At 38.0% G+C, this 72,089-nt stretch overlaps 1 protein-coding gene across 1 annotated transcript; it reads left to right on the forward strand.

Moving 5' to 3' along the window:
- Positions 1 to 8,017: 8,017 nt before the first annotated feature.
- Slc6a14 (solute carrier family 6 member 14) lies at positions 8,018 to 41,970 on the forward strand. The gene is made up of 14 exons (XM_040744533.1): positions 8,018 to 8,245; positions 9,560 to 9,725; positions 12,184 to 12,315; positions 14,916 to 15,077; positions 15,811 to 15,946; positions 19,614 to 19,746; positions 21,366 to 21,506; positions 25,877 to 26,105; positions 28,557 to 28,682; positions 31,055 to 31,173; positions 31,729 to 31,828; positions 32,098 to 32,207; positions 37,976 to 38,143; positions 39,425 to 41,970. The coding sequence occupies exons 1-14, from the start codon at positions 8,198 to 8,200 to the stop codon at positions 39,569 to 39,571; spliced, it is 1,917 nt and encodes a 638-aa protein (XP_040600467.1). The 5' UTR covers positions 8,018 to 8,197; the 3' UTR covers positions 39,572 to 41,970.
- The last annotated feature ends 30,119 nt before the right edge of the window (positions 41,971 to 72,089 follow it).

The raw sequence follows: 72,089 nt of genomic DNA on the forward strand, positions 1-72,089 counted from the left end.
CTGGCCTGAACAGACAATTTAAAATAAGGTGATACCAGGCTAAAGTTTTTCTGCTTTTTCCCCTTAAATCTTCGTTTTGACACGAGGTCTCATTAAACAGCTTAGGCTGCTCAAATTCACAGAGGTCATCCCACTTCCCCTTCCTAAATGCTTGGATTAAAGGTATGCACTGCCATGCCTGGCTACTTAGAGTGTTTCATTGATTTATAAGAATTGCCCATGCTTATGACATGCAGAGTGAAAAGTCAATAAACACATATTGATCAAATTCAAATAATGAATACTTCCTTCTCCTCCAATGTCAATCATGTCAAAGCACTGGAAACTTAGTACTCTTCTTGTTAGTTTGTTAGCTTGACTTGTGATGATGCCTACAAGCTCAGCTACTAAGGAAAGGGAAGATTGCAAGTGCCAGGCCAGCTTGGTCTACACAGCAAATCTGAAGCCATGCCGGACAACTTAGTGAGACCTTGTCACAAACTAAAGTAATAAAAAAATGTGAGGGGGCCGGGCGGTGGTGGCACACACCTTTAATCCCAGCACTCAGGATGCAGAGGCAGGCGGATCTCTGTGAGTTCGAGGCTGGGCTGGACCGATAGCCTCCCAAACAACACAGAGAAACTCTGTCTCGTAAAAAAACAAAAAAAAAATACCAAAAAAATGTGAGGGTTTAGCTCAGGAGTTCTTTCCCAGTATGTGTAAGCCTCTGCTTGGTTTCAAACCCTATAAACTCAAGAAATTGTACACACCATTATGCAGACATATTGTAGACAGTAACTACCTTATTCTGTTGTGGAAAGCCAGAACTGACAATCTCATAAAACAGAGTAGTATAGTGGTCAGTAGGGACTGGGGTGAGGTGAGCAGGAAGGAGTGGGAACACAAATGGGTAGAAGGGTTAGTTTCGATTTTTCAATATATAAAGTGACAAGATGAGAAAGTATTTTTAGATAGTAGAGATGAGGCTTGAGGCTGGGGATGGAGCACAGTTCATAGAGTGCTTGCCTAGCAGGTACCCAACTGTAGCATTGAATAAACAAGGCCTAATAGCTGTAATCCCTGAATTTAGGGAGTGGAGACCGGGGCATCAGAAGTTCAAGGTTATCCTTGCCTACCTGGTGAGCTAGGCTACATGAAAACTCTGTCTCAAGAAAAAAAAGACATTGAATATACACGGGTTAAGGAAGTACTTTTAAAAAGCCCATATCTGTACCTACTGCTTCTCGAAGAACTGGATATTAGTATAGGCAGTTTCCTGTTTCCTAGAAGCTATCTAGTTAGAATAAGCAATGTGTCAGAAAATTTGCATTTTATTGATCCCTAGCTTTCTTTTCATAAGGAAGTTACATACTAGTATTATGAGTGTTTTTTTCTTAGCCATTTAGACAAATAGACCTATATCAATCATTCAGCACACATCATTGGAATAAGTGGCTCCAGTTGGCCAAAGGACTTAGCAATGTATTAAAAAGGCTTTTTAACTTTCTGTAGTTTCAAGCAATATTTTCCTATTGTTTTAATTACATAGCTTCCTTCATTTCTAGACACAAAAGCTCTAAACAAGTGAGTCAGGCCATAACCCACACCGAGGCATTAGCTGGTGTTGTGTAATTACAGGACAGGTGTATCACAGCTTAGGCCTGAAAACAACAATATCCCAATAACACAGGGTCATGGGCACCCAGAGCACTAGTAAATGATTGGTGTACCTCATTGGTACTAAGAACTGTACGAGTGTCAGTTACAGAGCTGAACTTCATTTTATTTGTAACTTCTGTCGTGGGTATGTTTAGAGGTCCTAGTGCTATTTTCAGAAACGAATCTCTGACTGCAAAATCTAGGAAATGGATCCAGTGGGCTTATACACAGGATCATCCTTGTGCCCTTCAGCAGTTTCCCAAGAAAGATACCCCGACTTTAGCAGGGAGACACCAGCAGGCATTAAGGTGCTATCTCTTCAGTCTAGTGGTGCATATTAGTTTCCATTTGTTTGTGTTTTAAGGGGAGACTGAGAGGGGAAGGATTGAAGCCTACTTAGAAAGAGAAAATAATTTCGAACAAGGACTGGGTAAGGCAAGGCTCAGTAGAAGTAAATAAGAGAGAGGAATGTTGAGTGGCAGGAAAGATGCCAGAGAATAATCAGAAAATGCTGAAATGGGAAGGAGGCACATTCATACACCACAGTATAATTATTTGGGAACAGGTCAGGGTTTGTTAGCTGATCTGAATGCCAGCCCACATTGTCCAGCTTTTACTATTTTAGACAGTTACTTCACTTCTCTGTGGCTGTTTTGTCCATCTGTAAAAATAGGAATAATGGTAGCACTTTTGGGGAGGTGAGCTCTTGTGAAGATTGAAAATAACACTTAATGTAGGGTATGGTATATAGTAGGTGTTCAAAAGAGACTCATATTATGGTGGTGGTAATGTTAGTTATTACTGTTACAGATCGTCACATTGTTACTGTTAGGTGCAATGTTGTCTGGCTGTGGTAAAGCACAAACAAAACAATCGTCATAGCATCAGTTAAGAACAAAAAGCACATTAATGAATAATGATGTCTCAGATAGCCTTCTGGATTTTAGTGAATTTTAGTAAAAGGAGCTTGGCTGGGAGCATGGCGAACAAGAATTAAGAATTAAGATCACAATGTGTTATTCACACATTCACATTCTACTGCATGTCACGTTCACATTAGACAGTGCCAACGAAGTGAGAAAAATGAAAGCTATCCTTTTTTCACATGTTTGCTTTGTATGCTTCCTTTTACAATGTTTCAGAATATGTAGTGATATAGTCTAACCCTAATCAAATGGCAAGATATTGAAAAGGATTGTACATTAACACAGTATTATCAGCTCACATTTGTTGATTTATTTTTATCTCTTCATATTAATCTAATAGAAAGATTACAAGGGCCATAGTGAAATCTCATGGCTATTTTTCTAACAGATCACAAGAGCAATTACTCTGTGGAACATATGATGTCAAGGATTTTCTTAGGTGGGAAATCAAGAGATTCAACCGCCTACTTTCTTAGGGGCCTAGAATTAAAGCCACAGCACATATTTCTGACAAAGTTAACTACTGTGTATGTAAACTGGAGATAAGCATCCCTTAGAGCAACACATTTAAAAGGAGAAATGCCGGTGTTTCTGGTGTTCATTTAATGTCCCATTACAATAGTTTCAAGTAACTAGGTCAAGGCAAAGTGTTCTCTTGTTAGTACAACTTAAAGAGTCAGTCTAGTGGCTACTAATATTTGGTTTCAGTGTGAATGAAAGAATGAATATTGTTGTACTGAAAAAGAACTTTTCTATCCCAGAAGGAAAAACCTTTTTAGTTTATTTACTAAAGAATACCTGTACAACTGAATCATCCCATTGTTCAATTAATTCAAATATGTCATATTAACAATTTAGTTTGGTGAAAGAGATTTCGGCAAATGGTGCACGGTATCTGATGATTATCTGCATATATATGTGTTTGTTAGGTACCAAACTATGTGTCTGCAATACTTTAGATAAGATGTGTCTGAATTTGAATCTAGCTGTCCTTGAGCACTCAGCACTGGCTGTGCTCATATGCCCCAGCTGCGTATCAACTTTGTACAGTTGGCTCATCTAAATTTTCAATGTGAGACACACATAGAATGGAGGCACAGACGTAGACTAAGTTGTATCTTCCTCAAAGACTACACACAGAGATGTATTATATTAGTCTTACTGATAAAGAAGCTAAATATGATTCAATTCATGCGTAATATTCTATTTGATATGGAAAATCAATTATTGCTTGATTATTTCATGTTGTCATTAACACCAATACAATAACAATCTCAATACCTCAGGAATGCCCACAAAATCTACTAAGATGTTGTTGCTCTTAGCTTCTTATTTAAGTAGAACAGTTAACATGCTAACATGCTAACTCCAGCTCTAGGGCCATTGGATGTTTATAGATATTATAGGTGCCTGCATGCAACATTCACATATCTGTCTGCACAAAAACACATAATTAAGAATAAAAACAGGGGGCTGGAGGCATGGCGCAGTAGTTAAGAGCACCACTCCTCTTACAGTGGACCCAGGTTCAATTCCCAGCACCCACATGGCAGTTCACAACTGTCTGTAACTCCTGTTCCAGGGGAATCCATTGCTCCTATAAAGACATACCTGCAGTATATATGTAAGTCAATTAATTAATTAAAATATCCTAAAAACAAAAATAAGGGACAAATCTTTCATGAAGTCTATATATTATCATTTTCCAATTACTAAAGCTCACAATTTGTCAAAAGTTATGATGTTAAAAGTCAAGATAGTGGTTAAACTTGCAAAGGTAATGTAGAGTCTTCTAATATGCTGGTATTACTGTTTCCTGAACATATTGCCAGTTGGACAGTAGTGGGAGATTTGCGAATATCCATCAAGTTGTAAAACAATAACTAGTGCACTTTTGCTATGTAGGTCCACTTCAATACAAAGTTAGTTTGAACTTTAAGAAAGGATTGTGGTATGTGATAGGCAATGTGAAAAAAATCATGACCTTTTAGAGATTTACCTTCTTAATTTAGAAAGAACCAGTATGGAGTTAGACATCACTAGGTACTGTTTTGTTTCAAGCTATCTCTGGCATGCTAACCTTCATGTTTTGTAAGAGAGCATTGTGTGAATTTTCTGTTCATCTATTCATTGATATAACACTTTGTCTGACAGCAAGCTCTAGGTAATAGTTTCTCTCTCTCTCTCTTTCTCTCCCTCCTACCCCCAATCTGATACCAAGAATTTAATTCAAGACCTTTCACATGCTATATAAGCATTCTAGTCCTGTGACCATCTTTTGTGAATAAATCCTGTTTTTTAGAAAATAAACCTTGTCTCCCGAACAAAACTGCAGTTGGAAACTGATCTTTACTTCCCGATTACTTACTTCTAAATAAATTTTCCTATTTCTGACAATAAATTATATTCTGGTCTGTGGTGTGTACGTGTTAAGGAAGAGAAAGCCGTTAGTTGAAAAGTCAGCACTGCACAATCCAATGAATAGGGGTCATTACTTTTCAGTTAGGTTTTTTTCATAGCCAAAGCAGAGCTTGTCATGTGTCATTCCCAAGGCAACTATTGGACCATAGCTTAGTCTTAGGTCAATCCACTCTTTCCCCAACCTTATTTCTTGTTACTCCAACTATCTTAAGAGCTCCCACATCTGCTCCTTAATATTCCCCGTGAATGTGTTTCTATGGTCCTCTGTCTCTTTTGTACAATCATTTTTATACTTAATACTTAATTTATTTTTGTGTGTATGTACTCATGCACATGTGTGTGTTCATGCATGTGTGTGTGACACTATGAACATATTGAAGTTAGACGACAACTTTCAGGAGTATGTTCTTTCCTTATCACCAAGTATGTACTGAGGATTGAACTTAGGACATGAGACTTGTTGGCAAGCACCTTTACCCTCTAAGACGTTTCCAAAGCTCCACTTCTATCTTCCTTCTAATTTCCAAATACACAATTCACAAATGTGATTTGCTCAATTGATATGCTAGACCCCAAAAGGAGACAAAATATTCTTCTGCCATTACATGATGTCTTGGAAGTGAACTCTTCTAAAAATATTGTTATTTTATATATGTGTATATGCCTGCTTGTCTGGATGTGCACCTTGCATGTGCAAGTGCTCTAGGAGGTGAGACTAAGGCATTGAATCTCTAGAAGAGTTGGAGTTAAAAAGAATTGTGAGCTGCCTAATGTGGGTGCTGAGACCTAAACCTGTGTCATCTGCCAGAACAGCAAGTCCTCTTAACTGCTGAGCCATCTCTCCAAGAGAGTGAATTCTTGACACTAGTTTTGCTTTCCTTTGCTTTGGTAGTAAAGTCATTAAAGAGTCTACCTGAGTTACATTTTTGTTTGTTTTGAAATACAGTGCCCTGTAACCCAGACAGGCCTTGAACTCCTTATGCAGACAAGGATGATATTAAACTCCTGGTCCTGTCTCAATCTCTTAAGTACTGGGATTACAGGACCATATTACCACACACAGCTCTTAGTCAAATGATATACATTTGCTGAACTGCACTGGGCACTGGTACTTAGAATATATGAAGGCTTAAGACAGTCTTCTTGAACTCAAAGGACACAATTTCACAAGAATGTAGAGCAGCATAGGAACATAGAAGAGAAGCATGTAAAATCAACTCTGTGGAAAGGTCCAGAGAAGATGACAGCTAAGCACAAGTTTAAAGGATGACTGAGTTCACCAAATATGGAGGAGGGTGGGAATTTCCAGAAGAAAAAAAAATAACATGAGTAAGGTCACATAGGTGAGGAATGCCACATACAGTATAAGACATACAAGCTGAAGAGTTAGTGACGAAGAATGACAATAGATGCTATCATGCAAATATGTAGGAATTAGCCAAGTCATCAAGTGCTATGCCTAGTAATTGGACAAATGTTCCTTCCCAATAAACCACAAAATACATATTCACTAAAATACCTTTTACCATAAACTTTGTGCCCTAGTTGCTCTAATGTCAATAGGGTCTGAAATTTCTCTAATGTGTAATGTTGCCTGTTCTATATACATTGTGTTCCCCACAATCTTTCTGCCGCTATGAATTACTTCCTTCTTCTACTTCCTTAGTTACCAACTGTTTACACTGTCCCATGGTGGGTTACTTTCCTTTCTATGAGACTTTGTTCATTGGGTGAACATTGTTTTATTTGCTTTTTCACTCTTTTTATAAAGCCCTTCACATTACCTTTTCTTCTATGGCTAAGATAGGCTAATAACTCATTTGTCTTACCTTTTAGGTCATAGCAGTAGTCTAGAATACTGTTAAGGGGGCATTTGAGGTCTTTTTACCTATTTCTCCACATATACTTATGTGTATATGTGATGTAAGTATGTGCGCATATAAGATCCCAAACCAGCCTGTGATAGTCACCACCAAGGTCAAGGCATTGATACGTTGTACTCACAATCTCTCTACATCCCCGTCTAGTTTGCTCTATATTCCTGGGCTCCTGGGGGGCATATTTCTATTGCAGATGGAAAATTATTTTCAGCCAGCATGGAACAAAGGAACTGTACATAGATGAAAATTTGGCTATTTGCTGGTTCCGTGGTTTGCATGAATTTATACAATTATTCAAAGAATCTACACTCACCTTGTCCATGTCAGTGACGATGGCAGTTCTACCAAATTGTATAGACATGGACAGCGTGAGTGTAGATTCTTTGAATTTTTGATGAAGAGATGCTGTACTCATGATCAGAATTACAGTAAAGCTGTCCTCTTTGGTAAGCTGGACTGGTTCCTTACAGTTTACTTTCTAGGCCTCGCCTTTCTCAGCCGAGTGAACTCCTTTGTTAGGGTTCGAATTTCCCATAAACCTGCTCAATAATTTGTTTGTGTTTGGCTTCTTTGAAATACCACACAAAGCAATCCTTGTAAAAGGGAAAGCTATCATGAAGGCTGAGAAAGGAGCTCGAGACATAGATTCAAAGTCGCTCTTTTCAGTTAGAGGCAGCTGGGTAATCTTATCTTAACTGGCTACATTTCAAGGTGCCCAATTCAGGGGCTTTCCCCTTTGGGAGCAGCATTTGCCCCCACGTGATGAAGGGCTTTCTACTGAGGGGCAAAATTTGGGGGATATCAGAGGCCCAGAGCTGTCTGGTCTGTTCACAAAAATCATAGCAAAACAACATGAGTCCCACAGATTGGGTCTCTCCACCTCCAGCATCAGGGAAGATCAGCACTTGTCCCCAGGACAGAGACCTGACTGAGAAGCAAGGTTAGGAGAAGTCAAGTGTCCAGGAAAGGAGGCAAGATTGCTAAGACACCTGCTCAGCTCTGAGTCAAAAGTTGTCAGTCTTCTTTGGCTCTGGCTGCACAGCTCGCTCACACACAGCCCAGCCCTTTTTCCTACTGCTGGGGCAGGGAATTGCTACATGCAGGATTACCTGGGGGAAAAACCAGAGGCTCACTTTGGTCCCTTCCGGTAATTGAAAGGACTGGGCGTCAGGGAGGGGGAGGAGAGAGCTTCCCTTCATAAATGGTCCCACCCCTAGGCAAGGTGGCTCAGTTTGGCAGGTAGCAACGGGGGAGTGTGCACCTGCCACCAGTCGAGCTCAGCCAGACTGTGAGAAGAGGCGAGGCGGAACGCGCCAAGGGAGTGAGTGAACCATGGACAGATTGAAGTGCCCCAGCTTCTTCAAGTGCAGAGAGAAGGAGGTAGGGGTCTGGACGCTTCTGGAGGGTAGAGCAACAGAGAGGGAAAAGAATGTGGGGGGAGGAGTCTCAGTTTTTGCTTTCTGTAGCTGTTCCTTATTCTACATATTTCTTTCTCTTCAACTCTTCTCAAGTATGCCAGCTATGTTCCCACAAAGTCGATGTGAAAAACAAGTTTTATGCTGGTATTTAGGAGACTTAGGAGCACCTCACACTGTTCCTAAGGAACACCTACAGAATGCTGTTCTTTCTGTTTGTCTACACTGTACTCATATGCTACAGGAAAATGGACTGTCCTTATCTGACCCTGGGAGCATTCCATATTCAAACAGGTGACAGGTTGGAAGAGAACCTCTCCCCAAGTAGAGGAGAGAGAAGGAGAGAGAGAGAGAGAGAGAGAGAGAGAGAGAGAGAGAGAGAGAGAGAGAGAGAGAGAGAGAGAGAGAGAGAGAGAGAGAGAGAGACAGGAAAATTTGTCTCTGCATATTATTCCGTGATTTTAGTAAAACAGTGATTATGTGCTGTAAGTCAGGGAGAGAAGCTATCAGCACATAAAAGTGTGTGGACTGATTTTCATTTAATTGGAATCTACATTTGATACTTCTCAGTGACCCCCTATAAACCTTGGAATGTTGGCTCTTTCTAATTTACACTCAAATCTTTTGTATGTGACACTTGACTTATCTACTTCATTTGCCCTTCATGTTGGTGTGACATTAAACTTCGGATGCTGTTAGGTGAAGGGGCAGTAAAAATATCTACTTAAGATTTCTTTCTTTAATTTGAAGAAGGAAGTGCTAAGTAAAATAGCTACCAACCCCTGCATTTAAAGGGGCTCAAGGCACCTCCAAGAAGTCTATGTTGCTGTCTGGTGCCCGGTTGAGTTTTCCCGCCTGACAGTCTCAGAGTGGCAGGCAGGGCCCAGTCCCCACTGTCTGGGTCCTGTTACCTCCGTTGGTGCCAGTACAATCTGCTGAAATTCTAAGGCCCTCTACCCTTCCCTCTCCAACCTCACAAGCTTCTTCTGTGTGTATTTCAGTTCATTTTTATAATTTTTGGAGCAATTTAAACTCTAAGTTTATTTTCACAAAAGGAAATAAAATTACAGTTGCAAGAGAAAAAAAATACCTACCAGCAGAAATCTCCTTAGTTTTGTCTATCGTTAATACTTGGATGGGAGAAATCTTGATTTTGAAAAGAATGCCGCATGAGTTTTTCAGTCACCCCACTTTCTACAACTCTGTGGACTTGTGAAATTATGCATCTGTGGAATTTGTAACAGAAAGGGAAGACATTGATAATTTTTTCCTTCTTTAGAAAGTGACGGCTTCATCTGAGAACTTCCATGTTGGTGAAAATGATGAAAATATGGACCGTGGCAACTGGTCCAAAAAATCAGATTATCTTCTGTCTATGGTTGGATATGCAGTGGGATTGGGAAATGTGTGGAGATTCCCATACCTGACCTACACCAATGGTGGAGGTAGGTTTTTCCTTGTGTTCTTTTTCCTACAGTGGCATGCTGCATAACTCCCCTCTGTCTCTCTCTCTCTCTCAATATATATATTTTAATATAACATATATAAGCATATATAATATAATTAGAGAGCTTCACACTTGTATATAATGGAATATGAACTAAAGAGAGGTATTTGATGCTTTGAGTTAATAAACAGGATGAGAACCAAGCTAAACATTTGCTAATTGACAGTGAGTTACTAGCTCAAGTTTGAAAACTGCTTCATAAAACTCTCCGATATAAACTTGATTTGTTACATGCAGTACTTCTGAGTTGCTTTGAGATACCATAATAGTCTTCACTAGGACTTTCAAAACTGTGTTCAGACTCAAGTTGAGTTTTGCTTGAATTAGAAGTATGAAAAAGGTGGGAAATCTGGATCTTTTTAAAAGCTCAAGGAAACTGTTTGCTTAGCTAGAGTAAGGCATTTTTATAATTTAAGTGTGACCAAAATAATTGTTAATTAATATTTTATGTTGCAATATTCAGGTACATACATTTCAAATTCCATTGGCAATATAGAATATAAATAATATGCAATAACATTTAGTTCAAGGCTATGTGATTTTATTATTGCAAGATAATTCTCTTTATACCTTGTAGATTATTAAGGTAGGATCAATGAGAACACAAAAATAACTAAGGTGACACACAAAGGGAAATAAAATGAATTGCACAATATTCTAGCAATGTGGAAACAACTTTTGCCTTACACCATTTTAACTTACTTGTGTTTACTCTGTTAGAAGTATATAGGTGACATGTGCCTGTATTTCATAATTGAACACCATTGAAATTTTGCCAGTATAATTATTTTTCTCTTGGCACAATAGACTTGTGTGTGGTGATGTTTCAACCACATTCTTCATTAATTGAATGTATTAAAACATTTACACTGGTCCTCAGACTCAAGAAAGGAGCTCTGTTTCTTAAACACTTATTTGTGGATAGCTTCTAGGACTTAGGTCATCCAACAGTGGTTTTGCTATAAGTATTAGCAGGAAAGAGAGTCGATAAGCATGATCTTTCTGGTGTCTATGTCCTAAGGCTCCTTTGAGTTTCTTACAATTATGTTTATAATAAGATAAACCCTGTAACTTGACATCATATGTTCACCCAATAATTACCATTCATTTCTAGGAAATGAATCAAACTCATTTTAATAGAGAATTGTGAAATATAATGCAAACAAAATAATTTATTTTTTCCTTTGCTATTGCCTCCTTTTCTTCTGTTCACTCTAAAAGTTAGTATGACACACAAATACTCAAATTTTAAAGATCACACCATTTGGGTGATAGATTATCTACATTCTCTAAGTGCTTTTTAGTTCGTGGATAGCAAGGAAAATAACTAAGGATAATTATGACAGAAGTGTACATAGTCAGAAAGCCTGTCTCCATTCATCAAGCTCCATATTGCTTTTGTTAACTGCTGCCAACACTTCTAGATTGTTTGGCTAGGCCATTTAACATTATTTCTCTGTTTCCACTAGTAGTCTGGTAAACATTCTAATGAGCAACATCATAAACTAAATATGGACAGTAAAACAAAATGTTTAAAATGAGAGAAGGGGCTGGATATTCTTATGTGGGTGATTAGTTGCTGTGATAATGGAAGTTAACTGAATAAGTATCAACAGGCCAGTCTTCGAGCAAAACCAATACATTTCTTACTAACATTGACAAATAACCTTGTGACTATTAAAAGAATCATGAAATTAATTGCAGTAATTTACATTCTGAACACTATTTACCTTTTACAGCCTAAGTTTTGAAAGTCATTCATGATTGTTGAGAGAGAGGAGAGGGAGGGAGGGAGGAAGGAAGGAAGGAAAAGAGGAAAAAAGGAAAAAAGGAAGGAAAGGAGGAAAAAAGGAAGGGAGGAGAAGAAGAAGGGAGGAAAAAAGGAAGGGAGGTAAAAAGAAGGGAGACAGAGGAACAGACACTGAAACGTGCCATGTGCTTAATGTGCTGCCACTGCTTGATTAGTAAATTAGTAAATTGATTCATAATTGCTAGCTGCACAGAATTTGAACTCATAACAGAAACTGATGAGTTAGTATTGTGTCCCCCTTGTATAAGAAGGAAAAGTTCACTTGTTACTAAACAGACCTAGGCCAAATAACTGATTAATGATAGAGCCAGCATTTTAATGTAGATGTGTTTGACTGCACAATCTCTGATCTTTCAGCTTCACTAACCTTATATTATAGTAACTTCGCTACGTCATATTTCCACTCCTATTTGACTAATGGGAAACACACAGTTAAGTACCTTCTCACAAAAAAGTAATAAATCTTGAACCTTAAGCCAATTCCCTCAGTTCCACTATATTAGGACACTTTAAAATGTTATGCTCCTTGTCAAAGTGCTCCCAAGACTTTCAGATGTAATAGTATATTTATTCCTTTGCTTTTTAGGTGCTTTCTTGATACCCTATGCAATTATGCTAGCGTTGGCTGGTTTACCATTGTTCTTCCTGGAATGTTCACTGGGTCAGTTTGCTAGCTTAGGTCCAGTTTCAGTTTGGAGGATTCTGCCATTGTTTCAAGGTTTGTATTTAAGACTTTTCATCATCATGATTGTTGGTCTAGATACACATACAACTGTTTTTTCATTTTGTGTAAGAAAAGACAATTCAAAACCCTATCTCAGAAAAAAAAGAAAGAAAAGAAAATTCAAAGCACTGGTCACATATGACCTCATAGAAGTTGAGCAGAGAATGCTTGCAGAAGCAGAAGTGGATAGGAAGGAAGAAGCCATGTTGGTCAAAAATCATATGGTTATAGTTAACACGAGTAAGTTGGCTGGGAGTGGTGGTGTATGTCTTTAATCCCAGTACTCAGGAGGCAGAGGCAGGTAGATCTTTGAGTTGGTGGTCATCCTGGTCTACAGAGTTCTAGGACAGTGAGGGCTATGCAAAGAAACCCTGTTTCAGAAAAAAGAAACAAATTTAAGAAAGATAAAATCTATAGATTTATAAATTGGAGAAATGAAAAATGAAAATCACAGCATGTTTTCTATAGTTGATGGCAGACCATATATTATATTCATATATTATAATCTCAAAAACACAGGGGTCATTAAGTATTCTTACAAATAAAAGGATACTCACCTGGGACAATATGCTTTCTAATCTGATGATTAATTCATTCTACAATATGCATGTGATTCAAACATCACATAGTACATGAAAAATGCAGTTTTCCCTTTCAGCTGAAAATACAAAAATAATATGATAGGGCAAAGATGGCATTGCTCCTTCTGTATATATTTTGTGCATACACATATACATATTCATATGCAGGCATATGTGAGTGTGCATGCATATAAGAGCATGAAAGTCAATGCCATGTGTCTTCCTTAATTACTATGAAATAGTCTCTCATTGAACCTGAGCTCATTGTTTGGCTAGACTGGATGGACAGTAAGAACTGGAGAGAGGCTGTCTCTACTTCCTCAGTGATGGGATTTTAGATGCACACTATTACAATAGGCTTTTTAATAATACAGGTGCTAGAAATCAAGCTTAGGTACTTATTCCTCTATAGCTACAACAGATACTTTACACACAGAGACACCTCCCCAGCCTTCAAATGTTAACTTTTCTTCTTACCTGGAAGCACATATAAGAAGGGTTAGGAAGAACACTAAAAAGATGATTGTCATCGTTACATTACTTGACAATTTTCACCTTTTGCATTATTTTGTCACGTAGTCTGTTGTGCATTAGCTTCAAGACAGTACCTTTAAACATGCATTAGTTTTATTTTTATTTCTATGTATGGGCACATGAGTTTATGTCACATGTGTGTGAGTGCCTGTAGAGGCCAGAAGAGGGCAGTGGATGCCCTGGAAATTGGAGTTACAGGAAGTTGTGAGCCACTCAATATGGGTGCTGAACTCTTGCTCTGGTCTCTGGTCCTCTGGATGATCAGCAAGTATTCTTAACCACGGAGTAGTTGCTCCAGACTCAAAGATCTGCCTTTTCAAATACTTCTTGTCCAGTTTTGTCTTACTGTCTTTGCATATCTTTTTATAAAACATCACCAAGAAAAGAAGAAAGGCAGGTCACCATTTTCTCTTGGATATTCATGATAGAACAGTCCAGATGAAAACAAACTCCTTGATTGTTGTTAAACATTGACTTCTTTTTATCTCTGAAGACTAAATATCATTTTAGCACTCACTAGTCACTGCAAACTATTTGCAAAAACATCAATATATAATATATAATATTGAGGTAAATAGGATGCTTTGCTGGAAGACTGGAGACACTATTTAAAATACTAGTATTAATAGAAGTTATAATCACTATGCTAAAGTGTACTGTGAACCTACTTAGTTACAGAACATTCGGAGGCTGAAATTCAGATTGTTTCTGAATTTGAAAAATTTCTGCATACTTTCTTGTAGAAATACTGGAGTGTGTCCTTTAAGGATGTTAAATCTGAATCTTCCTTTACAATCTGACTATTACTGACTATTATTTTGCAGATAGATATATGAATTTTGGTGGATGAGTCCATAGGCTATAAGCATTGAAGCTTTTTAATACCTGCACTTCCTGCTATGACAGGGAATTAAAGACTTAATAAGAAAGAATAACTGACACAGGATTTTGTGAGTTTTATGGTCAAATCTAAGGTTATTCACCCTTAGCAGTAATAACCTTTTCTCACCAACTAAAAAACATTCTCCAAAAGGCAGTTATCAAAATTGTTTTACATTTAGGTAGAAGGAGCTGGAGAGACTGCTCAGCAGATAAGAACACTCGCTGTTCTTCCAGAGGCCCCAAGTTTGGTTACCAACACCAACACTGGGCATTACAGAGTCACCTGTATCTCCAGCTCCAAGGCATCCATCCAATGCCTGTGTCCTCTTCAGGCACCCACACTTGTGTGTGCATATTCACAAGTGTGCATAAGCACAAATACAATTAAAAATCATAACAACAAAGTCTTTTAAATTTTGGAAGACAGGTATTGAGAGGGTAACACCCTTCGATTCAGGCACACACTTATTTTCTGGATGACAACATAGAGTTATGTGAAAGAGTCTTTTAATTTATTAAAGCTTTTGTAGAAATTGAACTTGGTATTTTGCAGATCAGCAAAACAAATTTTACCGTTTAACTATTTCTTTTTTTCAGGTGTGGGCATCACCATGGTCCTGATATCCATTTTTGTGACAATCTATTATAATGTTATAATCGCCTACAGTCTTTACTACCTGTTTGCCTCTTTTCGAAGTGTACTACCATGGGCCAATTGTTCTTCTTGGGCAGACAATAACTGTAGCAGATCACCAATCGGTAAATTCCATTGGCCTAACTTTTAAAATATTGCTAAGTGTATAATTCTGTTATATTCTCTAGATAAGTTCAAATGAATAACTAATTTTCTAACCAACTTAAGTATACTTTTATGAAAGGAAAAGCCACACCTAGAATTCTCAAAAACCTATGTTCTAAGCAAGAGATAGTAAGAAATTGGAGAGTGGTTTTGAAAAATAATGTGCTATCTTTAACAGCATTAAATAGTAGTTGTAAAGACTGGATACTGCCAATTTCAATATGAGATACTTAACATTAATACTGGAGGATATTGCAATTAGGAATATCCATGCTCATCAGGTGAAGCTTTAATGCTTTGGAAGGGTTTAAAGGGGCCAGCATATCATTACAAGTTAGCTAAGTCTCCCTAATGAAAATTCTATTAAGTTCTAATTCTCAACTGAAAAACCTGTTATTCTATAGCAGTTATTACTGTGACTATAACCAGAGTTTAAATGGACAGTTAGTATCACATGCTTTACCAGTTGGTTGTAGAGAAGGATTTGATTCATTGAATGTAACATGCTCTATTGTATTTATAATTTATTTATTCTATATCTACCAAGTAACAATTTAAATAGGAAATGAAGTATTTCTCATTAAAATCCTTTTTTCTTCCCACAAAAGTATTCTTCTACAATGAAGCACATCTATTTATCTATCTATTTATCTGTTTATCTATTTAAATATCTATATATCTATCATTTTTTAGCAATTGGCTGCAATGTGAGTACAGGGGCAGGAGAGATGTTTATGAATATAAGCTGGGTAAATATCAACAACTTGACCTGCTTGAATGGTAGTGAAGTTTTTCAGCCAGGACAACTTCCCAGTGAACAGTATTGGGAGTAAGTATTGATTGACTTCTTAAACAGGTGTTATTGAAAGGCTTTATGAACCACAATAAAATATTGGCCAGCTTCTTTTATTATACATTTTATTTTGTAATTCTAATATAAGTACATGTTGTGAGTTGGACATATTTCTCTTTACTTCTGTACCTTCCCTCATTTTAATTCCCATAAATAGAAGGAGAACCATGACAGATAAATACTTCATTTGGTTCAGATGTGTACCTACTGTAGGTGAGTTGAACTACCTGAAAAATTAGCTCATTGTTGACAGTGTATGTTTTACGTGTATGTTGTTCGGTGCATATAACACCTAAGTAATGGTTTATTAATAATTACCAGTTAAAGGTTAAAGTTAGGGAATTATAGTGCTTGTGAGATGACTCAATACATAAAAATGCCTGCTCTCAAGCCTGAGGATCTGAGTTTGATTCCTAGAACCCACAAGATAGAAAGAAAAACCTGACTCCTGAAAGTGCTCACTGACTACCCCCCATGTGCAGTGGAATGTGCATACACACATAAAATAAAAAGGAATATAATAAGATAATTCTTTTTTATTATTTATTTTTAAATTTAAATTTAAATTAGAAACAAGGTTGCTTCACATGTCAATTCCAGGTCCCTCTCTGTTTCCCTCCCCTCCTCCCGTGCCCTCCCCCAACACCCCAAATATGACCTCATTTCCCCAGGGAGGGTGAGGCCCTCCATGGGGGTGTCCATAGTCTGTCATTTCATCCAGGGCAGGGCCTAGACCCTCCCCCAAGAGTTCAGGGTGAGAGTACATCTCACATTGTTGGATGGGAGTCCAAAGTCCATTTGTATACCCGGGATAAATACTGATCTACTGCCCAAGGCTCAATAGATTACCTAGTCCTCCTCACTGACACCCACATTCAGGAGGTCTTGATCAGTCCCATGCTGGATTCCCAGGCATCAGTCTGGGATTCAAGAGCTAACCCTTGTCAGGTCAGCTGTTTCTGGGGGTTAAACCAGCCCAGTCTTAATCCCTTTGGTCATCAGTCCTCCCTCTGTTACTGGCTTTCTTGAGTTCAGCTCAGTGCTTAGCCGTGGGAGTCTGCCTCTTCTTTCATCGGCCACTGAATGAAGGTTCTGTTTCCCAGACTGTCTTGCCATGGGATTGTAGGCTGGCACTCCCCAGATCTATGTCTAAAATCCATATATGAGAAAGTACATGGCATGTTTCTGTTTTTGTGACTGGGTTACCTTGCTCAGGATGGTTTCTTCTAGTGCCATTCATTTGCCTGCAAATCTCAGGATTCCATTGTTTTATTCTGCTGAATAGTACTCCATTGTGTAAATATGCCACATTTTCTCTATCCACTCTTCGTTTGAGGGGCATCTAGGTTGCTTCCAAGTTCTGGCTATTACAAATAATGCTGCTATGAACATAGTGGTATAGACATCCTTGTTGTATGAATGGGCATCTTTTGGATATATGCCTAAGAGTGGAGTTGCTGGGACTTGTGGTACGTTTATTCCCATTTTTCTGAGGAATCTCCATACTGATTTCCAAAGTGGCTGAACAAGTTGGCCCTCCCACCAGCAATGGAGGAGTGTTCCCCTTTTACCACATCCTCTCCAGCATAAATTGTCATTGGTGTTTTTGATTTTAGCCATTCTGACAGGAGTGAGATGGTATCTCAGAGTTGTTTTGATTTGCATTTCCTGGATGGCTAAGGATGTTGAGTACTTTCTCAAGTGCCTCTCAGCCATTTTAGACTCCTTTATTGAGAATTCTCCATTTAGTTATTTAGCCCACTTTTTAATTGGATCCTTTGGTGTTTTGGAGACTTGCTTCTTGAGTTCTTTGTAAATTTTGGAGATCAGCCCTCTGTCAGATGTGGGGTTAGTGAATATTTTTTCCCATTCTGTGGGCAGCCTTTTTGTCTTGCTGACTGTGTCCTTTGCCTTACAGAAGCTTCTCAGTTTCAGGAAGTCCCATTTCTCATTTGTTGATCTCACTGTCTGTGCTACTGGTATTATGGTCAGGAAGCTGTCTCCTGTACCAATTCGTTCAAGGGTACCACCCACTTTCTCTTCTAAGAGGTTCAGTGTGGCTGGATTTATGTTGAGGTCTTTGATCCATTTGGACTTAAGTTTTGTGCATGGTGATAAACATGGATCAATCTGCATTCTTCTACATGCCAGCTTCCAGTTATGCCAGCATCATTTGTTGAATAATAAGATAATTCTAATGATAAATGATTAGGGTCTGAAGAGATGACTCAGAGGTTAAGAGCATTTACTGTTCTTTCAGAGGACCAGCTTTTGCCTCCCAGCACCCACAAGGTGGTTTATAACTGTTTGGAACTTCAATTCCAGGGGATACAATGCCCTCTTTTAGCCTTCATGAGCACCAGGCATACATATATGCTCCTATACACATAGGCAGGCAAAACCCTCATGCACATAAAATAAAATGAACAAATTTTAAAATATCAACCACCACTCCTACTTTCAGGGCTCAGGGAACATTTCACAAAAGGAGCCAAAGGATTATAAAAAACAAGACGATCATGTAGTTTGCTGTGAAATTATATCTCCTAATAAAGTCAGAAGCTGCACATATAAAGCCTCAATGACATGATTGCCAAAACATGCGTTGAACTAGGGTGAAACCAATGGAAATGCCCAAGTGGATGAGGGAAAATCCACATGGCTTCAACCCTACACAAAAAATGATAGGAAACTAACTAAAGCTGGTTGTCTCCAGGCAGGAGCACACCAATTGGTTGCCTAGTGCCAAATACTCAGTCCTGAAAACATCCATGGAGGTAGCCTTATGTGTGTGTGTATGGAAAATAAATATATATGGATAAATATTGAGAGAGAGAGAGAGAGAGAGAGAGAGAGAGAGAGAGAGAGAGAGAGAGCAGATGCCTGCAAAAGTCAGAGGACTCAGATCTCCCTGGAGTAGGAGTTACAGGTGGTTGTGGTTGTGAGGCACCTGCCATTAATGCTGGGAACCGAACTCAGGTCTGCTGGAAGGGTAGTAAGTACTCTTAACTTTGAACCATATCTCTAGCTTCAGAACTGAAAATTTAAATCCATGCACGTTACTCTGGGAAATCATGGTGTTTACCAGAAAATCTTTGAAGGTATGAAGAATCAGACTACATGGAAGGCCTCACCCTCCCTGGGGAGCAGAAAGGGTATAGGATAGGGAGTCAGTTGGGGCAGGGGAGGAAGGGAGGGAGAGGGAACTGGGATTGACATGTAAAATAAGTTTGTTTCTAATTTAAATAAAAAAGGAAAAGAAAAACAAAAAACAAGTTTTTAATAAGTGTTATTCATGAATTTATTTTGAGAAAATCCCATATTGAGTCACATGAAGCTCCCAGAGAAAAGTTTTATTTCTTTATATAAAAGGGATTAAAATGTTGGAAGAAAATCATGAGTAAGGCTTTATTCTAGGTGCTTGAAATTTGGACTGCCTTTGGGTAAACTTGAAGTTCAAAGCCTGACTTTTGAAGGAATAATATTTGTTTCTTCACAGAACATTATCTATCAATAAAAGGCTTGCAAGACTAAGCTACAATACTGGAATTTCCCTTTGGATGAAACACATTACAAAGCCCATTGATTTTTTTTAAACAAAGGCAATTGATTCTATACTTACAAAAGGTCTTATATATTTCAGTAAAGTGACACTTCAGCGGTCAAGTGGAATGGATGAAACTGGAGGAATTGTGTGGTATTTAGCACTTTGTCTCCTTCTAGCTTGGCTCATAGTTGGAGCAGCGTTGTTTAAAGGAATCAAGTCCTCTGGCAAGGTAAGTTAGAAGTCACATTAGCGATGCAGTTGCTCTCCAACTTCATTGTAGTTTAATCAAATATAAAATTATTAACAGAGTTTTGTATAGTAGGAGCATTCAAATTCGTGAAAGACTTTTTACATAAGACATTCTAGTTTCACGCATATACATAGCGTCAGTGCTATTGTTAAAAAAGCAAAAATGAATATAATCCTTGTGTAATTCTTCAAACTCAGACTCTACTAGTTGATACATCATTCTGAGGCTTGAGAGCATATTTTTAAAATTTCCTGTCCTACAGTAAGCAGTTTGAATGGTGTGATGTTTGTTGTAGAATGTTTACTAGGATAATACATCAGTTGAAGGAACAGCGAAAATAATATGCAACCATTCCCAATGGAGCAAGACTCTTCTTTGTCATTGAAGGGGTCTCTTCTGTGAAACATTCTTCCTTTTCCCCTTCACATTATAAAAAAATCAGAGAGCCTAGTTGCAACTTAAATAACAGAAGAAACTTTTCCTTGTGAAGAATTACATACTACCTGGAAAAATGTTTTTATAGGTTTTTTTTAACTGACCAGAGTGTTGCCTCATAAAAGTTCAAGGGAAGAAATAATTTCACATAGTTATTGTTGTCTTCCTAGTATAATACCCAAGCATGCTGAATTAATGTGAAAGCAATGACACATGTGATTCTTTTTGGAAAAAAATTCTGCAATATTTCAAACCCAGTGGAAACTTTCCTATATGCTCCATTTGCACAGGTTTTAAACCCTTGACTCACTTATGATATAGTAAGTTTCTTGCAAAAAAAATCCATTAAAGACAATCAAATACTTGGAATTTATTGGTCTCTCAGGTGACTTATTTAAATCATCTCCTTGGGCTTATTAACAAATATAGGATATCTATGGATCAAGGAAATTACACGTTATTGTAGCCATCCTCAAGGGCAATCTGAAACCCTGTGTTATCTAAGACAGGAGTTGTCTGCATATGTTTATCTTATCAACTTCCCTTACCGTTAGTTTTTTTTTTTTTTTTGGTTTTTACGAGACAGGGTTTCTCTGTATTGTTTCAGAGGCTATCGGTCCAGCCCGGCCTCGAACTCACAGAGATCCGCCTGCCTCTGCCTCCCGAGTGCTGGGATTAAAGGCGTGTGCCACCACCGCCCGGCCCTTACCGTTAGTTTTAAGTAGCAAGTATTCATTGTGCTCTGTATTCACTTTACTGAAGGTTTTGTGAGCAATGGACATGTACTAGAAGATATTTTCCTTGTCCTCAGGAATGAATATACTCACCATTACCATTTTTACATTTCTCATCCCAATTTACTGAAAGGAGACATTTAGTCCCTCCCCTCAGACATTTATAAAGATACACTCCATATAGGACAGCATTCCGTCTAGATTCCATGTGATCACTGCTGATACACCCTTTATAGTACAAACCTTAGAAATACTGCTCCCTGCATAAAAGCATTTTTAAATGTGGATCCATTTTTTTGGAGTGGTGAGAATAGAGAATGGAGATTAGGCTAAATTTGACGAATTGCAACTGGCTGCTAATTTTGCGCATAGGAAATTCTATACCGTGATTTCAAAGTGGCATTAACTTTTAGTTGTTCTGTTTGGTAGGTGGTGTATTTTACAGCTCTTTTCCCATATGTGGTTCTCCTCATTCTGTTAATACGAGGTGCAACCTTGGAGGGAGCATCAAAAGGCATTTCGTATTACATTGGAGCACAGTCGAATTTTACAAAACTCAGAGAAGCTGAGGTAAGATTAAAGTTGGATTTAAAATTACCTGACAAGTTAAAACTTAAAGGCAAATATAAGAAGTTTGTTCCACATATATTATACTATAGTATCTTCCAAAATCATATGCAGTTAAATGATTAGTTTCTATCCTCTAGGATGTCTGATTAAGAGATGTAAGGACACTAATACTCTCATTGGAAGTAAGATCAATTTTAGCAATATTCTTGAAACTCACTGTGCTATTGTAACTTTTTTCTATTTGGTTATAGGTTTTTGGGTTTACTATTTTGAATAAAAGAATATTTCATACTTTAACACCTACAAATTAAAAGCTAGGATTATGGGACTTATTGGACAATCTTTCAGTAGCTTTAAAGAATACCTGAATATACATTTGGTTAACTTGAAAAGCTAATATGTCAAAGAACAGATCAAATTTTGTTCAGTGGAACACAGTTTTGCCCAGTTAGGACACAAGCTTGGTATAGATTAGGCATTCCAGAAATAAAACTATTACTTCTACCAGAAATACAGGGTTTCTGTGTGGCTTTGGAGGCTGTCTTGGAACTACATTTTGTAGACCAGGCTGGTCTCAAACTCACAGAGATCTGCCTACCTCTACCTCCCAAGTGCGGGGATTAAAGGCATGTGCCACCACCACCCGGCAAATTTATTTTTATTTTTATATATGTGGGTGTTTTGCCTGCAGAAACCAGAAGGTGTCAGAACCCCTGGAACTGGAGTTAGATGGTTGTGAGAGGGCTTGTGGGTGCTGGGAATGGAATCTGGGTCCTCTGGGAGAGCAGACAGCCATCCCTCTTAACCGCTGAGCTATCTCTCCAGTGTCTATCAGAAATATAATCACACGAATTGAATATAAATTTGAAAAAAATTACTTTAACATTATTATTTTTGTGTTGGGGGATGCACATGGCATGGCACACACATGGCATGGTGTACACGTGGAAGGCACAGGGTGGTTTTGTGGAGTCAGTTCTCTCCTCCCTCTATTCAGTTTCAGAGAACTTGGATCATCACACTTAGCAGAAAGGGTTCTTATTCACAGAGTCATCTCTCTGGCCCTGAATAGTTCTCTTCTGAGTGTAGTCTATTTCCAGATAATGGCTGTGTATCATGGGAATATAAAATGTTTTACAGTTATAACTGCAGAGCATTAACAATAAACTTACACAGCTACCATGCTTCTGTTGATATAGCCCAAGGAGACTTACATATTTTTAGTAGTTACATCAAATTCTTGGCACATACTAAATTTACTCCTAATCTTATATTAAAATTGAGGGGGAAAATTTATGCTAATATTACCTGCCACATCAGGAGTACTATCCAAAGTGGATAGTTTTAGGTTTCTATTGTCTTTTACATAAAAAATGCTAACTTCCAGACATTGACATTTGTTTTTAAAATATTTACAAATGAGGCAGTAATTGTCAAGTCGGTCAGTTTCAGTCATGGTAATCTATCATTTTGAAAAATAGAAATGTAAATTTCTGATCTTTGGTTTCTTTTGCTGTGCCCAATAATTTTCACTCTGTGATTAACCACACCAGTCCTAATTATTGTAGAACCATGACACTTTATTATTATAGTCTTGGAGATTAATGTACTTTGATGTGTCCACAGGGCATTTTAACACATCTCTTAATTGGTCTTAGTCCTTATTCTTTTTAACCTTGTTTACAAATCCATTACCATCTAAGAGACAATTTTCGTTTATGTTATTAAACATGATAAAATGAGTTAATATCTATGGAAATAGAAAACTTATGTAAATGTGAGCTGGTGTACAATTATTTTAACTAGTGATGATACATCACAATATATTTACTTCATTTTTCCCTCAGAAGGTCACACATCTTCCATTTTCCTTAAATCTCATAACTTCAGTCACAGATGAAAAGCCCCTTTGATATGCTTAAGTGGCTTTTTATAAGTATATACTCCCTTGAAACTATCTTGAAGTTTTCATATGCATTTTACATTTGTCTGTTTCTGTGTCTCTATTATTAAAAAAGAATCAGACCTGCAGTTAAAGCTCCTGTGAAACATGTAATTTAGTTCTCTTACTCCTCCACTCCCCAGAGCAAATGACCACATTCCATGTGTTTTGGGTTTGCTGGTGATGACAATTGTTTTCCTTAGATTAGCATTCTTTCTCAATACTGATCTGACTCATCTATGTCAGCTCCTAAATCACATATGCATGCATAACATATCAAGTACTGAGGCTCACAGACTAACATAAGCATGAGATTCATCTCCTAAGATGGACAGCAACCAAAGAAATAAAGACATTTTATTTCTAACCTGATTTTGTAATATCTAAATGAATTTATCTTGGTTTCTCTGTATGTATCTATGTATTTACCCATCTATCTATCTCCCTTCATACAGACTTGCTATACTCTAGCATGAAAAGCACATTCTAAAGATCCAGTGATATTTTGCTTTCTAGAAAACTTGCTTCTATTGAAGTGTATTCAAATAAAAAATGATTGTTTTTAAGATCTATACAATAATCTAAAATTGTTTCGTGTTTGTTTCTCATAATACCAACAATAACTACCGTGGAGCATCTTTTAATTATTAATGTTATTGCTTGTACCTACCAAAGAAGTAAAGAGGTTAAACTGAAGTGACAGGGAATGAATGGTTTGGATGTAAACTTATTCTTTTTAATTCTAGAACCATACTTGTTATTCGCATACAGTCATGCTATTCAATCTGTGTTCCATTGACCAGTGTGATGTTACAAGAACTGAAAGACACTTTTGGCCACATAGAAATTAGTCCTATTATTTGAATTCTACACAAGTGGAGTTTTCTCTTTTGGGTGATATTATATCCAAAGGATTCCAATCTTAAAACAGATGAACCTGAATAAATCTCTAACTTAACTGCTGGCCTTTAACAAAGAGGAAGGAGGGACAAATTGTGAATTCAGTAATGATAAAGGAGTGGAATTAGACAAAGATCACAGGGCCGGGTGGGCTGTCTAGTAAAATCCTTGCGAAGAATTAATGTGGTTTTAATGTCCCATTGATATATAGAATCAATAGATTCAAATCAAATTTCCAACATAGGTAACTGTGGACAAATTCTCATGTCAGACACAAGACAGTATTACAAAAAGCACTACAATACTGTACTAATTAAAATAGTGAGGTTTTGGCATAGGAACAGCTAGGTGGTAAGGAATAATAATCTCAAATATGTTTATGAAGAAACAAAGCTTGGTATGTAGTAGAGGTAACAACGTATTTCAATCTGGAAAGGACAGATTATCCAATAGATGTCATTGATGTAATTTGTAATGTCAGTTACCCTTAAGCAATTGAAAATAATTTGAGGTGCAAACATGTGCAGCATAAATTATGTGTAACATTTCTGTTGCATGTAAAGACATTGCAGGGGAATTGAAATTTTGGTATTATAAACAAAGGTGTTTCATTTAGAGGATACAGAATAACATCCTTATAACCTTGAGCTAAGCTTTGTTTTCAGACAACACGGCTGAAGACACACACAGGTAAGCAAAGCTGAATAATTTCAACTACATTAAACAGCAATAACAAAAATATTTTGACTCATTGAAGGACACAATGTAAAGAATAGAAAAAACAAGCAACAGATTGGGAGGGTAAAGTCCTCAAGATACAACACACTGAAGATTAGAATTCAGTTTCAAAATGAATTTCTAGGTGTGGTGTGGTATGCATAACTTAAGTTCCTCCACATACTTTTAGAGGCAGAAGCAGACAGATCTCTGTGATCTCTGCTTATGGTGTTCCAAGTCAGCTCCAGCTACAAAAACCCCATTTCATTGAGGGCGCTGGAGGGAAATTTCCTAGAAATCAAATAAAGCAAATAATCCAAAAGGTGAAGTGTGTGGACAGAAATTTTACAAAAAGAAAGTCCTGTGGAAAACGCTAACTTTTGATAACTAATAGTTGCAATCTAACTCTTAATTCAAGGCCCTTCGATTAGGTGATTAGGTCAAATGAAAAATTCTGACAAAGTGTTGCTAATGCTATATAGCAGTGGTTCTAAACCTTCCTTTAATACAGTTCCTCATGTTGTGGTGACCAGAAAATTATTTCATTGTTACTTCATAACTAATTTTGCTACTGTTATGAATCATAATGTAAATATCTGATATGCAGGGGTTGTGACCCACAGTTACTCCTGGAGAATGAAAAAACACATGGAGACATTAAAAATTCATTGTTTTTTTCCTCTTGATGGTTGATATTTAGGCATTCATTTCATTATTTTATAATATACATCCATATCATATTACTTGTAATTTATTTCATATGAGTTAAATTTATGAGTACATGTTAAAACTTTTAAAATTTATCTTACAGGTTTGGAAAGATGCTGCCACCCAGATATTTTATTCCCTTTCTGTGGCTTGGGGTGGCCTAGTAGCTCTATCATCTTACAACAAGTTCAACAACAACTGTTACTCTGATGCCATTGTCGTTTGCTTGACAAACTGTCTCACTAGTGTGTTTGCTGGGTTTGCTATTTTTTCTATATTGGGACACATGGCTCATATATCCGGAAAGGAAGTCTCTCAAGTTGTAAAATCAGGTATATAATTCTGGATGCTCCCAAGGATTAATTGAGTATAGCTCACTTGTGAAATTCTGGTATAGTTTACAGTCACCTATACTTATGATTAGAGTATTTTCTTGGTTCATCTGATATAATGTATTTTAATATAGTAGTTCCTAAAAGATCTGGATACACAGAGTATTTTAGGGAATAGTTATTCAAGAAGACATAATGTTGGGAACATAGTTCGGTTGATAGAGTGTTTGTCAGGCATGCACAATGGCCTAAGTTTTATTTCTCGCACCTCATTAACCAAGTGCTGTGTCATTTGCGCATAATCTCAGCACTTAGGATATTGAGTTAGGAGGATTAGGAGGTCAAGACTAGCCTTATTTGCTGAGAGAAATGGAGGCCAGCTGAGGCTGCATGAAAAGACATTTTTTATTTTTATTTAATCCTTAATATGAACCACTCAACATGAGATTAGAAGGTTCGGGTATTATATTAAGCATGTTCTATCTTTATGAAAGAAACAATTATGATCAAATTTTCCTATGTTCACCTACAGCATTGGGCTTGAACTTTTAAACTTATCAATGTAAAGGAAGAATAGAGTATCTCAGCACATAACTGTGTCCAGTTTTCAAGGAATCTGATTAATAAACTTTCTAACCTTACAGACAATAGTTAATGGATGTTTATTATCCAGATTAAGTCTGGTGGGAAAAGAATTCTAGGATTCTTAAGCAGGAACCCCTTGGAAACATTTATTATATTTGTATAATATAACAGAAACACTGATGAGTGATAGCAGAATCCCTGTATTAGCAGGGATTTTGGAGATTATTTTATGTCCATTTCCTTATAGTGCGCTGGTACACATAAATGATATATCTTGCACAAGTGCAAATATTTAGAAGGCGATAGAGCCTACTTTAAAATCTAATGCTGTGATTTCTATGTTAGTCCTCTGGGAAAGTAGAGCAACTGAAAATACTTAAAACTGAGGGTCACATAGAAAAATTTAAACAAACTACAAAGTGCTTTTAGATGTAATATCAAATAGAAAATGAGATTCCTTCTAGGACTTTAGTATATTCAACCTTGCATGTATCTGTAAACTGAAATAGTATTACTCATAATAATTTTGGGTAAACATTGGGAAGATGGTAGAAGACTAAATTCATTCCAGCTGTGCATAGTGATGAATGCCTTTAATTCTAGCACTAGGAAGCCAGAGGATGGCATTTCTGTGAGTTTGAGGCCAAACTTGTCCACGTGGTAAATTCCAGAACAGCTAGGGCTACATATAAAGACCCTGTTTCAAAAATCAACGTCAACTACAAAAATTCTTTATATGCATGGATTTTTCTAGATAGTTGAATTTTATTTTATTTTTCACAAATTTTGAAATAGGTGAACTTAATCTTTCGCTGTTTAAGAAATATGTTCTCCTTCACCAATATTTTTGCTACTGTTGTTATTTGACACAGGGTCTCCTGGAGCCCAAGCTGGTGTCAAATTATGTATAGGTGAAGGATGATATTGAACTCCTGATCCTCCCTTCCCCCACATCCCAATTCCTGGGATATCAGGTGTGTGTCATCACACCTTCCATTAATCAGTTGATTAAGTAATGGATAAAACCAGTTGCTAGCTAAGCATAAGTTCCTGAGTTCAATATATATATTGTGTGCCTATGTGTGAAAATCTGTAATACCAGAACTTCGTTTTAGGGATGACATGCAAAGATAAGAGAATTCTTGCTCATGGGCCAGTTACCTGGGAATACACAGCAGAAAAACAACAAAGAGGCCTCATTTCAACTAGACAGAAAGCAAAGACCAACATCCAAGGTTGTTCTTTGAACATGCACACTTTGGCACTTGAATTCCTGAACTCATGCATGAATGAACACACACACACACACACACACACACACACACACACACACACATACACACATGCACGCACACACACACACACCACCCCATAAGATTTAAAAGTCTAAAACAAGTTTCCTGAGAAAAATTGTATTAGCTTAACTCATGCCACACATTCACATTAGTATAACAATTCAAAGATTTTGTATATTTATTAAAATTTTGTGTATTTATTATTACTATGTATTAGAAAGAAGGCAAGAGAGAAAGGGAGTGAGTAAGTGAGTGAGTGAGTGAGTGAGTGTGCATGTCACAGTGTTTTTGTGGAGTTTAGAGGACAAATTTCTGAAATCTATTCTCTCTTGCCACTGTGGGTTCTGGGGATCTATCTCTGGTCATCAAACTTAAGTGACAAGTGCTCTTACCCAATAATCCACCTCTCTGGCTTCCAAATAAAACATTGTAAGAAGTTAATTGGTAAAGAGTGTATGTAATGGAATGCATTGTTAAATCATGATGGGATTTTAAAAGTATATTATTTTGAAAATGTTCAAATTTGTAAATTTTCTTGGCAATTAATTTAAAATATCCCACATTTTTCTAGGGTTTGATTTGGCATTCATTGCCTATCCAGAAGCTCTAGCCCAACTCCCAGGTGGTCCATTTTGGTCCGTATTGTTTTTCTTCATGCTTTTAACATTGGGTCTGGATTCTCAATTTGCTTCTATTGGTAAGTAATACTTTTGGTGTTAAATAACTGTCTCTGATATTTTATTCCCATTTCCCTTATTTGAAAACACCCTGTTTTATTATCATAGTATCTCCTTTTAGACACTATTAACAGAATGAATTTTATGAGTTATTTTAATTTAGAAATTAAATACATAAAAATACAATATACTTATATACTTGACACTAAAAAAACAAAATATTAATGCTTTAGTATATTTGCTCCAGATAAGTACTTTAGAAGGTGTAATTTTTGGTCTCTTTAGTCAGAATTTTGCATTTGTTTCTTAATTCAATGTACACTATTTAAAGCAAGGAAAAAATGGCTACCATTTCACCTTTCCTACCCTGTGTACCTAGAGACAATTTACTGGACAATCTCATTTCTCCCTGAAAAATTGGTTCTTACTTGAGAGAGTTTTAACAAAACTTTCACAAACAAGTTCTCATTTTTTGTAGAGGCAATAATTTGGCATGTGTGTATGCATGCAAACTCGAGTGTTTGTGTGTACATACATACACATATGAATGCATATATATATATACACACATACGTCCATAAGTAATATAAATTTAAGCATTTCATGGTATATATGCTACTTACCAAGACATAAGGATCTATTTAATTGATAACATATTGCCATATTGATGGATATTTTGATCCCTCTTTTAAAAATTCTATACACTGCAGACATGAAGTAGTCCTAATTGGAAAAGTTAGTGCTGTTCAGTCATCATGATCTTAGTGTGATCTTCAGTATCCTTATAATATCTGGGCAATGTGGCACACCTCTTAATCCCAATGCTGGAGAGATGAAGACAGGAGCATCCCTTGGGGGAGGGTCACTGATTAGCAAGTAGTGTCCATTTGTGAGCTATAGGTTCAGTAAAAAACTGTTTAAAAAAAGCCAGAGTGGAAAGCACTTGAGAAACAAGAAATGCCCACTTACATGGAATGCACTTGAGCACATGTCCCCTACACATGTGTTTGCACACACACACACACACACACACACACCACAATATATGTATTATTCTTATGTATGTTTCTGTGTATACAAAAGAAATTTCCTGAAGGTTTATAACTAGAAAATTTGAAACAAGTTTATTATTTTATTTTATTAATTGAGTATTTCATACAATGTATTTAGATCAAATTAAAGCCTGACTCATCCCAGGTCAACCCTCACTTCTAAATCCCTCCAGATTTCATGTCTTTTCTTTAATAAACTACTGAGTCCAATTTGTTCTGCTTATATACATAGTGTGAGCATGGATGACCCACCAAATGCCATACCTTTATAGAAAATTGATTTTTACTCTCTTACTCACTGGGCTGAATGTTGATTGATTTGATCTTTTGCAGACATGTTGTGAGTTATTGGTTCTGTCATGAACAAACCTTCCTGCACTCTCTTCAATGATGGTCCCTAAGCCTTGGGATGTGTGTGTGTGTGTGTGTGTGTGTGTGTGTGTGTGTGTGTTATAGATATTCCATTTATGGCTGAGCATACATACACTCACAGACACACACACACACACACACACTTTACATTACACACACGGAAGGGATAACTCTTCATACACATGATTCCATGTACACAAAAGAAATTTCCTTAAAGCACACAACTAGAAAATTTGAAACAATTTTTATATCATTGTCTTATATAACATATTTTTCTTAGTTTATTCTGTCTATAGGCCAAATTCAAGGTTCCTCTGGTTTATTTCCAAAGCCTTCGAAACTGTCAAATTTATTTATTATAAATCTTTTGGCTTATATATTTTTCTATTTTTAGATAAGTCTCTGTGTAGAAAACACTATTCTTTCCTTCTTTCCTCCTTCTCCCCTTCCTCTTTCTTCCCATCTCCTCATCTCTATCCTTCTATCTCCCTGTCCTGTTTTCCTACTCCCAGAGCACACTTCCTCTTCCTTTTTACCCTGTCTCCTCTTCCTCTTCCTTGTTTTGCAGTGACTCCTCTCTCTTCTTCTCCATTCACCCCTGTGTCTGCTGGAAACTAAACCTCGGAACTAAGAGAAAAGATCTTGCCTGGCAGTGGTGTCACAAGCCTTTAATCCCAGCAATCAGGAGGCAGAGAAAGGCAGATGTCTGTGAGTTCGAGGCCAGCTTGTACTGGAAAACAACATACAAAACACACACACACACACACACACACACACATACATACATACATACACACACACACACACACAGAGAGAGAGAGAGAGCCTTCTTGCCTTCTTGCCTTTTAGAAAAGAGTAAATCCCAGAGTATACTCCCTGTTTATATGTGTAAATTTCATTAATAGATACTGAATTCTGTGACTAGTCTTACTCAGTTGAAATGTAACAAACCATTCCACCTCCTCTAGAAACAATTACAACAACAATTCAAGATTTGTTTCCCAAAGTAATGAAACGCATGAGGGTTCCTATCACTTTGGGTTGCTGCTTGGTTCTGTTTCTTCTTGGTCTCGTCTGTGTGACTCAGGTACAGTATAGTTTTTAACTTCTGTAGACAGGTATTAGTTGGAATATAATTTTAAATTAAATATACTGAGCATTTCTATTCAAGTTAATTTCCACATTTTGGCCATTTCCTCCTTTGTATCTTTGATAGTACATATTTTTCAGAGGAGAAGGCCCAACAATAACAATTTTGTAAGTAACAAAATGATTATAAACTGTATTTTTCTTGGTGACTATTACAAAGCTCATAATATAGGATATAGTATGTGATATCTATATATTATAAATGCTATATATATGTATATATATAAAGATCCTATAGATACTATGTATACAGAGATCATAGATACTATATGCCATTTATACTAACTGTTCTAAATGCTTACATGTTGTTAATGTTAGAAAAAACTGTTAGGTAATTAAACCCACATTTGAGCTTATACACAAAATACACTTTTCATATATTGTTTAAATATATTCTACTTAAATACTTTACAAAAATGAAAAAATTGTTAAAATACGGTTGTAAATAACTGGTGTGAATTTCGTTTTCTGTTTTTGTCTTGTTTTCTTGTAGGCTGGAATTTACTGGGTTCATTTAATCGATCACTTCTGTGCTGGATGGGGGATTCTGATTGCAGCTATCTTGGAAATTGCAGGAATCATCTGGATTTATGGTAAGTGACTGAAGGTTCGTTTATAAGACTTATATAATATCATTTGATTTCCTTTTCATTAAGATTATGTAATCATCCAATTTTAATTACACATATAATAGTAAAATGTGACCTGTTGAACAAAACGCATTAGGAATGAAATGGAATTTAAGATGTATGCTTGACTGTTGTTGTTTAGCAATGTGTTTAAATGAAAAAGGATATTATGTATGACAATCTCCGTGGAAACCTGTAAGAAAGGGCTCATGGTCTGAAATTGTTTTCTTTAGGAGGGAATAGATTCATTGAAGATATAGAAATGATGATTGGAGCAAAGAGATGGATATTCTGGCTCTGGTGGAGAGCTTGCTGGTTTGTCATTACACCTATCCTGTTATCTGTAAGTAACAATATACAATGAACTTGGTACAGATAATATAGCTCATATCTTTAAATGTTAGTAAGGAACTTGAAGGACAATTCCAATTGGGAAAATAAGTAAATAATTTGGGGTATTAGTAGTTTTCAAACTTTTAGATTTTACTGCTGGTGTCTTCACACTGTCTGAATTAAAATGCCATTGCAGTATTATTTTTTGAGGCCATGGGTGTAAACATTGCTCATTTGAGACAATAAAGAACTCTCTGTAGAAGTAAAGATATCAACAACTGAAAATGACCAATAGGATAAAAAATATCAGTAGGATAAACAATAGAAATAATAAATTTACTCATTATTTGAAAAGTATGGTGTGCCCTTTAACTTCTATGCCAGAAAGTACAAAGCCAGAGAGGAACCAGATATTATCTTTATTTTCTTATTTTTTATTGTTTTGGTTTTTTGAGACACGTCTGTGTAGTCTTGACTGTCCTGGAACTTGCTCTATAGACCAGGCTTGGCTCGAACTTACAGAGATGTGCTTATTTCTGCCTTCTGAGTGTGCCACTACTGCTCAGCAGGATGAGAACTTTAAATGATTATTATTTTAAAAAATAATATTAAGATATTAATGTGTACTTTTTAGTTGATGGTTGAGGTACTTATCTGAAATTACTAAAAGAATCTCACGTCAATATGTATAATGTTTTCTATTAATAAATTCAATGACTGACACTACTTAGGAGCTGAGAAAAGTAAATGATGGCTTCTTGAATATCTAAGATCTTCAAAGAACAGTCCAGTAGATTAGGTCCCCGAGTGTCAAAACTGAACAATTCTCAAGATGGAGAATTATTGTGGCCCAAAGTTAATCACACAGGTCAAGACTAGCAGTTTTGAAGATGTTGCTATCATGACAGTCAAAGGAATTCCTAAAGAACACCTTGGAATAGTTACAGTTGATTCATTTCCATGGCATATTATTTGTTTTTAGATATACTATATTTTGTGTTTTAATGTTATGATATCACTTTTAGGTAGTGAGTAGAGTATATATGAAGAATCTAAATATTTGTATGCTTCATAGCCTTGCTTGAATGTCTTTGAAAGTGTCACTAAGTATCATTGTCCTATTTGAAAAGTTTTTTTCAATAAGATAAACATCCTGTAAACTTACAAAGTCTAAATAGACTTCTTAACCATTTCTTTTCTGACCCTACTGGTGATGGCAAGTAGGCCTTTCATTATCTAAGGAGGAAGTCTACCTCTGAGTGGTATTCCCTTCTTCATTACGGAAAATTGTGATGTCTTGTTTTCTGAGACGTTTATTTCACTTAGCACAATGATCTCCAGTTCGACTTATTTTCCACAAATATCGTAATTTCATTCTTCTTTATGACTTAATAAAACTCTATTGTTTATATTTATCACAAAAGATTATGAAGTATTAGAATACCCTTTCTGGTTTTATCTGTAGTCTGCCATGTGGAATTCTGGGTACAATGGAGTCTCTGAGCTTTCTTAGCTTGTAGGCTTATCCTGAGCTGGTTCAGGGTCAAAACTTCTGTAGTACTTCTTTCTTTTCAGGAGTTTCCCTTCTTTGCTTATTAAGAATCTCTGCTAACTACACTTAAATTTGCATCCCATGGGTAGATTTAGCCACGGACCACAATATCTGGTTTGCGTAACTCAAGGTGCCTAATGTTCAAACCATAAGCTTGTGTGTTTAGCAGGCTAAGCTTCAAAAACCTTAGGGGTTGTGTAAAAAGGGGTAGAAGAAGAAAACCCAACTTGGCCTGATCCTCAGGAAGCTTTCCTCCTCGCCCGCAGTTGACTCAGATGGCAGTCAGTCATTGGGCTGTCCACTAAAGGGCTTAAGGCTGTAAATATCAGAAATTATCAAGAGGATGGGGTCTATTGTGTGACACCTTTGTGGTGCTATTAAGTCTAGATGTTTTATAGTCATAGCCCTACCAGACTCGGGGAATAACAAAGTGGATTTCCTCTCCACTGCTGACACAGGATGAGTCACTGTTTCACCAAATGCTATAAATAGATCCAAGACTTGTGAGAACTGTTGGCTTGTGTTATAATTAGGATTGCCAGACTTTTTCATCAGAGTTATGTGGTTTGCCCCTTAGATTGCATTCTGTTTCTCTTCCCCACATTGGGTAGCTACGTATAGCCCACTCCATTTCACCATGTCATCTTCTGCTTCTCTACAGTTTTCAGCTATTCTAGCACTTATTTTTTTTAACCTACACAGAGAGAGGGCAGGGAGAGAGCACTCTTGGTCAGAGGACAACATGTGGGAGTCAGTTCTCTCTTTTCACCCTGGGTTCTAAGAATTGAATTCAAGTCCTCAGTCTTGCCCATTAAGCAACCTTGATAGGAGTCACCCTTTCTTTTTCAATTTTCTGATAACATTCTAATCTCTCTATCTTTGGAATAGAGTACATTAATTACTAATCTACTTTTTATTTAATTAATTTTCTAACTCACTACCTTATACGACACTGAAAAAAACTTGCAACAGAGATATACCTCAGACTCATAGAAGTTAGACTCCAATCTCTTGGGGAGTACTTCTGGCACACTGTCTCCTTGGTTGAGAATAAAAATAGACTAAAGCAAAGAAATTAAATGTATTATTAGTATTCCTTGAGTGCTGGTTGATAACAACTTGTGTTTGTTTTTTGAGACAGGGTCTTAATATGTAGCCTTGACTGGTCTGGCATTCATTATGTATATCAGGCTGGCCTTGAAAGTTCAAGTATCTGCCTCCTGAATGCTGGGATTAATGGATTCCCCCATATGAGGCCTGATTGGTAGCTTTTGAAAAATTAATTCTAGGTTAGCAAATACATGAATCTTCCTGTGTGTATATATACATGTATAATTCCCTTGCCAGTTCCAACTGATTCTCCCCATATGGAAGTGTGTTATGCATGCATATGTGTGTGTGTATCAGTTCAGCAGTAAAACATGTTTATTTTGGGAAAAGAATAGTACAAGTTGGAGATTAGCTCCCAGAGCATCTCCTAAATACCTTACTTACTTCTAGTGAAAACTACCCTATAGAAGGATTCTTTCTCAGTCTAGATACACGAGGGAGGGCCTAGGTCCTGCCACAAATGATGTGACAGATTTTGATGATTTCTCATGGGAGGCCTCACCTTCTCTAAGGAGTAGATGCCAAGTGGAATGGGGGTGGTGGTGGGGGGAATAGAAGGACAGGAGGGAGAGGGAACTGGGATTGGTATGTAAAAATATGATTTTTATTTAAATAAAAATAATTAAAAATAAAACTATCTAAAAATCATTCAAAGCAGTATTTTTCAAAGTTCCTAATGCTGTGACCCTTTAATACAGTTCCTTATGTTGTGGTGACCCTCCAACCATAATATTATTTTCATCACTATCTCATGATTTTGCTACTGTTATGAACTGTAATGTAAATATCTGTGTTTCCCATCTTAGGCGACCTCTATGAAAGGGCTGGTTGACTCCCAAAGGGTCGTGATCCACAGGTTGAGAAGTGATTACTGAATTTTATCACCTTTGTTGAAGGAGGGTCTTCTGTATTTCAGGCTGGCCTTGAAATCAGAATGTAGCTGAGCATTATTTTGACCTCCTGATCCTCCTGCCTCCATCTTTTCAATTCAGATGAATCTCACTTTTTTGCCACATTTATTTGAACTTACATCATTAAAACTTTTTTGGTCAAGAAGAGTCTAGGAGGGAATTGTGCTTTGGAAAACATGTGCCAGTACTATGTGTTTAAATTTGAGTTGGTGGGGGTAATGTCTTGTGCAATGCATAATAAGCAGTTGCTAAGGAAGGACAGAAACATACCTCTTACGTGTACTTGTACATTCTCACTGGATTTTTAATATACAGGCTGGTAAGCTTATGGTATAGACTGAAGCATGCTAACAGTTCAATATCCTTGTATCCACAAAAGGGGTGATGAATAAGGTAATTCTATTCCCTTGTATATGTATTAACAAGAGGGGTGTTGGATGAGGTAACTATTTTTATTTCATTTTAAAAAGCTCTATAATGCTATCTATAGTGATTGTACTAATTTACATTCTGATAAATAGTATGCAAGGGTTCTCTTAATTCCACACCCATGTAAACAATTTCACTATTGGATATATTCAAAGCTATGAAGTCAATATGTGGTAAAGCAATGCATACTTCAGTGTTCAGTACAGCACTATTTACTACAGCCAACGAATGAAAATAGCTGAAGTGACTGCCAAGTGATGACTAGATGAAGGGAATGAAGAACTTAGTACAACTACCAGGCATGGTGGCTCACACTGGCAAAGAAAGCATTCAGAAGGTTAAAGCAAAATGGGTTCTCTGGTTCAGAGCCAAACAAGGTTACATTAAGTTCAAGGCAAGCCTGGATCATAGAGTTAGACTATATAGCAAAACAAGAAACAGACAAAAATCAATAAAAGCAAGTGTGGTACATACAGTGAACTCTATTCAGCAATATAAACAATAACTCTTTTCGATTTTGACATGAATGGAAGGGAAGGATGTTAAGTGGAGTAAGCCAGGCATAGTAAAAGTAATACTTCAGAAACTCAATCAGATGAGGAAGGTTAATACATTATATAGTTGTAGTGAGAATAAAAAAGACCATAATCAGAGGTCTTGAACATTGGAGGTGGGGGCTGGGGAGTAGATACTAAGTTACAGTTCAATTGGAGCAAGGAACTCTGCTACATAATTGCCGAAGAGGGAAAAATGAACAATAATGTACAATATAATTTCAAACTTTATAACAGAAGAAGGAGTTATGAAAGTTGCCATAAAGGGTAAAGTTTAAGGCAGTAAGTATTTAGCCTGGTATACATACTATATAGTATGCTGATATATGAAAAAAATATGGCACTAAACTTATGTCAATTATTTTTGTTTTTTTGAGACAGGGTTTCTCTGCATTGTTTTGGAGGCTGTCCTGGAACTTGCTCTGTAGACCAGGCTAGCCTCAAACTCACAGAGATCAGCCTGCCTCTGCCTCCCGAGTGCTGGAAGGCGTGTGCCACCAACGCCCAGTCTTATGTCAATTTTTATACTTTCGATTATCTATTAAAAAGGAAATGGCCAGGCACAGTGGTAGACATCTTTAATCCCAGTACTCAAGTGCCAGAAGCAGGAATATGTGTTTGAGTCAAGGCCAGCCTGGTCTACATTCAGGCCAGCCAAGGATATACAGGAGGAACCTATTTCCAAAAACAAAAGAAAAAAATTAGGCTAGAAAGATTATTCATTGGGTAAGAGCACTGGCTGCTCTTCCAAAAGAACCAGGTTTCATTCCCAGCATGTACACAGCAGCTTACAACTGTAACACAAGTTACAAGGCATCTGTTTTCCTCTTCTGGTATCCATGGGCACCAGGCCTACACATGATGCACAGACATGCAGGCAAAACATTCACACACATGAAATAATACAAAAAATCATCAAAGACTTGACAGTAAAACACCTCAGATTTATTTTATTTATGTATAATCAAGGGTTTTGAATATAGGTTGAATAAATAGATCTTTTATGAATAAGTGGAGGATTTAAAAATTTTAGAATTTCTTCAAAGTAGAAATAGAAATTTGGTTCACATTGTATTGCTGTCTTCTGGCTTGTTACCCATTTATCTTAGGTCCTTAATTATAATTTCATTTTATTGTTTGAAATTTCGAACTATGAATCATTTATAACACCAAGTCTAATCCTTTAGTCTAACTTGGTCTTTTTACTGCGCTGCTTTTTTAGGCCATTCTAGTCTGGTCACTGGTGAAATTTCACAGACCTAAGTATGCTGATATCCCATACCCTGACTGGGGGGTTGCTCTAGGCTGGTGTATGATTATTTTCTGCATCGTTTGGATACCAATTGCGGCGATCATAAAAATAGTTCAGGCTGAAGGAAACATCCTGCAGGTAAGCATATTCAATTCTTATTTTGTATAAACACTTGTCATAAAATGCATTTAAGAGTGTAGAGGAGATGAGAGAGTACCCTTCCCTCTGACTACTTCTACACCCAATATTATCATGTTTCACATTATATTATATATGATAATAAAATAATGTATGTATGAATGTTTGAATCTACTTGTATTTATTTTAAGTTTTTTTGTAGAAGTCTGTTACCGTATCCTCAGGCTCTATTACACTCCTCAGCATGTAGCAATTGTGATCTCTGTATTTGTACAGTCATCCTTGAGATGTCAAAAATCATATGACTCATTTGCTTCTTCTACGTGTAATCTCGTTTGAATCCTCATCTGGGTATAATGAGAATCCTAAGTGTATTTAAACTGAGCTTAAATTGTCTTTCATCACTTATAGCCTTTGAATCATCTTTCTTCCACAGAGGCCTAGGGTGATAGATTTAAGTCTTCATAGTAGAGCAATGACAAGATAGGCTTAGGAGACTTTATTTCAGTAAATTCCTATGTATATCTAAGAACAGATCCAAATAAATGGCTTGGCACCTGGAAGTCCCTTATCTAACTTTTTTTTTAATTTCAAATTTTATTTTTCATTTTACATACCAACCCCAGTTCCCCTTACCTCTGCTTCCCCCCGCCTCCCTTTTTCTCACCCCCCATCCATTCCTCAGAGGGGGTAAGGTCTTCCTTGGGGAGTCAACAAAGTGTGGAATACCAAGTTGAGGCAGGACTAAGTTCCCCTCCATCAAGGGTGAGCGAGGTATCCCATCATAGGGAATAGGCTCCAAAATGCCAGTTCTTGCCCCTGGGATAGGTCCTGGTGCCACTGCCAGGGGGCCACGAAACAGGTCAAGTCATATATCTGTTACCCACATTCAGAGGTTCTAGTTAGGTTCCATGCAGGTTCCCCAGCTGTCAGTCCACAGCTTGGGTCAGCTGTCTCTGTGGTTTTCCATATTCCAGTGCACAAAAGTTTAGCTCTCCGTCTGACCCTCTGTGATAAGGACTGAAATGCCTAGAGTGACAGCATGGGCTCATAAACCATTCTTCTGAAATAATTATTTTTGATTTAGTAGAATAATTCTATTAACAATAACAATTTATTTGACTACACTTTCTTGTTTGAAGGCGTTGTTTAGGCTATCATTTCTTTACTTTTCTGTGATTGTTACATCATTGTTGCTAGTAAAGATACAATAAAAGTGTAGCTTAATATTTGCTTTTTAAAACTTAAAATCTAAGACAAGACTTTGTTGTTGCATTTCAGCGTATTGTAAGCTGCTGTAGACCAGCTTCTAACTGGGGCCCATACCTGGAAAAACATCGTGGGGAGAGATACAAAGACATGGCTGAACCTGCAAAGGAGACTGACCACGAAATACCTACTATTAGTGGCAGTAGAAAACCAGAATAAGATGTCCCTTTTGAAAACATCTGATTGTTATATAATGTGATCTTGTAGAGTAGGGAAATTCTTTTTAATTTATTTGTGTGTCAATCAAGCAGGGAAATGTACATGCCATGCTCAGTACAGAGTTGTAAGTACTTTTTTCACCCAATCAAGAATGAAATATAAAAATGTGAATTTATGAATGTTTAGTAATGTGCTTGTTTCCTTTTAGGATTAGCTATTTGTTAATACATATATCCAGTTATGTTTTACAATGACATTTTGTAAATATTACTGTAATATTTCTTTTTTTAGTATACTGGTTTCCCGTGAAGCAGCAATGCTTTGTACTTGACGATTTAAAAGACATTTGTTTCTGTAGTCTTAATATGCACTTTTCTTATTCATATAATGGGGAAACAGTAAGTCTGTGTAGTTACAGACAAGTGCTACATGATTGAAGTCTCATGTATAAAAGTCACAATGGGGCTTGGAAAGATTGCTCAGTGGTTAAGAGCTCTGGCAGAGGTTCAATTGTCAGCATCATCATGGTGACTAATACTGTCTGTAATTCCAGTTCTAGGGCATCCAATGTCTTCTTCTGGCCCCCATGACATTGCATGTATATGGTTTACATACATGCCGGCAAAACATCCATACATGGAAAATAAAAATGAATCTCTTTTTAAAAAAGAAATGTCACAAACATGTAGGGAGAGGGCTGTGTATGACATGAGGACTGTTTAATACATATGATCCAAATACGTCTAAACATGTCATCTAATTATTATGATTCATATTTTCTATACAAACCTTGAAGTTACACTCTTTACTTGGAGTGAAATGAGACAAAAATTGAGGAGCAGGTGGCCAGAATGGGATAAATCTAGCATATGAAATATTAATGTTTTGAGTATATCTTACCCTTCATAATATCTTTATTCTTTTGGTTGTATTTGGAATAACTCCATGACTCATTTAATTTCTATTGAGTCTCAAAAAATAAGTACTCCATTACATTTTCTGAATTCTAGATTCAACTGTAGGTAGAATTTGGATGAAATTGTTATTGATCTGGAATTTTTGATAATGATGTATGTCTAACAGATCAAGGGCAATAATATTATCTTTTATGGATTCATTCTTGCCTAAGAGTAATAAAGCATTTATATATTAATTGATATTAATTGTTAATTAGTTGTTACTTGCCGGGTGGTAGTGGCACACGCCATTAATCCCAGTACTCAGGAGGCAGAGGCAGGTGGATCTCTGTGAGTTGGAGGCCAGGCTGGACCCACAGCCTCCAAAACAATACAGAGAAACCCTGTCTCGTAAAAAACCAAAAAAAATTAGTTGTCACTAATAAAAATTCTATACTCTTGTTTCCTCACAAATAATGATACAGTTTAGGATAATATAACCTACCCTAACAGGGAACATTTCAAGTCATGCTGAGCTTTAGGAGCTCTCAAGACTAAAATTGTACCACTTTTTGTGGATAAATATTTGCATTTGGGGGGAGAGTGAGTCCATTGTTTTCATGAAAATGTCAAAGGAACCTATGACTTAAGAAAAAACATCTCTTAAGAATCATATACTGCCACCTAATTTGTATTTGGCAAGTGTGTACCAAGAGGAAACTTTTTTTAATGCATCATATCTCCTCCTTCATTCTTCTTTTGGTCAAAGACTGAATGAGAAAACCTATTAAGGTATCTCTTTAATTAGTAGAAGTAAGGGATTCTTAAAGGAGGTGGCATGCAGGCATAACAATAGACCTATAAGTAATACATCTCAATGATTCACATATAAGATAAACTTTTGTTGTTACCTTGAAGGCTTTCTTTGTGGATAAATCCAATGATGTGAGCCAGAGTAAAGAGATTAAGTCCTAGTTAACTTTGTATAGAATATTATGTGAGCTACATGATGGACGAAAGCTTAGAAAAATTAAATATGTGGATGCAATTTTGGAGGTGACATTTGGAATCTGTAGAGAAAATTTGGGCAGAGAGAGGATATAAAGGAATTTTTTTCAAAAGTTGGCCAAAAAGAATAAAGACTTGTATCACTAATTTCAAGTGTGAAAAAATAGATCTTAATCTATGGCAAAACTTATATTGCAAGGTGGCAAATAACAGCTCTTTTTTTTCATTATAAAGATTTTATACTAATAGTCTACAGTCAACTGTATAATAAACAGCTCCATGTATTTCTTCTCACTTTGATTAAACCTGTAGACAATTGCAGTATTAGGCTGCAATCCATTAGATTTCAAACTTAAATGAAGATATCATTGCTTTTTTGTCAGCTATAAACTTTTGAACTGCCTTTCCTTTTCTGTACTGTATGCTTCTACATCCCTTTTCTGCAATATATACTGGCCATGTAATTGACTCTTAAAATAAAACGCAAGCAAAGCAGTAAGTGTCTGGAATCTGTATCTGACATTCCCACTCCTTTAAATAATATATCTTTTTCAAGACACATAATCAGTTGAATCCCATCATGGTTTTAATCATTACTATCATTGTCATCATTCACACCTTGTACAGTGGGATTTTTTCATGATTTTTGCACAACTGTATAGGCTCCTGATGAACACGGTGTTCTCCAGTTCGTTGTGCTGGTATTCCAGTATTTTCATGCGCAGGAAAATTTTCTCATTATCCACATATGTTTGAGTGGAGATATTGGCTGAAATATATACTTCGTTGTTTCTGGAGGATGTAGCAGTGCTTCTTATTTGTTCTGCATGGGGTGTCTTGGGTGGCCTTTCATCCGTAATTAACTGTAAAAGAAATTTGACCATTGTGGTTTAGCAGAGCCTGGAGATTTCTGGGTGTTACCTCATGCCAATTTAATTATAAACACCAACTGATTCACCCTAAGAGCTAGAGATTAAAAATGTTTTGAAGGGTGACCCTGATTCACAAGTATGTTTTGCTTATGTATAGACTGAGGGGGGAGCCACAGAAGTTGTCTTGTAATACCAAAATGCTATACTTAAAATTTTTTCTAGAAAGTCCAGTAGTAGCCTTCACCCATGCCTTTGATTTTTATGTTAAAGTACTCCACTTGAAATTTTAAACATCAAGAGATCCACATGTAGACCTGAAATAACTGAATATACATAAAGTTCCCACTTAGCAAGCTAATAAAAAATAAAATAAAATACATGGGATCATGGTGGTCATTCATGCAGTTGCTTGTAAAGGCAATTACACTTATGTAATTTAATGGAACCTTGGCAGAAGAAAAAGAAAACAGATAAAAAGGAACTTGGCTATGGGATAGGGTGGCTTAGAGTGCAATAGAAAAAAATGAAATAAGAAGAGGGATTGATTCCTAAAATGAAATTGTGGTTTTAAATTAAAATATTTGGTTCACTTTGGATTGATTTTTGTTCATGGTGAAAGATAGGGAATACACTTGAAGATATAGGTATAGACAAGAAACTTCTGAAATGAGACTGCAACAACACAGAGAGAGTCCCAAGTATTAACAGATAGAACTATATGGAGCGGAAATGTTCTTGCCAGAAAGTAAATTATCAGTAGGGTAAATAGTTTGCAGAATGGGAGGAAATCTTTGCCAGCTAGATTTTTCAAAGAGGGAACTAATTTCCAGATTTTATAAAGAACTTCCAAATTTAAGCTGCTGAAGTCTCCAGTGAATTAGCAAACAGGCTGGTAGAATAGTTTTCAAAAGAAGAAACACAAATGGTCAATAAACATTTTCAAAATTAGTTCACTTCCCTAATCTAATCCCTAATCCTTAGGGAAATGCAAGTTAAAAAGACTTTGAAATTCCATCTCAGGCCAGTGAGAATGGCTACCATCAAGAAAACAAATGAGAACAGAATTGCCAAAGATGTACAGAAAGAGAAACCCATATTCACTGCTGGTGGGTTGCAAACTAGTAAACTACAGAAATAAATATGGAGATTTCTCTAAAAATTAAAGTGCCATGTGACCTAGATGTGTCATTCTTTACCATACTTCCAAAAGTACTCCACATCTTACCAAGAAGACTATTGCATATTCATGAATTTTGCTCTCTATTCACAATAGCTAAGAAATGGAACCAGCATACATATCCACTAAGAAATAAATGGGTACTGAAAATTTGTTACATATGTACCATGAAATTTCACTCAGATATAAGGAAAAATGAAATTTGCATGTAAGTGGATGTATCTAAAAGGTTTAATACTAACTAAAGTGACCCAAATTCTGAGAGACAAAAATAGCAATCTGTACATGCATAGGTATAAATGGGTGTAAACATAGGCAAAGTCAAAACATCTAGAAAGAACAGAACAGATAGGAGAAAAAAAGATTCCCCAGTAAAGTAGAGGGGAGTAAATAGAATACATATGACAGAGAAGCTGAAAATGGGGGTGGAAAGGGAATACAAGGAGGTAGGCAGGGAAGGAAGGGAGATGGAGATGATGAAGAGAGAACAAACCAACTGTAACATATTTTGTTTAAAAATGACATAATGATATCCACTACTTTTCATTTTGATATAAAAAATGAAATAAATAGGCCTGTGGTGGATTCATATATGGTTATTTGTAAAGGAAATTATGGATAAGTCATTTGTTTATTACACAAGTAATTTACTGCAGACAGGCAAATTCCAAATTCTACCACATGATAATCTAGTTAGACAAATTCACAGCTTCCCTGCTGCTAACACCTAGAGATTAGAAATATGTTCGAATGAACCCAACTAACACTCCTATCAGTAGTGGGCAAGTAGCCTGAACTGGCCATCTCCTGTGATCAGATTGACAACTATCCCAATTGTCATCAGAGGGTCTTCATCCAGTAACTGATGGATGCAGAGACCCACAGTCAAACATCGAGCAACTCATGGAATCCAGCTGAAGAGAGGGAAGAAGGATTGTAGGAACCAGAGTGGTCAAGAACATGACAAGAAAACCAACATAAACAACTAACCTGCCTCATGGGAACTCAGAGTCTGAACCAACAACCAGGGAATCTGCATGAGAACCAATGCACTTGTCTCCCCATTCCTGTCTACGACTTCAAGGGCCGCTTGTCAGTCTGACAGTGATTGACAGGTATTCACGACTTCCAGCCACCTACGCAGGATTCACTCACACCATGCCATGACTGCAGGCGGAGGATGAATGTTGCTGTGACGCGACCCTAGACCTAGGCCCTCTGCATACCTGTGACCATTGTGATGTTTGCTCTAGCTGGGGGACTCCTAGCTTCGGGAGCAGGCCTGTTCCTGGTGCTTTGACTGGCTCTTGGGAACCTATTCCTCATACTGGATTGCCTTGCTCAGCCTGAATAGAAGGGGAGGTGTTTACCCTTAGCACTGCTTGATAAGCTATGCTTTGCTTATACCCATGGGAGGCCTGCCCCTTTCTGAAAAGAGAGAAACGGATTGAGGTGTGGGAGCAGAGGAGGTGGAGGTATGGAATGGGAGGAGAGGAGGGAGGGGAAACTGTGGTCTGGGTGTCAAATAAATTCTAAAAAGAAATACGATAAATAGAAACTGATTCACAAGTGTGTTTTGTGCAGGTACAGATTCAAGAAAAACACGAAGGTCACCATGAAAACATGTCACTTAGGACACTTGAGTGCAGAGGAGAAATAATAGTGAGTCCCCATAAAGTTCCCAGTGGGATGGTGCGACAGGTGAAGCTAAGGAAGGGAAGGAGACAATTTTTAACAGGAGACGGTGATGGTAGGGAACTGGCACTTACAGCTCTCTTGTTCTCTTGTAGTTAGTGAGAGGTTCCCTGGAAAGTTGATCTAATCATTAGCGACCTATGTCTATCACTGACCACAACAATTGAATATAATGGAGAGAGCTTGGGAAACTCATGTGCGAGACAACTAATGCTGGAACTCTATTGAGACAGCAAGAGGCAACTGATGCTCTCCCCTTGATTCCCTTCCTCTTTCTGTGGTCTTACAACCACATGTCCATCCATATATTCGGCTAGTTTAATCTTAGGGCAGTCTAATCTTAGTCGGCTTACCTGGAAGAGTATTTTCAACACGGAATAAACAAAGGCAATTATAACGCTGGTCACAAGGATGAGTACAATATTCATGGTCGCTCCCTGGTACCTGCACCAGGCAGAGGGAGCAGCAGCAGCCGAATCTAGCAGGCAAGGTGGTCGAGTAGGATCAAGGAGCTCTCTTCCTTATCACCACTGCTGCGGTGATAACTGGCGGGAGCTGCCTGCTGCCCTGCCTTATATACTGCAGGTGACATCAGCACTCCTTACTGTGACCCCATAATCCCCTCTGGCGTAACCATTCTGGCCAGCAGGAAGGGGATACGCCCTGCGCACTGCCTGACTGGGTGTAGGATCAGGTCATTAGGCTGGAGAGAAAGAGAGAACAGGGGCGGGATTTCATTAGAACGATGCTTAGTTTATAAACAGATCCATCAAATGTGTGAAGTAAAAAACATTCATTCCCTCCTTTGCTCTTTAAAGATGATTATCTTTGATGTAACCTCCATCAATCACTTGAAGAGCAAACTTTTTTTTTTTAACAGAAACACTCCTTGTTCAATGAGTTGTGGGGTGGGTATTACCCTCAGCAATGGGGCTCTACTGTCAATTTGCAGATAGCAAGCCACTAATTTAGTGACAACTTGGGATGTGTGGGGGATTTTCATGTGACCCTCTCTACTAACAACTCAACTGAATGCAACCCGGACCCGCCATTGGAAGCCTTGCCTAGCTACAAGAGATGGCCATTTGATACTTTATATCCCCCATTACTACAAATCCTCATTATGATCACTTTCATAGATTCAAGGAAGTTTTCCATTGCACAAGGTTTCCACACCACCAGTTCCAGTCATCTCTCCCTGTACTCTCTCACCCACATACCCACTTACCTGATCTCCCCTTTCTATCTCCATCTTGTCCCAGTCTGCTGGTAAAAATCAACTCTATTTCCCTCTCCCAGGGAGATCAATACCTCCCAATGGTGGCTCAGCTTGTCGAAGTGTCCAACCAATGATTGATCTAACTTGAGGACCATGCCATGAGAGGGAGGCCATGCCTCACTTTGGATGGATGGCCAAGAACCAGAATCCAGATGCCCCAGAGACCCTGGTAGAACCAAACACGACTTGCAACAAAAGAATCAACAAAATTATTCTTAAAAATAATTCTTAAAAAGGCAGTGGTGGTGCATGCTTTTAATCCCAGCGCTCAGGAGACAGAGGCAGATGGATCTCTGTGAGTTTGAGACCAGCCTGGTATACAAGAACTAGTTCCAGGACAGTCTCCAAAGTCGCAGAGAAATCCTGTCTGGAATCCCCCCAAATATTCTTATATACTCAGCTTGGGGTCTAGTCTAGTTATTATCAAGGGAGGCTTCCTCCAGCAGCAGATGAAACAGATGCAGAGACCCACATCCAGACATTAGGTGGAGTTCAGTAAATCCCACAGAAGAGCGGGGGAAGGATTGGTAGGAATTAGAGGGTTCAAGGACAGCAGGGGAACATGGCTCACAGAATCAACTAAGCAGGACTTATGGAGGCTCACAGAGACTGAAGCAGCCATCAGAGAGCCTGCATGGATCTGTGCATACATGCTGTGACTATTTAGTTTGGAGTTTTTGTGGAACTATTAACATTGGGATTGACTCTTTTGCCTGCTCTTATGACCCTCTTACTCCTGCTGGGTTGCCTTGCCCAGCCTTGATATGAGGGCTTGTGCCTAGCCTTACTGTATCTTGTTATTATGTATTCAGTTGATATCATTGGGAGGTCTGCTCTCTTCTGAAGGGAAACAGCAGAAGCAGTGGATCTAGAGGAGATGGGTGTTAGGTGGGATGGGAGGAATGGAGGAAGGGTAGCCTGTGTTCAGAAAGTATTGTATGAGAGAAGAATAAGTAAGAAGAAAAACATGAAAGGAGTTGTTTTTTGTTTTGTGTTTTTTTGCTTTGTTTATTTTGTTAAACATCAGTAATAAGTTCCCTTCTTGGGCCTAAAACCTGCCCAGGCTTCAATTAATACCAGGGCTCACAGTATCAGACATTCAGACATGTGCTGCCTGTTGTACTCTGCTGTGGAGCAGGACTTAAAGCCAATCAGAGGGCAGTTAGCCACACCCACCACAGTCAAGCCTCTCATGCAGGTGGGCATATCTTACGCAGTAGGTTGGAATTCTGGTTCAAAGGGTTCATAGCTCAGCAAAACCAGTGGTGTCTTTTACCCCTAGGTCCCCACTCAGTACAGTCAGGTGGTTTGACTGCTAGCCAACATGGAGGAAATATATAGCTTAGTGCCAACCAGTATTCTCTGTGTCTTACAACCAAGATCTTATCCTTTAGTTCTGGTGGGTAGCCAAGGGGATTGGCAAGCGCTTGTATTGTTTGGGGAACTTCTCTGGCTTCCTTGACCCACTCCTGATATCTGGGACTGGGAATTATGTTCAATAATTTGTATTATCTAGGAGCATTGCCACCAAGTCATGTTGGATAACTATCTTCAATCCTTCTTTTATATTTTTTATTTGGGTTACACGACAGTAGGCTTCCTCTTGGCTTCTTTATACTCCCTTGGTCCTTATTAATCCTCCCTCTCTTTACACACACTTTTCTTCTCAACCCTCCTACTTCCCTTTCTACTTAAAGCTTAGTGCTCACACTATTCTATCTCTTTTCTTTCATTTCACCCATGTTCTACTATACCCCTTTCCTTAAAGCAATCTCCTCATACCACTTTCCTAGCTTTTTTTTTAAACAAGTATTTTTTTTAGGCAACCAGAATAAAATGGTCAAAGCTGGGATTGCCATATGAGACAGAGCATACAACATTTGTCTTTAGGCATGGGTTACTTTGCTCAGCATATTGATTTCTGTCTCTTAGGGTCATCCATTTCATAATTCATTTTTCATTAGAGCTGAATAAAATCTCATGTTTATTTAGCATATTTTATTAACCATTCACGAGAAGATGAAAACCTGGCATGCGTCCATTGCTTTTTAATTTTTAAAAAAATTTTCAAGTTTTTAATTTTGAATTTATACAAAATATTGTATGTATATATAATTGATTATCTGAACATATGTCATGCTTAGTATTCCAAGAATCAAGAAGGACCAGATCTCCTAGAACTCTAGTTATAGTCTGTTGTTAATTGCCGTGTCTGTGATGAGAACTGATCCTGGGCACTTTATAAATGAAATGGATGCTTCAAACTCCCAAGCCATCTCTCTAGCTCCAAGGACTCTCTCTCTCTCTCTCTCTCTCTCTCTCTCTCTCTCTCTCTCTCTCTCTCTCTCTCTCTCTCTCTCTTCCTATTCTGTGGGGTGCCTTTTTGTCTTGTTGACTGTGTCCTTTGCTTTACAGAAGCTTGTCAGTTTCAGGAAGTCCCATTTATTAATTGTCACTCTCAGTGTCTGTGCTACTGGTGTTATGTTCAGGAAGTGTTCTCCTGTACCAATTCATTCATAGGTACCACCTACTTTCTTTCTTTTTTTTTGAGACAGGGTTTTCTCTGTATTGCTTTGGAGGTTGTTCTGGAACTTGCTCTGTAGACCAGGCTGGCCATGAACTCACAGAGATCTGCCTGCCTCTGCTGCCCCAGCGATGGGATTAAAGGCATTCCCCACCAACACCCTACTTTCTCTTCTAAGAGGATCAGTGTGGCTGGATTTATGTTGAGGTCTTTGATCCATCTGGAGTTAAGTTTTGTGCATGGTAATAGATCTGGATCTATCTGCAGTCTTCTACATGCCAGCATCCAGTTATGCCAGCACCATTTGTTGAAGATGTTTTTTTCCATTGTATAATATTAGTTTATTGTCAAAAATCAGGTGTTCATAGGTGTGTGGGTTAATATCAGGGTTTTCAATTTGATTCCATTGGTCTAATTGTCTATTTTTGTACCAATATCAAGCAGTTTATAGGACTATAGCTCTATAATAAAGCTTGAAGTCAGGTATGTTGATGCCTCTGGAAGTTCCTTTATTGTACAGGGTTGTTTTGGCCATCCTGGGTCTTTTGTTTTTCTATATAAAGTTGATTATTATTCTTTCAAGGTCTGTGAAGAATTGTGCCAGTATTTTTATGGGGGATTGAATTGAATCTGTAGTTTTCTTTTGGCAAGATTTCCATTTTTACTTTGTTTATCCTACCTATCCACGATCATGGAAGATCTTTCCATTTTCTGGTTTCTTGTTCAGTTTCTTTCTTTAAAGGCTCAAAGTTCTTGCTATACAAGTCTTTCCATTGTTTGGTTAGCATTTTCCCACGTTATTTTATGTTGTTTGTGGTCATCGTAAAGAGTGATGTTTCTCTGATTTTTTTCAGTCCATTTATTGTCTCTATATAGTAGAGCTACTGATTTTTTGAGTTAATTTTGTGTGCTGCCACTTTGCTGAAGGTGTTCCCTTCAGCTGTAAGAGTTCCCTTATAGAGTTTTTTGGGTCACTTATGTAAACTATAATATTGTCTGTAAATAGTGAAAGTTTGACTTCTTCCTTTACAATTTTTATCTCCCTGATCTTCCTTTGTTGTCTTATTTCTCTGGCTAGAACTTCAAGTACAATATTGAAGAGATATGAAGACAACACACAGTCTTGTTCCTGATTTTAGAGAAAGCATGCTGATTTTCTCTCCATTTAGTTTGATGTTTGCTGTTGGTTTACTCTATGTTGCATTTATTTTGTTCATGCATGTACCTGTTATCCCCAATATCTCCAGGATCTTTATCATTAAGGGGTATTTGGATTTTGTTAAAGGGTTTTTCAGCATTTAGTGAGAGGACCATATAGTTTTTCTTCTGCAGTTTGTTTCTATGGTGGATTACATTGATATATTTTCGTATGTTGAAACATCCCTGCATCCCTGGGAAGAAGCCTACTTGATCATGGTGCATGACTTTTCTGATGTGTTCTTGGATTTGATTTGTCAGTACTTTATTGAGTATTTTTTGCGTTAATCTTCATAAGGGATATTTTCTGTAATTCTCTTTCTTAGTTGTGTGTTTGTGTGGCTTGGTTACCAAGGTAATTGTAGTCTCATAGAAAGAGTTTGGCAATGAACCTTTTGTGTCTACTGTGTGGAACACTTTGAATAATTTTGGTATTAGCTCTTCTTTGAATTGAATTTCTGGTAGAATCCTTCACTGAAGCCATTTGGGCCTGGTTTTTTTTTAGGTTGGGGGACTTTTGATGACTGCTTCTATTTCATTAGGGGTTATAGCTTTGTTTGAATTCCTTATCTGTTCTTGATTTAATTTTGGTAAGTGATATCTATCTAGGAAATTGTCCATTTCCTTTAAATTTTTGAGTTTTGTGGAGTATAGGTTTTCAAAGTATGGCATGAAGGTTATGTACCCCTTTTCATCCCTGAATTTGTTAATTTGCATGTCATCTCTTTGCCTTATGGTTATTTCGGATAAAGTTTTGTCTTTTTTATTGCCTCGATGAACCAACTCTTTGTTATATTGATTCTTTGAATTGTTTTGTTTCGACTTTATTGATTTCTGCCCTCAGTTTGATTATTTCATAGCTTCTACTCCTCCTGGGTGAGTTTGCTTCCTTTTGTTCTAGAGCTTTCAGCTGTGCTGTTAATTCTGTAGTGCGACTATTCTTCCAGGTTTTCATGTGAGCACTTAGCGCTATGAACTTCCCTTGTAGTACTGCTTTCAAAGTTTCCCATAAGTTTGTGTATGTTGTGTCCTCATTTTCATTTAATTCAAGGAAGTCTTTAGTTTCTTTTTTTTCTTCCTTGACCAAGGAATGATGCAATTGTGCATTATTTAAGTTCCATGAGTTTGTAGGGTTTCTGCAATTTGTGTTGCTGTTGAATTCTAACTTTAAAGCATAGTGGTCTGATAAGATACAGGGTGTTATACCAATTTTTTGTACCTGTTGAGGTTTGTTATGTTGTCAAGTATGTGGTCGGTTTTAAAGAAGGTCTCATGTGGTGCTGTTTGTATGAATATTCTATAGATGTCTGTCAAACCCAACTGGGTCATGACTTCTGTTAGTTCCTTTGTTTCTTTGTTAGTTTTCTATCTGGTGGTCCTGTCTAGTGGTGAGGGTGGGGTGTTGAAGTCTCCCACTCTAAGTGTATGAGGTCTTATGTATGATTTGAACTTTGGTAACATTTCTTTTATAGACCTGTGTGCCTTCGTATTTGGAAAATAGATGTTTAGAATTGTGACATTTTCCTGATGGATTTTTCCTGCGATGAATATGACATGACCTTCTTCATCTCTTTTGATTGATTTTATTTTGAAGTCTAATTGGTTAGATATTAGGATTGCTATACCAGCTTGTTTCTTGGGTCCATTTGATTGGAAAATCTTATCCCAACCCTTTACCCTGAGGTAATGTCTGTTTTTGAAGTTCAGGTGTGTTTTCATGTGTGTAGCAGAAGGGGAGATTCTGTCTTTGTATCAATTCTGTTAGCCTTTGTCTTTTTATAGGCAAGTTAATACCATAAATATTGAGGGAAATTAAGGACCATTGATTGTTCATTCTTGTTTGTTTTTGATTTGTTGTTCTTGGTGGTATTGTGAGTGGATTTATCCTGCTTTTTCTTTTGGCTTTTGATAAAGTGGGATTATCTATTGCCTATGTTTTTGTGAGTGTAGTTAGCTTCCTTTGGTTGAAGTTTTCCTTCCAATTTCTGTAGGGCTGGATTACTATGTATTGTTCAAATCTGGTTTTGTCATTAAATATCTTGTTTTTTCCATCTATAGTGATTGAAAGCTTTCCTGGATATAGTAGTCTGGGTTGGCATCCATGGCCTCTTAGTGTTGGACCTTCTGGCTTTCAGAGTTTTCATGGAGAAGTCAGTTGTGATTCTGATAGGTTTGCCTTTATATGTTACTTGGTCTTTTTCTTTTGCTGCTCTTAATATTCTTTCTTTATTTTATATCTTTGGTGTTTTAATTATTATGTGCCGAGGGCTCTTTATTTGTGGCCAACTCTATTTGGTGTTCTGTAGGCTTCTTTTACTTTCATTGGCATGTCTTTCTTTAGGTTGGGGAAGTTTTCTTCTATGAGTTTGTTGAACATGTTTTCTGTGCCTTTGAGTTGGGTTTCTTTCCCTTCTTGTATACCTATTTTTCTTAAGTTTGGCCTTTGCACAGTGTCCCATTATTTCCTGGATAGTTTGTGTTAGGGATTTGTTGGACTTAAGTTTTTTTGGGCAATGAATCTATTTCTCCTAGTGTATCTACAATGCTTGAGATTCTCTCTTCTATCTCTTGTATTCTGTTGGTTATGCTTGCATCTGTAGTTCTTGATGGTTTACCCACCTTTTCTAATTCCAGCATTCCTTCAGATTGTGTTTTTTTAAATTGTCTCTATTTCAGCTTTCAATCCTTGCACTGTATGAATTGTTTCTTGAAATTTTGGGTTGTCTTTTTTTCCATTTCTTTACAGGATTTTCTCATTTCCCCTTTTAGGGCATCTATCATCTTCATGAAGTTTTTAAGGTTGTTTTCTTCTGCTTCATCTGTGTTAGGATGTTCAGGTCTTGCTGGTGTAGAGTCCCTAGACTCTAGAGGTGTCATACTGGCTTTTCTGTTGTTGAATGCGGTCTTATATTGTCAGCTTCCCATCCCTTCTTCCAGTGGGGTCTCTTCCTGTCCTGGTGGGTATGGGTCTGAGGTTCCCATCCGTTGAGTGTTAGCAGGTGCAATTCTCTGATGGGCCTCATGGTGGGTGCAGGCATGTCTGAGGCACTCCCTCTTCTGGTGGATGGCAGCTGGATTATCACAGTGATATCAGCAGACTGGTAATTGCTTGGTGAGTTGGGGCCAGTTGAGGTGCCTGCAGTCCCCAGGCCAGGAGATTCCAGAATGTGATCAGGGCAGCTCTTATAAAGAAAACATTATTTGGGATGGCTTGCTTACTGTTTCAGTGGTTCAGTCCACTATCATCATATCAGGGAGCCAGGTGGCATGCAGGTAGACATATAACTTGCACGCAAAAGGAAGTTGACTTAGATACTGTACAGTATCCTGAGCGTAGGAAACCTAAAAACATACCCCACAGTGACACAGCTCCTCCAACTAGACCATTTCCCCTCTAACAAAGCATACCTCCTAATAGTGCCACTCCTTATCAGATTATGGTGGCCAATTACAATCAAACTACCATATATATCTAACATAAATATACTTTATACTTGTGTCTTTTAAAAAATACTTTGCTACAAAGAAAATAAATGATATTCAAACTAAATTTGTATATTTTTTATACTTGCTCATCTATTTACTTTTATCAAAGTACTTTATTGTTTTCATGTTGTAAATTACTACCTAGTGGCCTTTACTTTCAACTCAGGGTAATTCATGTAGGCCAATCTGATTGCTAATTAAATAATTTTCCCATATTTTTTTAACTTTTTACACATGTCACTTTCAGTTCCCTTTCCCTCCCCTCCTCCACCCCCCCAATCCTCCCAACCCCTCACTCCCACTCCTTCCCCCCTCCACTCCTCAGGGAGGGCAAGGGCCTCCATCAGGGATTTCCAGAGTCTGTCACATCATAGCTGGAATGGCTCAGGTTCTTCCCCATGTGTTCAGGCTGAGCAAGCATCCCTCCACATGTCACGGGCTCCCAGAGTCCCTCTGTATGCCAGGAATAAATACTGCTCCACTCTCCAAGGTCCCACAGATTGCCAAGGCCTCCTCTCTGTCACCCAGTTTCGATGGGAGGATGTCTGGATCAGTCCCATGCTGGCCCCCCAATCATCAATTTGGGGTCCATGTGATGCCCCTTCTTTAGGTCAGCTGCCCCTGTGGGCCTTGCCAGGCCATTCCTAATTCCCTTGGTCATCACTCCTCTTTGCAAGTATGTTCCAGGAGTTCAATTTGGTTCACAGCTCTGGGTGTCTGCCTCTGATAATTTGACTTTTTTAAAATCTGAAAATGTTTTTCTTTATTTCATTTTACTTCTGTTAGCCTGGAACTTACTATGTACACCAAACTGGCCTTGAACCCACAGAAAATTGGCCTGTCTGTGCATCCCAAATCCTGGAATTAAGGGTATGTGCCACCATGCTTTGCACTCTTTAATTTGGATACTATTTTTCTGAAGTTTTAGTCTGTGCTTTGAAAATATCATTTTCCAATAACTAAATGGTATTATATAATTAGAAAAATATTGTATCCCACAGTTTCATCTAAAATTACATTGATATGTGGTATCTTATAAGTACAGCTGTGTGAGTAGAATTTCCTACCAATTGAATTGCTCTTTTAATGGAGGAATTTTTAGGATATGTTAGGATATATTTTTTCTACTTTAAGAAATGATCTCAGAGTGAAGCCCAGGCTGGTCTAGAACTTGAGCCTTATGCTTATAATTGAAACTTCTTTCTTTTAGCAGTGATGAGAATTGAACCTAGAATGTTGCTCAGGGGAGACAAGTGCTGTAATATATATAGACTACATCTCCAGCTCCAACTTGATGGGATGTATAATATTGCCCATTTATCTACTAGGACATTTCTTTCCTCCTGGTTAAAAATTCTCTCTCCTTAGATGCTATTAGGAAACGAAGGAATACATCCCTGGATTACCCCAGAGTGACCATATTTTATCCTTTACTTTTACTCAAATTTTACCTCACAGGTCTATTGTTCATTTCAGAGCTACACCTACTTAAGTCAATTTCACAAATCTTTCTTGGATGGGCCAGCTTTTCTGTAGTAGTAATGAATAAATGTCTTTTTAGTATATAGGTTCATTTGCCTGACAGCTTAGCTGTTTTTACTGCTTTAAAATATGAAAACATTGGATTAGTATTGCTTATGAATACCCAGCCTTATCTTGGCTTGTTTCTAGCCAAGTTTGGCTGCCAAGTTAATGAGGTTATTTGAGACAAGTATAGTTAACACTGTGTTGTTTAACAAAGTGGCCAATTCCTTTCCTAGCCCTTCTATAGATGCAGAGGATATGAGGCATCACTTTTGCCATCCAAAAAGTTCTCAGGAAAAATTACTGAGTAGTGTTTGAATATTTTGCTATTTATTTATTATTTAATAGATTGTGTACATTCGTGTGTATATGCCAGCCAGTTTGCTCTACCCACTACTTGAGTTCCAGGGATTGATCTGAGGTTGTCATGCTTGGTAGCAGGCACATTTACACACTGGCCCTATTTAAAGATTTTTAAATGTCTGAACTAGGGGCTGGAGCAATGGTTCAGCTGTTAGGAGCACTTGCTGCCCTTACAGAAGGCCAGGGTTCAATTCCCAGCACCCACATAGTGACTCCTAATTGTCTGTAACTCCAGTCCTGGGGTATCTGAATGTCTTTTCTGACTTTTGACCTTTGCTAGCACTAGGTATGCACAGAATGCACAGACATACGTGTGGGCAAAAGACTCATATGCATAAAACAATGGACATCTGCGAGTTGGTTATAGTTTCTCTTGGCCTTATCTTACAGTCTTTCTGGTCTCATTAATAGCTTCTGAGAATATCGGCACCACGGTGCAGAGTAAGTATCTTATCTTAGTGTTTTGTAGGCAGTTTTACCATTCACATCTACTTTTGTTAAAGTACTTTTGGTCTTTCTCCAATTTCTTAAATGGAGCCATCCCTAAGCATTGTTTCTTGAAGCCAATAGCTCTAGTAACTTACATAAATCAGCAACTCATTGCTCGTAAGTCGGAAAGATGTTCCTATCTAGTTTGGAAAACACAAGTAGGTCCTGTACAAATCGGGACCCCAATAAAAGCACTTCTAGCCACTCTTTGGGTTAGAGAACAGAGCCAATACAAGGTTCTCCTGTCCCTTTAGGGTTTATCTTAAATAAGGTCACAACAATATTTCCCTTTTCCATGAAACTTCGCCTTTGGTGAATCCTAGAGAGTGTAGGGGATTGTGAAAGAAGAGGATGCTCAGATCATTTTGGTGAAGAAGGCAAGCACAGAGGGTATTTATCTTTAGTTTTGATGCAACCTCTAAATTTTTAAAATTTATTTTCTAGTTCTAACATCTTTGTAAAAATTTGGAAGTGTTCAAAATAAAGTTTTTATAGGTTAATATTTCTATTATTTTTCTTAGATACTACAAAATTTCAACTGAAGTATACTTTCTCATAATCATTTTCTGATTTATTGCCCATGACTTCCAGCTTAGTGCTCAAAAGAAATAATTGAGGAATATCAAATATTCGGCTCCAAATTTTTCAATGCAAAACGAGCTTTTGCTCCAGAGATAATAAGAGATAGTTTATTCTGAGTCAAATATGAGTGAGCATGGCCCAGCAACGGAATCATGTTTCACTTTCGAAAACTTTCTACTACATAACAAGAGAAAAGTCATAAATCAGTCTATTTACCAAATACATTGTGGAGATCCTGGCAGGTCAACTGCAGTGGAAAGGAAAATATGTTTTATAGGTTTCATATGTGTTTTAGTTACTTTTCTGTTGTTCGTAACAACTTAAGGTTTATTTTGGCTCAGTGTTCAAGGTACAATTGCTTGTGGTAGAGAGGCTAAGGCATCAGGAGCTGGAAGCAATTGGTCACAATGCATTGCAATATGAAATGCAGAGGGTAATGAACGCTGATGCTCAGCTAGGTTTCCTCCTTTTATGCAGCATAGTGACTTTTAAGATGACTCTTCAACCTAATTAATGTAATTCCTTACTTGAATAATCAGAGGTAAAATAATTTCTTTCGGGTATACACTTACATCCTTTAAAACATTGAAAATCATTGTTATCTGATCACACAGATCAAGTAACAAATAAAGGCAAACCTGTCTTTACTGTCTTTTATAGCCAGTTACCAACTTCTGCATCCAACCAAATATTCTTATTACTAAGAAAATGTCTGAAATATACTATAAAATATAGCACAGTTCTGCCTTCCCCTAATTCTAAAGTTAAGGGAGTTATAGCTTACTGTGAATTCCCTCTCACTTCCCTCCACCTGTGCCCCCCCACCAACCCCCTATCTCATCCCCTTTCTGCTCCCAGGGAGGTTGAAGCCTTCCACAGGGGAACTTCAAAGGCAGTCATATCATTTGGAGCAGGACCTAGGCCCCAGCCCGTGTGTCTAGGCTTAGAGAGTATCACTCTATGTGGAGTAGGCTCCCAAAGTCCATTCCTGTACTAGGGATAAATAACAGAGGCCTCATAGATTAACCAGATCTCCAAACTGACATCTACATCCAGGAAGTCTGGAAGAGTCCTATGCTGGTTTCCCAGCTATCAGTCTGGGGTCCATGTGCTCCCCCTTGTTCAGGTCAGCTGTTTCTGTGGATTTCTCAAGCCTGGTCTTGATCGCTTTGATCATCACTCCTCCCTCTTTACAACTGGATTCCAGAGTTCAGCTCTGTGTTTAGCTGTGGGTGACTGCTTCTACTTCAGTCAGCCACTGAGTGAAGACTCTAGGATGGCATGTAAGGCAGATATCAATTTCATTACCAGGGAAGGGCATTTAAGGTAGCTTCCCCACTGTTGCTAAGATTGTTAGTTGGAGTCATCCTTGGAGGTCTCTGGACATTTCCCTAGTGTCAGATTTCCTTTTAAACCTATAATGGCTCGCTCTATTATGGTATCTCTCATCCTGCTCTCCTCTATTCTTCCCGTGACTCCATCTTCCTACTCATTCATGTTCTCCTCTCCCCTCCTCTTCTCCACTTCTCTTTCTCCTAACACCCTCTCCCTCACCCCCATACTCCCAATTTTCTCAGGAGGTCTTGTCCCTTTGTCCTTCTTTGAACAACTATGTATTTCTGTATTAGTGTACTCCTTGTTTCCTAGCTTCTCTGATGGTATGGATTGTAGGCTGATAATCCTTTGCTCTATGCCTAAAATCCATATATGAGTGACCACATACCATGTTTGTCTTCATGTGACTGGGTTACTTCACTCAGGATGATTACTTCAAGTTCCATCAATTTGCCTGTGAATTTCAAGACTCCATTGGTTATTTTCTGCTGAGTAGCACTCCATTATATAAATGTACCCCATTTTCTCTATCTATTCTTCAGTAGAGAGGCATCTAGGTTGCTTCCAGGTTCTGGCTGTTAAAAATAATGCTGCTATGGACATGCTTGAACAGATGTCCTTGTTGCATGAATGTGCAACTTTTGGGTATATGCTTAATACTGGAATTTCTGGATCTTCTGGTAAACCGATTCCCATTTTCCTGAGGAACTGCAATACTGATTTCCAAAGTGGCTGTATGAGTTGGCACTCCCACCAGCAGTGAAGGAGTGTTTCCATTTCACCACATCCTCTCCAGCATAAATTGTCTTCAGTGTTTTTGATTTTAGCCATTCTGACAGGAGTGAGATGGTATCTCAGAGTTGTTTTGATTTGCATTTCCTGGATGGTTAAGGATGTTGAGCACTTTCTCAAGTGCCTTTCAGCCATTTTAGACTCCTCTATTGAAAATCCTCTATTTAGCTCTGTAGCCCACTTTTTAATTGGATCCTTTGGTGTTTTGGAGACTTGCTACTTGAGTTCTTTGTAAATTTTGGAGATCAGCCCTCTGTCAGATGTGGGGTTAGTGAATATCTTTTCCCAATCTGTGGGGTGTGGGGGGTGCCTTTTTGTCTTGTTGACTGTGTCCTTTGCCTTACAGAAGCTTCTCAGTTTTAGGAGTTCCCATTTATTAATTGTTGATCTTAGTGTCTGTGCTACTGGAATTATGTTCAGGAAGCAGTCTACTGTACCAGTGCGTTCAAGGGTGCCTCCCACTCTCTCTTGTAACAGGTTCCGTATGGCTGGATTTATGTTGAGATCTTTGATCCATTTGGACTTAAGTTTTGTGCATGGCAATAGACATGTGTCTATCTACAGTCTTCTACATGTCATCAGCCAGTTATGCCAGCAACATTTGTTGAAGATGCTTTCTTTTTTCCATTGTATATTTTTAGCTTCATTGTCAAAGATCAGATGTTCATACATGTGTGGGTTAATATCAGGGTTTTCAATTCGATTTCCTTGGTCTACCTGTCTATTTTTGTGCCAATACCAAGCTGTTTTCAGGACTATAGCTCTATAATAGAGCTTGAAGTCAGGGATGGTGTTGCCTCCAGACATTGCCTTGTTGAACAGGGTTGTTTTGGCTATCCTGGACTTTCTGTTTTTCCATACAAAATTGATTATTGTTCTTTCAAGGTCTGTGAAGAATTGTGCTGGTATTTTAATGGGGATTGCATTAAATCTGTAGATTGCTTTTGGCAGGATTGCCATTTTTACTACATTGTTCCTACCTATCCAAGAGCATGGGAGATCTTTCCATTTTCTGAGGGCTTCTTGAACTTCTTTCTTTAAAGATTCAAAGTTCTTGTGATACAGGTCTTTCACTTGCTTGGCTCATGTTACCCCAAGGTATTTTATGTTGTTTGTGGCAATAGTTTTTTTTTTAGATTTTTTTATTCTTTTTTTAAAATTTAGATAAGAAACAAGGTTGCTTCACAAGTCAGTTCCACGTCCCTCTCCCTTTCCCTACCCTCCTCCCGTGCCCTCCCCCCATCCCCCCCCCGTTATCCCCTCGTTCCCCCAGGGAGGGTGAAGCCCTCCATGGGGGTGTCCATAGTCTGTCATTTCATATAGGGCAGGGCCTAGACCCTTCCCCAAGAGTTCAGGGTGAGAGTGCACCTCACATTGTTCTATGGAAGTCCAAAGTCCGTGTGTATACTTGGGATGGGTACTGATCTGCTGCCCAAGGCTCAATAGATTACCTAGGCCTCCTCACTGACACCCAGATTCAGGGGGTCTTCATCAGTCCCATGCTGGATTCCCAGGCTGATGCCTGGGATTCAAGAGTTAACCTTTGTCTGATCAGCTGTTTCTGGGGGTTCAACCAGCCCAGTCTTAATCCCTTTGATCATCAGTACTCCCTCTCTGATACTGGCTTTCTTGAGTTCAGCTCAGTACTTAACCAGCCACTAAATGTAGTTTCTGTTTCCCAGACTGTCTAGCCATAGGATTGTAGGCTGGCACTCCCCAGATCTATGTCTAAAATCCATATATGAGAGAGTACATGCCATGTTTCTCTTTTTGTGACTGGGTTACCTCACTCAGGATGGTTTCTTCTAGTGTCATCCATTTGCCTGCGAATCTCATGATTCCATTATTTTTTTCTGCTGAATAGTACTCCATTGTGTAGATGTACCACATTTTCTCTATCCACTCTTCGGGTGAGGGACATCTAGGTTGCTTCCAAGTTCCGGCTATTACAAATAAAGCTGCTATGAACATAGTGGAACAGACATCTTTGTTGTACGAATGGGCATCTTTTGGGTATATGCCTAAGAGTGGAGTTGCTGGGTCTTGTGGTAGGTTTATTCCCATTTTTCTGAGGAATCTCCATACTGCTTTCCAAAGTGGCTGAACCAGTTGGCACTCCCACCAGCAATGGAGGAGTGTCCCCCTTTCACCACATCCTCTCCAGCATAAATTGTCATTGGTGTTTTTGATTTTAGCCATTCTGACAGGAGTGAGATGGTATCTCAGAGTTGTTTTGATTTGCATTTCCCGGATGGCTAAGGATGTTGAGCACTTTCTCAAGTGCCTCTCAGCCATTTTAGACTCTTCTATTGAAAACTCTCTATTTAGTTCTGCAGCCCACTTTTTAATAGGGTCCTTTGGTGTTTTGGAGACTTGCTTCTTGAGTTCTTTGTAAATTTTGGAGATCAACCCTCTGTCAGATGTGGGATTAGTGAATAGTTTTGTGCATGGCGATAAACATGGATTGATCCGCATTCTTCTACATGCCAGCCTCCAGTTCTGCCAGCACCATTTGTTGAAGATGCTTTCTTTATTCCATTGTAAATTTTTAGCTTCTTTGTCTTTCACTTTTTTTGTTAGCATTACCCCAAGGTATTTAATGTTGTTTGTGGCTATTGTAAAGGGTGATGTTTCTCTGATTTCTTTCTCAGCCCTTTTATCATCTGTATATAGTAGGGATACTGGCTTCCTTTCAGGTATTGAAATAGATAAAATGGATAAAAATTCTTAGTTGGATGCTTTACTTGGTCCTTATATGCTGAATATTGAAAGCGCCATAATCACGGTTTCTTTGAAAAAATTTCTTTCTCCTTCATTTAGGTTTATATTTATCTGTAGTAGTGATCTCTCTCAAATATTACATCATCTATCTTTATCTATCTGTCCATCCATCTGTCCGTCTGTCCATCCGTCCTTCCGTCTGTCTGTCTGTCTGTCTGTCTGTCTGTCTTTCTATTCTTGAGACAAGGGCTCCAGTATCCAAGGTTGACTTCCAACTTGTTACAAAGATGTGGATGAGCTTGAACTTTTTATTCTCATATCTTCATCTCCTGAATGCTAAGATTACAGATGGGTGCTGCCATGCCTAGTTATGTAGTACTGGGAATTGAAACCATGCTCTCATGCATGCTAAGCAAACACTCTACTAACTAAGCTATATCCCAGAATCTAAAATACAACAAATGCATTTAATAAATAAATTAGTAGGCATGAAATCTGGCACAAGGAAGACAGATAAACAAATCCATTTGACATCCTGAATTCTTACCATTGTCCTCATACATCTACTTCACAATCCAACATGGTCTCTGAGTTGGTCTCATTTGAAAGCTGAAGAAAGATGAGCTTCCTAAGTTGTATGAATACTTTTCCAATTATCGATGGTGCCACTTTTGTTTCATCAGTCAGAATATATGTTTATAGCTGAAGCTTGTGGCAAATGAAGCTTAGAAATGAGTGACCAGTGCAGCTTTATAAAATTTATGATTATGTTAATAAAGGTGGGATAATAAAGAATTATCCCTAAGCTATTCATCAAATTGTTTTTTTTCTGTTTGTTTTTTGAGAGAGAGTGTCACTGTATTGCTTTGGATGCTGTTCTGGCATTTGCTCTGTAGACCAGGCTGGCCTTGAACTCACAGAGATCCACCTGCCTCTGCCTCCCAAGTGCTGGGATTAAAGGCATGTACTACCAACACCCGGCTATTTTTCTTTTTTCTTTTGGCTATTCATCAAATTGTAACACCTTCTATAAGAGAATATGTAGGCTTTCTCTCAGATACCAGGTAATCTTGTGCTAATTAACCACAAGTGAGGTCACCCTTTGGAGAAGTTTTCTATCAAAGTTTGAAGATCAGGGAAAGGAACACTGTTGTCTTAATTTCTTCAGAATATCACCAATTTATCCCTTCAGCCAAGTTCTTAATTAAAACAGTCAAAAACTAATTGTTCTTTCCTTATTTTATTCTCCTGGAACCAAGCTAGATCATGATCGTTCATGGCCATGCACTAGAATGTGCTGCATTGACAGTTTATATTTTGACATGTTTCTATTAACTGGCATAACTTTATGCTGTTTGAGAGAAAAGCAAGGTATACCAAGTGTATCCAGCAAAGCTAAATTCTGAAAAACTGCACAAAATGGATTTCTTTCTTTTTCTTTTAGAAACTTGTTACCATTCCTAGAGCCTTGACCCAGTAACTGATGGAAGCAGAAACAGGCACTCACAGCTAAAAACTGAGTCATACTCCCAGAAGTCAGTTGCAGAGAGGGAGGAGAGATGAACAAATGAACCTTGACGGCACTGGAGATACCCCCAGAAACAGTAGACCTGACCTAGTGAGAGCATGGAGACACTAGTTGTAAAGCTGGGGAACCAGCATTGGACCGAACCAAGCTCTCTGAATGTGGGTGCCAGCTAGTAGGCCAAGGCAGCCTATGGAACCTCTAACAGTGGATCCAGTGTTTATTCTTGGGTCACAAATGGACTTTGGGAGCCCATTCCCTAAGGAGGGATACTATTGCAGCCCAGATACAAGAAGGAGGGCCTGGATTCTCCCCCAGATGATGTGATGGACTTTGATGATCCCCCATGGAGGGCCTCATTATCCCTGAGGAGTGGGTGGGAGTGAGTTGGGGAGTCAGTGTGAAGCATGGGAGGATGGGTGGGTGAGGGAATGGGGGGATGGATATATAAATAAGAGTGTTTCTAAAAGAATAAGAAGAAAAAAGAAGGCCAAGAAAAAAAACAAAAAATAGAAACTCATCTCAATTAAAATAAATATAAACTAAGAGATTTCCATTTTACAGTTTTCCTTCTGATCACACTTTTTATCACACATTTCATCAACAGAAAGCATTGCAGATGTACTTCATTTATATATTCTTTTGTGTTTCACAATTTTTCAATAATATGAAATCTTTTATAGTTGAAGTTTGCACCATATTGTTTAGCCAAGTAAAAAAAAGTATAATAGTGGTCACAGGTCACTGATCTACAACACCAAAATCATAAATCTCTGTATATAAATTGCCAAAAATTGTGTGTTGAAGAAACTTAAAGTTAGTCATATGGGGCCGGAGAGATGGCTCAGTGGTTAAGAGCACTTGCTGCTCTTGTAGTAAACCTAGATTCATTTTCCAACTTCTGCAATCATGTAGTTTAAAACCATCTTTAACTCCAGTTCCAGGGTACTGCAGTATCCTTTATTGGCCTTGTGGTACAAATATACTCACACAGGCATGCACATATATACATAAATAATCAAAGCTAATTTTGAAATTAAAATTAATCATATATGAGTAAAACTTATTAGCTAGTATTCTTTTCTATTAATAGAAAATGTATAAAGAATATTTATTTTGTAAAAAAGTCAAACACAATACAATTTTTTTAAATTTCTACTTGCATCTTACTCTTGATGTTGCAACATAGTTTATTATATGATTAAAACAAAAAGTTCATATAGCCTATGTAGGATGCCTATTACAACTAATATTTCATTTAGAATCATGTTGTTTTACTTTGAGTGATATTTAAGTTCAACGTTAATGACCTTTTGATCCAGACATGCTAACGAACTTGAGGAAGGAATTGCCTTTCCTGTGTTCACTAAGAGAATAAGCAACATGCTCTGTCCCAGTTTTAAATAAAAAATATTTTATTTTTACTTGTCTGTGAGTTGCCCTAAAAGATCTCTATAGAAATAAATATGTCATAAATTGAAAAATATTTCCAACAAAATGAGTTCCAGGACAGGCAAGGCTGTTACACTAAGAAACCCTGCCTGGAAAAACCAAAAAAAAAAAAAAAGAAAGAAAGAAAAATATTTTCAAATACATTCCAAAATGTTCCATGTAGACTCTCATTATTCCACATTTACTCACTGATCATTTATGAAATTTCTACTTTTCTTAAGTACTGTGTGAGAAAATATGCTTATAGCACCGAATGAAACACACAGAAATCACCGCAATACTCGTGCTCTAAGAAAAAATACAAATTCCATACTGATATTATTTATCCTGTTTTTATCGTCATTGGGACCATATAAGTATTTGGTCATTTCAAGAAATATCAGATTAAATTTAATAACAACCTTTTCCTAATGTTTTTAACATTAAAAATCCCTGCTATCAAATCTTGCCAAATACACCACAAAGGAGATCAATGAGTGTGTATAAAATGAGAATGACATTCCAAAATAAAATATCAAAGCAAATAACACAAAACACAATATGAAAGTGAAGATCTGGCCTAATGAAATTTGTATTATTGGATTAAACCAATTTGCACAAGAGGAATTTGTTGAATTTCAATATACTTTATTTTTCCTTTTTAAATTTAAATTAGAAACATGCTTGTTTTACATGTCAATCCCATTTCCCTCTCTCCCCTCCTCCCATGCCCCCAACAAACCTCCTATCCTATCCCCTTTCTGCTCCCAGGGAGGGTGAAGCCTTCCATGGGGGATCTTTAAAGTCTGTCACATCATTTGGAGCAGGGCCTAGACCCTCTCCCTTGTGTCTAGGCTGAGAGAGTATCCCTCTATTTGGGATGGGGTCCCAATGTCCATTTCCATTCACATTCTAGGGACAAATACTGATCTACTACCAGAGACCCTATAGATTGCCTAGGCCTCCTCACTGACACCCACATTCAGGGGATCTTGATCAGTCCTATGCTGGATTCCCAGTCATCAGTCAGGGACTCAAGAGCTACCCCTTGTCAGGTGAGCTGTTTCTGGGGGGTTAAAACAGCCCAGTCTTAACTCCTTTGCTTATCAGTCCTCCCTCTCTGTCACTGGGCTCCTTGAGTTCAACTCAGTGTTTAGCTGTGGCTGTCTGCCTCTGCTTCCATCAGCCATTGGATGAAGGTTCTGTTTCCCAGACTCTCTGGCTGTGGGATTGTATGCTGGCACTCCCCAGATCTATGTCTAAAATCCATATATGAGAGAGTACATACCATGTTTGTCTCTTTGTGAATGGGTTACCTCACTCAGGATGGTTTCTTCTAGTGCCATCCATTTGCCTGCAAATTTCAGAATTCCATTGTTTTTTCTGCTGAATAGTACTCCATTGTGTAAATGTACCACATTTTCTCTATGCACTCTTCAGTTGAGGGGCATCTAGGTTGCTTCAAAGTTCTGGATATTACAAATAGCGCTGCTATGAACATAGTGGAACAGATGTTCTTGTTGTATGAATGTGCATCTTTTTGATATCTGTGGTAGGCTGATTCCCATTTTCCTGAGGAATCTCCATACTTATTTCCAACGTGGCTGTACGAGTTGGCACTCCCCTTTCTCCACATCCTCTACAGCATAAACTGACATTGGTGTTTTTGATTTTAGCCATTCTGACATGAGTAAGATGGTATTTCAGAGTTGTTTTTATTTGCATTTCCCTGATACCTAGGGATATTGAGTACTTTCTTAAGTGACTCTCAGCCATTTTAGACTCCTCTATTGAGAATTTTCTATTTAGTTCTGTAGCCCACTTTTTAATTGGACCCTTGGTGTTTTGGAGACTTGCTTCTTGAGTTCTTCATAAATTTTGGATATCAGTCCTCTGTCAGATGTAGGGTTAGTGAATATCTTTTCCCATACTGTGGGCTGCCTTTTTGTTTTGTTGACTGTGTCCTTTACCTTACAGAAGCTTCTCAGTCTCAGGAGTTCCTATATATTAATTGTTGACCTCACTGTCTGCTGACACATGATTTTAAAATACTCGGTATGAGAGTTTATATCATTAAAATTATGATGTTCAGATAAAACAACCAATATCATCTTTAATGATGATATACTAGAATCAGAAGTCAAAATCCATGCTCTTTCAGTATATTAACTTAATACTATTAGTAAATATTACTGTAAATGCATTAAAATATGCACCTAGAAACCATAAAGGATCAAATATAGCAATCATAGAGTCAATGAGAAAGCTTAGTTTTAGTAAGTGGCACATACAAAAATAAAATGTTACATATTGGTAATCATTAATTGGTAAATATGGGAGGAAGCAAAAGGCCTACTTTCAATGTCGATACTATACACAAAGTATTCCGAATCAAACAATAAAAATGATCTGCACAGGGTTACAAACTGTGCTGGGACAGAGATAAGATTTACGTCAATTTATGTAGAAGAATAACATGTTCCTGGATGGGAAGACTAAACACAATAAACATGCCAATTTTTCCCAAACTCAGATGTAAGTTTACTATTATTCAGACTGAAATCCCTACAGGGTTTTTGAAAGTCAGAGAGAAGAATTTTAACATTCATCTGGAAGTTTTTAAAAGAGAGAATGCCAAGAACTTTTTTAGTACAAGAAAAAGACAGGATCCTTGCTTACAGAAAAACGTATCAAAGAAACATGTTTTAAAACACTGTGGTGTTGCTATAGGAATGTGCAGGTGTGGAAATAGACTGAAACTCAGACTAAACATGAATATCCTAGCAGAAAACTTTTAAACACATGAAATAAGAAATAGAGTTCAGAAAACACTATGGCAACGAATCTAATCAGTAATGAAAGGTAAAATGAAGTTTACATATAAACATGTTTTCCCTTAATATTCCTAAAATAATAAATCTTTGTGGTGGTATGAATATTAATTCTTCAGTAGAAATTCAATTACCACATATTTTTCCCTGCTTGCCTAATTTATTTTATCATTATTTAATATACATTTTATACTAATAGACATCAACTTTGCATGTTAATGACTTCATTGTGATATTTGCATAGAGTTCTGTCTATCTGATCCACCTTCTTCTTTTTCTCCTGTGCTTGACACAACTGGGAAGAGGCAACCCCAAGTTTGCCTCTACTGGGCTGTCCTGAGGGTGTGTCTGTGGGATATTTTCTCAATTGCTCATTTGACGTAAGAGGGCCCAGCTCACTGTTGAGTGGCGCCATCTATGGTCATGTGACCCTGGTTTGTATAAGTAATGTACCTGAGAAGGACATGGGGAGCAAGCCAGTAAGTTTATTCCTCTCCAGACTTTGCTTCAGTTCTTGCCTTGAGTTCCTGCCCTGACTTCCCTTTATAACAGAGTAGAAACTGTAAGCTTAAGTAAACCCTTCCTTCAACAAGTTGAGTTTGGATGTGGTATTTACCACAGCATCAGAAAGCAAAGCAGAACACCCCCAAACCATAAAAATCTTTCCAGTTCACAATAATTGATATCCTCCTTGCACATTAACTTTTTCATAATTTTAATATTTTTCACATTTGAAAATATGTGATATTTCTTTTTATCGCTAACATAGGGTGATATCCTATGGTGTCATTTATTTAGCTGTAAGTTACATGATTTCATTCTTCATGGATGAATAATACCTGTCTATAGTGTACATACCCAGGGTCACATATATGACAAGAAAGTGCTCTGTCAGTGAGCTTTATTTCAATCCTTCATGTGCTAAAAATTGCATTCTCTATTTAAAAGAAAATAATTCATCTGGGAGTCTGATATAATTCACCTACCAATCTCTAGTTACATACATTTTCTAGCATTTCCCACAGGGAGCTGGGCCCTCCCACTCTAATCCTCCATCAGTAAAATGCCCCTAGGAGTTGGCTTCAAGCCACTCTTTAGAAGGGACTTTCCAGATTGAGTTTTCTTCCTCTCAGTCAACTACCTTGTGTCAAGTTGACAAAACAAAACAAACAAAACAGCAAGCACAAAACCTGTCCCTTATTACAGAGCTGTAGGCAGTTGAAGGTGGAATGAAGGATGGGCTCTCCAACCCTGTCTCTCACTGAGAAGCTATTTGAGAGTTCAGGCTGTCTTGGGGAGGTGCACTCCAGGCAATACCTCTTACTGAGGAGCTACTGACAAGTTAAGGCATCCATGAAGGAGGCACTGTCCTGTCTCTTTCTGTGATGCCTGTTCTTGGTTGCCACTTCCCTGCATCTGGAATTAATGAAAGCTGAATGTCTGGGCACACTTGTGAGGGATTTTTTCCTCATTAAACCATTTGAAGTGAGAAGACCCATCTTTTCATCCAGATCTTTTCAGGTGGGAAGAGTCACATTTAATCTGGCCACACCTTCTGTAGGCAGCCTTTAGAAAGAACATGAAAGAAGAACGTTTGCTCTCTCTGCCTGCTTGCCCTCACCCTCACTGGCAAAGCCATTTCTTCTCCTTCTTTGGGATTCTGGTGTATACTGAAGACTAGGTGAGACATCCTGCCTCATAGACTGAGCAACTCCTGGATTCGTGGACCTTGGTAGGTAGGCAGTCATTGTAGGACTAGCTGGACAACAGTCTGTAAGTCATTCTAATAAATCCCCTTTATACAGATATAGACTCATTCTATGAGTGCTGTACCTCCAGAAAATCCTAATACACTATCCCTTACTGAGCTGTTACTGGCAGTAGAATCTCCTGTAGAAGAGTACTCTCCAGGATCTATTGTGGCTTACCTATATGTTATTGGCAGTTGAAGCCAGCATGGAGGAAATGCTTCCCTAAAAAGGCCCCCGACTGAGTAGAGTACTTGCTAATAGGTGAAGCTGTCCTGAGACAGGTGCCCTTTTGGGCTCTCATTGACTTAGTGGATTGTGGCAGTTGAGACTGCCACTAAGAAAGTTATCTCCAGTCCCTGTCCTTTACTGGGTAGCTTCTCACAGGTGAAGCTCTCATTGCAGGTGCTCTACAGGCCCTTTCCCTTACTGTGGTGCTGTTAATCATTTAGTCTGACTTGGTTGGAGTGATCTCCAGGTTCTATAGCTTGCTGGGGAGCTACTTACAGTTGAAACAGCCTTTGGAGAGTTTCGCTTTGGGACTCATCCCTTCCTGGGGAGTTGAAATTGGTTGAGGATGTCTTGGGGAATGTGCCATATCCCTTAGTGGGGAAATGTTGCTAGTAGAATCTGCTATGGGGAACACTTTCCAAGGTCCATCCCTGACTTTGGAGCTACTAGCATATGAATCTTCCATGGGGAAGATGAGCTTCACACCCTGTCTTAGAGTTTCAGTTTTCTGAATAAGCACAATGAGAAACATCATCCTTTACAATAGCTTCAAACAACATAAAATATCTTGGGGTAATGATAACCAAACAAGTGAAAGACCTGTATCACAAGACCTTTGAGTCTTTAAAAAAAGAAATTAAATAAGATAACAGAAAATGGAAAGATCTCCCATGCTCTTGGATAGGTAGGATCAGCATAGTATAAATGGCAATCTTGCCAAAAGCAATCTACAGATTCAATAAAATCCCCATCAAAATACCAGCACACTTCTTCACAGACCTTGAAAGAAAAATGCTCATCTTTATATGGAAAATCAAAAGACACAGGATAGCCAAAATAGCCCTCTACAATAAAGCAAATCCCAGAGGCATCACCATCTCAGACTTCAAGCTCTATTATAGAGCTATAGTCCTGTAAACCGCTGGGTATTGATACAAAAATAGATACTTAGACAAATGGAATCAAATTGAAAATACTGATATTAACCCACACACCTCCAAACACCTTTTTTGACAGAAAGCTAAAATTATAAAATGGAAAAAAGAAAGCATCGTCATCAAATGGTGCTGGCATAACTGGATGCTGGCATGTAGAGGACTGTAGATAGATCCGTGTCTATCACCAAGCACAAGACTTAAGTCCAAATGGATCAAAGACCTCAACATATGTCCAGGTACCCTGAACCTCCTAGAAGAGACAGTGGGCACTTAATGTAGCCCCGATGCCCTCCCCCAATAATGAGATTGATGACTACCTTATATGTTGTCCTAGAGCCTTCATCCAGTGGCTGATGGAAGCAGAGGCAGAAACACACAGGTGAACACTGAACTGAAATCCTGGAACCCAGTGGCAAATAGGGAGTAGTGATGAGCAAAGGAGTCAAGGCCTGGTTGGTGAAACCCATAGAGGGAGCTGTCCTGAACAAGGGGGAGCCCATGGACCCTAGACTGGTGATTGAGAGATCACCATGGGACCCATTCAGACCCACTGACATGGGTGTCAGTGAGGAGGCTTTAGCAATCTATGGGGCCTCTGATGGTAGATCAGTATTTATCCCTGGCACCGAATGGACTTTGGGATTCCAATCCACATGGAGGGATGCTATCTCAGCCTGGACACATGGGAGATCATCCCTACCTGGGATGATATGACAGACTTTGAAGATGCCCCCACGGGAGGCCTCACCCTCCCTTGGGAGCAGAGGTGGGATAGGGTGAAGGCTGGGGAGTTGGTGGGGGGGTAGTCAGAGGAGTGCTAGGTGAGGGAGCTGGTACTGACATGTGAAGCAAGCTTGTTTCTAATATAAATAAAAATAATAGTTAAAAATAGAAGAGAAAGTGGTAAGTACCCTTGAACAGATTGGTACAGGAGATCGCTACATGATCATAGCACCAGTAGCACAGACACTGAGTTCAACAATTAACAAATGAACCTCCTGAAACTGAGAAGCTTCTGTAAGGCAAAAGACACAGGCAACAAGACAAAATGGCAGCTCACAGAATAGGAAAAGATATTTACCAACCCCATATCCGAGAGAGGGCTAATCTCCAAAATTTACAAGGAACTAAAGAAGCTAGTCTGCAAAACACCAAATAATCCAATTAAAATTGGGATACAAAATGAAATAGAGAATTCTCAATAGAGGAGTCTAAAATGGCTGATAGACACTCAAGAAAGTGCTCAACATGCCTAGCCATCAGGGAAATGCAAATAAAAACAACTCTGAGATACCATCTTACTCCTGACAGAATGGCTAAAATCAAAAACACCAATGTCAGTTTATGATGGAGAGGATGTGGAGAAAGGGGAACACTCCTCCCCTGCTGGTGGCAGTGCCAACTCATTCAGCCACTTAGAAAATCATTATGCTGATTCCTAAGGTAAATGGGAATCAGTCTACCAGGAGACCCAGCAATTCCACTCTTGGGCATACCCCGAAAAGATGCACATTCATACAACACGAACATCTGTTCCACTATGTTCATATCAGCATTATTTGTAATAGTCAGAACCTGGAAGCAAGCTAGATGCTCCTCAACTGAAGAATGGATAGGGAAAATGTGGTACATTTACACATTGGAGTACTATTCAGCACTAAAAAAACCAGTAGAATCTTGAAATTTGCAGGTAAATTGATGGAACTAGAAGAAACTATCCTGAGCGAGTTACCAGTCACAAAAAGACAAACATGGTATGTATTCACTCATATGTGGATTTCAGACATAGAGCAAAGGATTACCAGCCTACAATCCACACCGTCAGAGAAGCTAGGAAACAAGCAGCACCTTAAGCGGGACATACATGGTCCCCC

The sequence above is a fragment of the Mesocricetus auratus genome, unplaced genomic scaffold (assembly GCF_017639785.1).
Source record: "Mesocricetus auratus isolate SY011 unplaced genomic scaffold, BCM_Maur_2.0 Super-Scaffold_100003, whole genome shotgun sequence".
Classification (NCBI taxonomy): Eukaryota; Metazoa; Chordata; class Mammalia; order Rodentia; family Cricetidae; genus Mesocricetus; species Mesocricetus auratus.

Excerpts from the sequence above, each read along its gene's own strand:
- Slc6a14 (XM_040744533.1), top strand. The coding sequence starts at position 8,198 with ATGGACAGATTGAAGTGCCCCAGCTTCTTCAAGTGCAGAGAGAAGGAG. Across the intron at positions 21,507-25,876 it reads CAAAACTCAGAGAAGCTGAG|GTTTGGAAAGATGCTGCCAC; the intron begins GTAAGATTAAAG and ends TTTATCTTACAG. Across the intron at positions 38,144-39,424 it reads CTGAAGGAAACATCCTGCAG|CGTATTGTAAGCTGCTGTAG; the intron begins GTAAGCATATTC and ends GTTGCATTTCAG.